Source organism: Coffea arabica, chromosome 7c (genome assembly GCF_036785885.1).
Source record: "Coffea arabica cultivar ET-39 chromosome 7c, Coffea Arabica ET-39 HiFi, whole genome shotgun sequence".
In the NCBI taxonomy this organism is placed as follows: domain Eukaryota; kingdom Viridiplantae; phylum Streptophyta; class Magnoliopsida; order Gentianales; family Rubiaceae; genus Coffea; species Coffea arabica.
Window position 1 is genome coordinate 4,714,971 of NC_092322.1, and position 70,796 is coordinate 4,785,766.

The 70,796-nt window shown below is 39.1% G+C and overlaps 7 protein-coding genes and 1 long non-coding RNA gene across 8 annotated transcripts; 3 read left to right on the forward strand and 5 right to left on the reverse strand.

Moving 5' to 3' along the window:
- Nucleotides 1-1,813: 1,813 nt before the first annotated feature.
- LOC113698467 (scarecrow-like protein 32) lies at nt 1,814-3,919 on the reverse strand. Its single transcript, XM_027218294.2, has 2 exons — nt 3,634-3,919; nt 1,814-3,421 (listed from the first exon to the last, which is right to left on the reverse strand). Exon 2 carries the CDS (start codon nt 3,377-3,379, stop codon nt 2,069-2,071), a length of 1,311 nt encoding a protein of 436 aa, XP_027074095.1. The 5' UTR covers nt 3,380-3,421; nt 3,634-3,919; the 3' UTR covers nt 1,814-2,068.
- A 12,950-nt stretch (nt 3,920-16,869) lies between these two features.
- LOC140010298 (uncharacterized) lies at nt 16,870-17,747 on the reverse strand. Its single transcript, XM_072056859.1, has 2 exons — nt 17,445-17,747; nt 16,870-17,313 (listed from the first exon to the last, which is right to left on the reverse strand). The coding sequence occupies exons 1-2, from the start codon at nt 17,745-17,747 to the stop codon at nt 16,870-16,872; spliced, it is 747 nt and encodes a 248-aa protein (XP_071912960.1).
- A 90-nt stretch (nt 17,748-17,837) lies between these two features.
- LOC140010299 (uncharacterized) lies at nt 17,838-22,178 on the reverse strand. The gene is made up of 2 exons (XM_072056860.1): nt 19,191-22,178; nt 17,838-19,100 (listed from the first exon to the last, which is right to left on the reverse strand). Exons 1-2 carry the CDS (start codon nt 22,176-22,178, stop codon nt 17,838-17,840), a joined length of 4,251 nt encoding a protein of 1,416 aa, XP_071912961.1.
- A 3,132-nt stretch (nt 22,179-25,310) lies between these two features.
- Nucleotides 25,311-26,862, reverse strand: LOC113699262 (LOB domain-containing protein 37-like). The gene is made up of 3 exons (XM_027219501.2): nt 26,711-26,862; nt 26,361-26,560; nt 25,311-26,208 (listed from the first exon to the last, which is right to left on the reverse strand). Exons 2-3 carry the CDS (start codon nt 26,542-26,544, stop codon nt 25,664-25,666), a joined length of 729 nt encoding a protein of 242 aa, XP_027075302.1. The 5' UTR covers nt 26,545-26,560; nt 26,711-26,862; the 3' UTR covers nt 25,311-25,663.
- Nucleotides 26,863-31,860: 4,998 nt separating this feature from the next.
- Nucleotides 31,861-36,490, forward strand: LOC113699212 (uncharacterized). The gene is made up of 7 exons (XM_027219410.2): nt 31,861-32,191; nt 32,526-32,763; nt 32,863-33,053; nt 33,259-33,494; nt 34,667-34,910; nt 35,079-35,186; nt 36,208-36,490. Exons 1-7 carry the CDS (start codon nt 31,973-31,975, stop codon nt 36,328-36,330), a joined length of 1,359 nt encoding a protein of 452 aa, XP_027075211.1. The 5' UTR covers nt 31,861-31,972; the 3' UTR covers nt 36,331-36,490.
- Nucleotides 36,491-36,733: 243 nt separating this feature from the next.
- Nucleotides 36,734-40,393, reverse strand: LOC113699213 (uncharacterized). Its single transcript, XM_027219411.2, has 7 exons — nt 40,111-40,393; nt 39,825-39,968; nt 39,205-39,303; nt 38,603-38,679; nt 38,386-38,494; nt 37,966-38,294; nt 36,734-37,035 (listed from the first exon to the last, which is right to left on the reverse strand). Exons 1-7 carry the CDS (start codon nt 40,178-40,180, stop codon nt 36,943-36,945), a joined length of 921 nt encoding a protein of 306 aa, XP_027075212.1. The 5' UTR covers nt 40,181-40,393; the 3' UTR covers nt 36,734-36,942.
- A 2,939-nt stretch (nt 40,394-43,332) lies between these two features.
- On the forward strand, nt 43,333-43,927 carry LOC113698870 (uncharacterized). The gene is made up of 2 exons (XR_003450312.2): nt 43,333-43,398; nt 43,719-43,927. It is a non-coding gene; the product is annotated as an uncharacterized lncRNA (long non-coding RNA).
- A 2,334-nt stretch (nt 43,928-46,261) lies between these two features.
- On the forward strand, nt 46,262-52,830 carry LOC113699169 (casein kinase II subunit alpha). Its single transcript, XM_027219314.2, has 10 exons — nt 46,262-46,824; nt 46,980-47,109; nt 48,174-48,368; nt 49,405-49,562; nt 50,777-50,867; nt 51,162-51,227; nt 51,599-51,681; nt 51,769-51,832; nt 51,911-51,979; nt 52,475-52,830. Exons 1-10 carry the CDS (start codon nt 46,394-46,396, stop codon nt 52,529-52,531), a joined length of 1,344 nt encoding a protein of 447 aa, XP_027075115.1. The 5' UTR covers nt 46,262-46,393; the 3' UTR covers nt 52,532-52,830.
- The last annotated feature ends 17,966 nt before the right edge of the window (nt 52,831-70,796 follow it).

Sequence of the window (70,796 nt, forward strand, 5' to 3'; positions counted from 1 at the left end):
ATTTGACCGGAAAGGAACCATGCTATCGGAGGCTCCACGTGCTCCACTAGGCAGGTCTTTATGGAAATCAAGCGACAGGATTCACTGCTATTGCCATGGATTTGAAGACAATTTTCCAGAGTGGACGCTTAGCAAGAATGATAGTGCTGGTGAGAAAGAGGACTTTACATGGAAGCTGGAGGACTGCGATGATTTCAGGTGCTTGACAGATGATGTTTCTGCGGAATTAAGCGTTGGTTGGGTCATCGAAAGGAAGAAGCAAAAACCGCGGGTTCAGTTTAAGGTCATTTCATATGATCCTGAATCCAAGACTGTTTTCCTATTTATCCCTGATGTAGTTTATACATACCAATTTACAGAGAGGAGGCTAGAACACCTCGGGGGCATCCACTCTGACAGAGCCAGGGCATTCCACGGCAATGCGCATGTGTTGCCTTGCGTGCATAGCTTGGTGCCCATCCAAACTGCAAAAGCAGCAGGAAGAGGCATTGGATTAATGGCCAACAAAACCGGGAGAGCAGATGAAGATGGTGAAGTAGAAACAGCTGGTTGTGAAATGAAGAAGGTGAGAGGGAGACGCAACAAGAGGACGCCTCGGTGCCAAGGTTACAACCATATAGGATTTCAGGGATGTCCATCCCCTCTCTCGTTTTTGAGTAGCATTCATTTGCAGTTGTTTCCATTCTTTCCTGGCCGCTAGATTTCTGGAAATATGCTTCACGAAGTTTTTTTCTGCACGAAACTAGTTTTTTTTTTTTACTATTTTTTATCCGTAGTATAATTTTGGTAGTAATTTTGGTAAAGAGGGTACTTCTTAGGACAATAATGCCTTTATTTCTACTTCATGTACATCTGCTTCCTAAGAACAAATTTAAGATCTCATGACAAAATGTCAGATTGATTGAATTCTAACAATTTGCCGTTCCGTATGTCAGATGGTATCAGCATTGCCAAGGATACTTGGGTCCTAAATTATTCTCTGGAGACGTGCCCAAAAAAGTAGTCTTTTTGTTTAGGCAAATTGTTTTAAACTACTAGGTAGTTCCACGCTAGTCCTTTAAGAACATGTCCGGATAGTGAGAGGGAGAGGTCATACCGTGCAACATTTTCATTTGTTTCCATTAGAGACGAAAGCTTTAATGGCTAATCATGCATGGCCTATTGATGGTCACAGTCCAAATAAATAAATAAATAATGGTCAATTACAAGTTACCTCACCAATTCATCATGGTAATCAATGGAAGGACCAAGAAATATTCCATTTCCCAATCTAGTCCTATTATTCTTCTTAAATCCGCAGAAAATTGGGTAATGGAAGCAAGGAATTATTTAAATGCCTGTAAATCAAATGTTTGTACTACTACTACCACTACATCCATTGGATTGAAGTCAAAGATTCCAAGAGACAACAAACCTTTTATGCTTGGTCAATACTAAACCTCAAAACTTGTATCTCGCGTATTGTTTTGGCTATTAATGCCGTTTTGCATTTCCCGACTTCATTACGTCTTGCAAAAATGATTGATAATATCAAACAAATGGTACTGTCCCATGAAATTTTTTTGTGGGGGGGGGGGGGGTGCATTTTAATTACTTTCATCCACTCAAACCTTCAACATAAGTCTATCATCAGTAACAGGTTTGGACATAGATATCTTGGATTATACGTATTGGTTGGTGTATAAGTGTATTCAAGACTAATATATTATTATCTACAAGATATGGCAACACAAAGAAAATGTTTGAGAACCGAATTTAAGGTATATATATATATGACGTGATTGGCACCGTATCTATTGAAGGATTTCGTCAATTTGCAAAAGGCCCTCATCAGAGGCCAAAAACTTGTGCTAATTATATTGTCTACATTCAATGCAGTTGAGTTGGCTGACCAGACCGACAATGGTACGTAAAGAAAACTACTCCACTAACAAAAAAATGATTATCAACGGTCTCCATCATTTCTAAAATCATTCTGCCAAGCTACAGGAGAAAAACAGTTAATTGGGGCTAATTAAATCAGGGGCAAAGAAATTAGAGATTTGATGGCAATAATTTTAGATGAGCATCAAGTTGGTACCCAAGCTGTAGCAAAAACGACATTGTGTCCCTTCCAAGTAAGCACAAGATCCTCTTCTTCCCTCTTCAGTCCCCATCCTGCTGCATGCTCATCAAGCATACTTTTCACCTCAGAAAATGCATCTTCACTGAAACTAACCCCCTTAAAGCTCGAACTTCTCATTCTTTGCACCCACCGATTTTTAGGCTCCAGTCTCTCAATCCTTTGAAGACCCTCGTGGGCTATTACATTCTCGATTTTCCAACATATGTCAGCTTCATACCATTGCCTCTGCTTGCTCCCCCGCGGTAGAAATGTATCCACAGTATCATAAGGTATCCACAAATAATTAAAAGCGGACCTTAATCTACTGACTAAATTGTTTGACGTCAAATCTGCATCTTCATCGACCAAAACGAGAACTGTTGGCTCTAAACTCCTGAGTCTCTTGAGAAACATCGTTCGAAGAGATGCGTTTTGAGAAGATTCAAGTTGATGACTTGGCAATGTTGTCGAACTAGAGACCACGGACAGGGTTTCTTCAGGGATGTAATGGAGCATCATGTGACAATTTATAACAAGTGCTTCGCCATTGTCTGCCCGAACAATTTGTTGCATTCGAAGTTGTTCAAATAACGAAGAGAATCCATCCGCGGAAGTCGAAGGGATCACCCTAAACTCCAATACTACGTTTCTAGACCTAGCAAAGTTGATCAACTTCGAACCTAACTCCTCGTACGACAGATCGATCACGGGCGGGATGCCATCCGTGATGCAGGCTACCGTCAGCTTCACCAACGGATGGCCCTCGAGACGGGTAGCTATAGCATCTATCAACGTTGGAATTTGCATGCAATGAGTCAAACTCAAGTCAACGATGTGAATGACCGAATATCCCTCCACAGCTTCTAATATGGCCGTGTTTGCCGCGGTGAATCCGAATCTATGCCAGGGGGTTAAGTCCACAAAACTTGCTAGCTCTATGATGGAGAATTTATGGGTATTGATCCCCATATTCGTGTTTACATTAGCCATTGCGCTGAGTAGTTTGGAGTTTCCGCTCTTGGCGGCGCGGGCTATCAGAGCTCGAAGGAAGCCGCACGTGAGGCGCTGATTTGAGTCGCCATCGGGGGGTGCTATATTGTTTAGAACCCACAAGATTTGTTGAGTTAGAGTGGCGTCGTTGCTTTCGATCGCATTGGCACAGTGGACTAGCAATTGTTCCATGCAGTTGGCGTCACCAAAGCTACCACCAAGTGATGATTTTGATGTAGGGAAACCGGGCCATGGCCTTGTTCGATGAATTTGGTTCTTATTCATGGAGGGCACCACAAACGGTGAGATTTGGTGCAAAGGTGGTGACTGTAAAGTCCCGGTGAATTGCATCATGAGGGAAGAAAGGATTGAGATTCCAGAGAGAGGAAAGGGGTCGAATTAATCAGAGCGGTATAATGACCGCTGTTTTGTAATTCCAAACTCCAAGTTTTTCTATAGTAGTAGTAGAAAGGGAGGGGAAGAATGAAAAGCTGGATACAATACAAGTATAAGGAAAGGGACTAGACTAGCAGTGGTACCTGGCCATTGGGAAGCGATCCATGAACGGTTGGTGCAGATTTTGGGAAAATTTCTGCAAAGAAATCGAGGAAAAGAGACTGTTCAGCCTTTAATTTTTTTTTTCCTTCTCTTTATCAAGTTTGATGCTACAATTTTTTGCCATGGAGAGTAAAAGGAGTTGTGAGAGAGTCTCTCATCCCAAAGACAGGTACTTGTGAGGGAAGTCAAAATAGGCAAAAGAGAGATTTCTTTCAGTTTGCAGGCTTTTTCAGCACACTCGCAAAAGGGCTGTATGGATACACCAAAAGAGAGCCCCTGTGGGGTTTCTATCCCACATCGGTTCGGGGGGGTTTGGGGTTTGGGTTTATTAAGGTCTGCGGGAGCCTTCAAAAGTTGCCGGCTTTTGAAGGTTTCTCGCAGGTCAACTTTAGTAACGAAAAAGTCTGAGTTTCTCAGTCATCGGAAAAAGACAGAAACCTCGGGGAGGTGATCTCTCCATTTCAGTGGGTGTCTGGGGGGTCTTTACTTCTTAGCAGCGGGGCACCCCTGTGGGGTTTCTATCCCACATCGGTTCGGGGGGGTTTGGGGTTTGGGTTTATTAAGGTCTGCGGGAGCCTTCAAAAGTTGCCGGCTTTTGAAGGTTTCTCGCAGGTCAACTTTAGTAACGAAAAAGTCTGAGTTTCTCAGTCATCGGAAAAAGGATACACCAAAAGAGAGGAACGTTTTTAAGGCTACAAAAGGGTCTTACAGCTCCACAGAGACACATAAGCACAACAAGGAAAGAGAGAGAGAGGGCGAGAGAGAGAAAACTCAGAGAAGGGAATGGTAGTGATAATATGGCATAATCATAGTAGTATATTTTGTATTAAAGGAGAGACAGTAGAGTTGTGTTGGATTTTGGTGGCATGTGAGAAAGCCGGCCACAGGGTTGTCGATATGTGAGAGTTGGGATTTGTCAGCTACTACAGAGACTCTCCTCGTAGCATAAGACTGAAACAAGTTCAGCTTTGGCTCACTCACGGGTCATCATGCTCAAATCATTTATGCCCTGCCTCGCATATACATTATGTATAACCGATTCCACTTCCACGATAATTGTGTATTATTTCATCAATCTTTGCAATTTAAAGCCTTTGTGCTTGCAAGAATTAAATTATATATATATAATCCTTTCCTGCATATTTGCATATTTAAAAGGGTTCAGTTGATCATGCTTGTATGTGCTTTTTGGATGTAAACTAACCGAAGTTTTCAGAAGGGTCCCCAAGTATATACAGGCGAGGAAAATGGACTTTAATTATGAGCCAAATATAGTACAAAACTATTCATTTATCTGATATGAATAGAAATTGCAATGCTTTGTCTGCTGAGTTGTTCTTCAGCTAGCTGATTCTATATTATCCATCTATTCGAGACTCATCCTGCATTTAAAATCAACAAGACAAAGGAAGGATCATTGTCGAAGCCAATGAGGAGAATAGACTCCTTAGTTACTGATTCCGCCTTTTTTCTCCGTCCGGCTTTCTTGCCAACACATTCCGCCATAGGTTCCACAGTTTAACGTTACCTGCATTTTTCAGACCCCTTTGCATCATTGCATGAATAACGTCAAATTGTTGCAAGCAATGTCTGCATCAAACTGAAACTGCACACTCCAATTGTCAAGCAACAATTGCAAAACTCCTCCACCGCTGACCACATGATGCAAGAAACCGCCTTTTTTTTTTATTATTATTATTAATACGTGAAGCTAATTAACATATAGCTTTCTAAGCTCTTATTTCGAACTGTCTACCTAACTCCCAGTCTCCGATGCAGAAACACCCTTCTTCCTTTTACCACTCTTTGAAGCTAATAATTCAAGAATCAATTATCTGCCTTCTCTTATTTTTTTTACCTAACCCCCCCGCCCCCCAAAAAAAACACACAAATAAAAAAGCTCACTTCCCACAAGGGAATTTCATAATGCTAATACCACATTCTCCAAAACCAACACTACTGTCCCTCTTTCTTTCTCTCTCACACACTATACACGCTAGCTACTTGGACATGCAGTAATATCCAAACATGTATTGATAGTACAAACAACAACAACAACTATCTTATCCTGTACCATCTTTTGATATCCACCAAAAATATGCATGAAACCTGGCATGCAAGCGACTGGAGAGTGAAGAGTGCTGGAAATGGCCTATACCATGTGAATGTCGCACCGTATGGAACGGGTCCATGTTTGGATCTTCTTTCCCCTGCACGTGATGCACTTACTTTTGTTCCCTTTGGTCCTCCGTCGAAATCCACTTAAATAGACCATTCGGCTGTGCTACCACAGACCCAGAACTCGCCATATCCTCACATCCCTTTCCCTCCCTACGTTTTCTTGCTCCAATTTCTCACTTGTCCCGCTCATTTACCCCACCAATTACCGAAAGAAGATCTTTACAACTACGCACGTACCCAAAGCAAAACTTCGATGACTTAATTTCTGCGCCACAAATTTATTTAGCTTGTGCTGTGGATCGAAGAAGACCTCAGGGATGATGAATTAGGATTTTGGCTTTTCTCTACTTGAACAAAATCACCGTTTTCCAAATATAAAGTAGTACGTTTTACAAATTAATTGTGCCCGGCACACCAAGTATACCAGTCAACGTTCTTCAAAACTAAGACATTGCCCCAACACCAACGACATGGGAAGAAAAAGAAAACAAAAAAAAAAAAAAAATAGCCCAATCCGCTTATACAAAGTACGTACGTACGTGTTTCTCTGTAAATAAATTCGATTCCTCATCCCCTCGGCGACGCTTCTGGCACTCAACGTTCTCCTTGCAAATAAAGGCGGTACATGTATGTGGATACTCTCTCTATTTAGATTTGGTGAGGACGACGCCCCACAATATAATACTACTACTATCTTCAAATTAATTAGAGCCAGAAGTTTGATTATGTTTTCTATTATTTTTTTGTTATAACGAGAGCAGTCAGATCCTAGCCCCGGTGTTGGTTGTTGTCAAGCAAATTGATGAAGCAATAATAATATATATAATCAGAAGAATCGCAGAGATACACATAGGTAAAATCAAGTAAGGTCAAAAAATGTGAGAAGTTTAATATATTGTTGGATGAGACTATTGAGGAGGATTCCTGAACTTGAGGTACAAGAGCTAGAGGACATCCGCTGTTTATAGCAAACAGTCGAAGCATTATTATTATTCTTTTGGAATTTCTCGCAAAGGAATTCTCTGGCATCTATGTCCTCTGGGTTTTAATTTCATTCTAGCCGCTACTGTAACATGGACGTACGACATCACATGAAACAAGGAAGACCCTGTGACATGAAACTAATTAGGTTCCATTTCCATATAACCCCATGTGCTGGAGACATTCCACTTAGTTTTGGTTTGTATTTTTTTTTTTTTCCAATGGTTCAAGTTCCAGTTTCGATTTTAGTTTACGCATATTTTACTTGCTGAATTACGTACTACTAGTACTAGTCTAGTAGCAGTAGTGCTGATTAAACAAGGGTGAATTCTTACCTAAAACGTATGGAAGCCGAGAGCATGGAGACACACGGTTTTCGAATTACGAGCCGGGAGGAAAAGTACAATTTTGGGTAATTTTGACGACTAGTTGTTTTTTCATAAACTTATAGATAGGGTGAATTTTAATCATCTTATGATTGCACGAGTCATCCAATCAATCAATCAATTACTAAGAGAATGACTTTCTCCATTCCTCTTGCTTGAACTGGCTTAGACAGATGGCCATCCACACACAAATTAAAATGCCTTATGAGATAAACATTGGCAAAAATTTCAATTTTACAGGATTAATCTTCTTTTCTTTTCTGGAGCTGGTTTAGTATGATCCCTTTTCAAGTTTCTGAAGAATTTCTTACGACCCAAGGTATAGAAAAAGAATTTACAGCAAATGCCATCTATCTAACCTGTAAAAAGCCCTCGTTCTGCCCACCAAAAGTATGGAGTTCATATTAGCATCCATCCGAATGATATTTGATTAGTTACATCTTTGATGAGGCTGATCCGGAAAACAAGCACAGGCATCGGCGGAAAGCTAGCAATCGTGTTCTATATAGACACGCACACATACCCCAGGCAGGCAGGCCATGCATGTTCACCATTTCTTGAAACAAATGCCTATTTCCATTGTTCTTGGTTTTTAAAGGAGCCCACAGCTTTAAATTTCAAATGTGCAATTGCAAAGCATCATGGATGACCGGAGAAAAAATGACAGACAAGTTATCTCGTCTTTATAAGTTTTGAACTACAATAATATCGTTGTCCTTCGTGAGGCATAAGCCACATCGCTATGATTGCTTAAACTATCGAAATTAAATATGTCTGAAGAATTGTATGTAGTATTATGTCAGTGCAAAATGTAAATGCCCCGTTGTGATCATATACTATATATTATACCACGCTTTGTGGAAAGGTGAAGTTGTGTAAGTGCCACAATGCCCTTATAGTCTACATTATACGTACTACTAGTAGTAGTCTAGTAGCAGTAGTACTGATTAAACAAGCGGAGCTTCTTACCTAAAACGTATGGAAGCCGAGAGCATGGAGACGCACGGTTTTCGAATTACGAGCCGGGAGGAAAAGTTCAATTTTGGGTAATTTTGACTAGTTGTTTTTTCATAAACTTATAGATAGGGTGAATTTTATTCATCTTATGATTGTGTAAGTGCCACAATGCCCTTATAGTCTACATTGTGGTGCCATGAGAGGAAGGAAGGTATACGTAAGTTATACTTCATGGTTATCAAGAACATTCAATTATGATTTGAATTAATTGCTTCAGAAAATTTAAGGGCAAGAGGGAAGCAAGCAGAATTTTTAGAAATTTGAGAAATGTTGGTTTTTATTTCAGAGGGAGCAAAGCAATAACTAAAGTCTTGTGTTTCACAAGGGAATATTTCAAAGTCATTTTATCGCATAAGAATGGATCTTTTTTTTTTTTGGGGGCTTTCTGGGTGCATATTGTTTGGATTGTAAATTATTTGAGATATTTGTACTGTAGCACTTTTTGTGATGTGATGTATATGAGATAATAATGTAATTGAGAAAATAAAAAAGTGTATTAAAAATTGTAATGGTGATATAAACAAATATATTTGAGTAAATAATCTCCTGTCCGAACATTAGGAGGATCTATATGTTGCACTGTTACTAAGCAAAATTTTGCTTTTTCTTTTCTAATTATAAAAATATTTTGGTTCTTGATTGGGTCACAGAAGTAACAACCCACTGTAAGCAGTCCAAGCCTTGGCCCCCTTTCAATGCAAGCAACACTTTGACTGTTTGTATGTTGGACAAGGCTTACCCGCCGGAGGAGTCTAGGTCCTAAGCCCTTCACCCGACAGTACTGAAATCAGTCGGCCACTTAGAGAGTTTCGAAACTTGAAACCCAATGAAAAGATAGGTGGAAACGCGGTCCCATGGGCCATTTGAGTTTACTTACAGTTCTTTTTTTTGAGTCTTTCTTTATTGACTTTGGATTTTTTTTTCCCTTTCCCATACCATAATACAAAGTTGACACGTGTTTTCACATTTAGTATCATAATTTATATTTATCATCTATTAATGAATAATGAATATTAAATGAAATAACACCAATCTATTCTGTAACTAGAAATATAAAGCTAATTTTTTTTGGACAAAAATGGTGATTTTTACCGCTGTAGTCTGTCCAAATGTTTTGGTTCATTAAATGTTTCAAGATGGGTGAAAAAAATATTAAAGGTTGACATATTAGCGTCAGTGTGCAATTTTTTTACACTAACAGATTTAGATCATATCACATAAAATGAATTTAAATTATACACATGTAGTATATATCTATAACTATTAGTGTAAAAAATTGCAACATAAGAAATCTTTTTTTTTTCCTGAAAATTAACCAATTTTGTTTATACAGATAAGGAAACTAATATTTGATCAAAAAGAGTAGTTATAAACTAGTACACAATCAGCTGAAGAACATTATTAGCGTTTCATTCCGTAATTCAAAATTAATTTTGGCATTTTTTGAATAAAATATCGTGATATTGTACATTTTATTTTCGTTATTTGCTTTTACCTTCTTCATGTAAATGCAAAATCCTTGAAATTTGTTTGCCACAACTAAAAGTCCCAATCAATCAATTGAAAGTGTTTACATTAATTCGTACGGGACAGAATTTTTGGAAAAGATCAATCATCAATTTATTGTTGTTCGTCCCTCTAACATCGAAATTAAAAGAACTTGCCATCTTTGGCCGGTTTCCTTAGCTTGGTCCGAACGTCTTAGCTAGACCTTGCTTAAAGAGTCGGGGCTCATATTTCATAGGAGTTTATTGAAGATTCAGGTGACTTAAAGGTCCCTCGAAGAGACGGCATTCCTACTAGTCTTGTACCAGAGACTTTACAACCCGAAAATAGCAATGAACCCATAGCAGGTGAATATGCAGCCATTCAAGACCAAGAAAAGGACAACAATCCGTACCTTTAGCAATTTCGTTTTGGCTTTTGCTCCGTCTCCAAAACTTGGCTCGTAAAGGCTTAGGTTATATCTCTTTCCCATTTTTTTGTGAAATTTGAATGAATTCATTGGACATGCAGCTCGAGTTAGACTACAATATATAGAGCATCTTACTCTCAGAAAATTTTTATTGTTTTAGTTGAGTTTAAAACATGCAATGCAAGTTTCCAGCATACCCAACATTCCGAATCTCAAAAAGCCAACAGGGATTGCAATTGCAAAACATTGGGGCTAACCACGTCATGGGTCCGTCCACTTCGAAGTTCGAACTAAACAGGTTGTAGTTTACGCCCACTTGCCCCTCAACTTGCATTAGAAGTTTAATCAACACTTGAAGGATAAGGGCCACAACTTTTTTCTAATTTATGTTCTTTGATGTCCATCCTAACAAGAATATATATATATATATATATATATATATATATATATATATATATATATATATATATATATGTTACCATACTAACATATTGATAGCTATGGAGGCTAATTGTATATTTATCACCTCGGCACCGTTTTGGGGTTAAGACCCTGGTGATGTACCTTGGAGAGGGTCTCCCCAGGATTCAAACCCTTGACCTTTAGGGTTTTTAAGGTCGAATGCCTGGTAAGACCCCAAAACAGTGCCGAGGTAACAAATACACAGTTTACCTCCACGATAGCAAAGTGGTATATCAGGTGTCATAGAGAAACTTTCAGCTAAGAAATCAGAAGTGGTGCCAACGATGGTTAGAGCAAATCAAGAAATTGGAAATGGTACCGCCAGCATGGTTGTATCAGTTGTATTTTGATGTGGACCATCTTTCCCAAGTGTGATGATCATATTCCTTTATCATACGCACCAACCCCTGTTCTCAGAAGACAAATAAAAGGCACCTCTACGTACTTTTTGGGGCAACCCCTCGAAGTTATTTAGTTTAGAAACAAGAAAAAGAAATTCATTGCTAAATACCGGTAATTAAGCAGTGACAAAACTTAGGTCTCATTCTTTCTATCTATTGCACTGATATTCACCTCTGAATTGCTTTTACCATATATAGTTGTGGGAGATCACTAGCCGGGGAATATTCAATATGTATGCTGAATTTGTTTTTGGTGACAATTAATCTGCCTTTCTTGTTACTTGCAACGGAGACCATATATAAGAACGGTTACCAACATACATTTAAATATATACCAAACTTATTCATATTTATTTCACCCTTTATATTTAAACACCTTTCAAAATTAATAACACTCTAACAAAAGAACTAAGATTAATTTGGACACCCGTTAGCCAAACTTATGATATAAAATAAAATGTAAAACCAAATAAAATAAGTGTAATAACCACAGTAAGTAGACTTTAGATACAAGCAACAATTAACAACTGCGACCAATATGATAGTCTAACGCAAAAACTTACTCAGTTTTTTTGGATAGAGTGTTATTTGAAATATTATTTGGAATAAATACCGTAGCACTTTTTGTGATGTGATGTATGTGAGATAAATAATTGGTTAAAAATAGAAAAAAATGGATTGAAAAATATGTTTATAATACAAGCGAAATATTATGTAAAATAATATTTATATCCAAACAAACCCGTATCTCCTAGTTTGGCATAGCCATGCACAACATAAAATGCGTAAAGAAAAGTCCAGGGACGCTTTACTCGAATGGATGAAGCAAATCACGAAAAGTTTCTATTCAAAACAGTGCGATTCGAATATAGTAGTAGTATCAAAGCATTTAATAATGCAACGTATAAATTATCAGGCCTGCACCCAGAAACTTGGAATTTGTCGTGGTTGGCCACTTTCAATGAAAAGGAGCGGCGCTGAAATCCGCATCACAATGTCCTCTGCCCGCGTTTTCGATCGGATACGTTCAAACTCCTAGTGGCCTCTCAATTATATAATAATAGCCCACTTCATACTTGCCTGTCATTAACTGTTGCTCCACACCTCTTTCTCCAAATTCAACATGACCTCAAAAAATGCAAATCAGGTCCTCGAATTTTTTTTCCGACGGAAAAGAAAAAAAAAAAAAAGAAAACTGGTTTAACTTATGGATACATGATATCATGGTCCCTTGGCATTTAATACAGGCCCGAGTCAATCTCAGACCTTCAAATAAGACGCAAAAGATGGGTGAGCTCCATGTACGGGACAGGAGAGGAAAGCTAAACGAAAGTGAGGAGAAGGATTGATGCAGACGCATTCACGTTTGCTACCATCTGCTTGAGTTGATACAAGGAGTTTGCATGTCAATTGATACAAGGAGTGGAAACTTGGAATAAAAAGGAGTAAAAGAGTGAAAGAATTAAGAGTCAAAACAAATTGTAACAGGGACAGAGCCCTCTCAACTCTCGATAAGTCAATTTCCTTGTTAAAGTGGATGTACTAATGACAAAGTTTGACCTTTTATGCAATGATAAATAATTCTAAAATGAAGGTGGAATTACTTTTGAAAGATTAAATTGAACACTGACGAATGCCAAAAAAAGTTGCTTATGAAAGTGCGGTTTGCATCAATTATATACTTAAGGTCAGGCCCTTTTAGAGTTGCGATGACTTCACCGAAAAGCGCGCTTCACCTAATAGAATTTTCAATAGAAGCGCTTATTTAAATATATTGTTTGGGTATATATTCAACAAGTACTTGTTATATTGATTCTTAAATGCATTTATCTCTTTATTTAGTTCAAGATAGAGGATGAAATGGTTAAATATAATAGTTTATTTTTTAAAACATAAAAATCACTCTAAAAGCACTAAATATGATTTTTCTTCTTAAAAGTACTTTTAACACAAAAAACGTCACTCCTGATCTTAATTTTATCGGATGATACTTGTTAAACGTCTCAAAAGTACATTTTAACGTCCAAAAGTGATTTTTATTAAAAAACATTGCAACTCCAAACGGCCCTTAATCACCTTCTATAAATATATATATATAATATAGATAACTCTACGTTCAAATACACCACAGAGTCTCTAACAGAAAGATAAGAGGATGGAAGAAAGCAACAAATCCTTTGGTGGCTGAGGAGGCGATTTTTGGTTGGTAACTAGACCGACCTGGATCAGTCCTCTCTGAGATGAAGTGAGGTGAACTCCTGTGTCCGAAGTGAACCTCCTTGTCCGAAGTGAATGACGGGGCTTCTCCCCTGGTATCACTCCGACGATCAAGTTAGTATGAGAACGAGAATAATGAGAATGAGCTAATGAACAGTGTCCGCTTACTTGTTGGGAGTGTGTCTGGGGTATTTATAGAGGGAGAGTAGAGGACAGAGCGGAGGGCTTATGCTGGTGGGACCCACCCTCTGGTCATTACGGCTCTGTCCCGTGTCAGGAGGTCTGACTCTGACACTGTAGCTGCCTGGGCATGATGACGGGGAGGATTGTGCAGGTGCCATTAAGTGCCTCCAGTGCTTTTCAGATAAAGCATTGGTCCTGGGCGATGTCAGATGGTTTGACATCATCAGCGTGCAGCTGAGGTGGAGGTGTCGAGGTCACCTACACGGTTGACTATGGATCCGGCCGAGGTCCGGGACGATGCTCAAGACGGATGGACTTTGAAGAGGGACGAGGTGACTTCACCTCGGACACGCGGGGTGGCCGAGGTGAGCACCCTCAATAAGCCCCCCAAGCCTCGGGGGCTTCGGGCCAGGGAGGTACCGAGGCTTCTTTGTGCCGAAATCGTGAAGAGTCGGGGTCCCAAAACTACTCCGGAAGATGCGGGGACGTGACACGTGGGCGAATCAGTTGATAGGACGTGGTCACCGATAACCGTCGCGTCGTGAAATAGTGGGACGTTTCGTGCAGGAGGTGTCAGTCGAAAGGACGGGGCATTAATGAGGAGAGAGGGAGGCATGGCGTTTTGAACTCGATCGTGGTCGTCTTTTCGTATTCTTGCCGCCTCTTCAGATTCTGGCCATCCCCTATAAATAGGTGGTCCTTTTCACCGCATGGCCCATCATTTCCTTCTTCTGCCTGGGACGTGCCAAGTTTACGTCCGTTGCCGAGATCAATCCTGCCAGCCGAGATCACAACCGAAATCATCCACTTCGTCCAGTTCCGTAGACAATAGTAAGTACCCCTTTTCTTCCTTATCTCGTCTTTTACTCATGGCCAAAACGGTTAAAACCCACAAGGAGACTGTGACACCGAGATACCAGACCGAGGTGAGGCCGGGTCCGGAAGAAGAAGCGACGACATCCAGTTCGGAGGGGTCGACACCGAGTTCTGAAGAAGGATCAACCGAAGTGAGAGTCGGCGAGGCAGGCTCGGGATTGGAATCGTCCGAGATGAGCGAGGGTGGTTCCGAGGTCGAGTACAATACCGAGCTCGGGACCGAGATACCCCATGACGAGGGCGTACCGGAGCCAGTTGCTCCAGTGGACGCAGCCAACATCGACTTCGGCCAGATCCCGAAATTTAGGAGTCGCGTGGGAAGGGATAGGGCCGAGAAGGTGGTAGACAAGTACCCCTTCCGGCCGTGGTATGAAGTTTTGCCGCCCGAGGTGGACGACACAGCCGCGGAGCCCCCCTTTGGCATGGTGGCCGTCTACGTTCAACAGCTGGACGCCGGGCTGAGGATGCCGACGTCGAGGTTCCTCCGGGACTTATTTCGTCACTTCCAGGTGAGAATCACCCAACTCACCCCGAATGCGATCCGCATCATTGTGGGGTTTGAGATGCTGTGCCGACATCAGGAGGTGACTCCCTCCGTCGATCTCTTCCGCCGATGCTACACCCTCAAGGAGCACGCGACTGATAAGGGATGGTTTTATGTTGGCAACCGGAACAATGTCATCCCGAAGTTGGTGATCGGTGCTCCCAGCTCGATCAAGAATTGGAAGCGCGACTACTTCTTCGTTTCCGGAGTGGACTTCCCGAGGGGTTTTTGGTGGAGGCCAATTAAGGCGAAGGCCGACCCCTCAGCGGGGGATGCCGAAGAGGAGTCCTTCCAGAAGCTGATGAAGTCGGGACTTCGGCTGTTCAGTCATGACTACCCCGAAGCCGTGCTCGTGGATGGGGGGATAAGTCGAGCCGTGATCAATACTACCAAAGCTCCATTCTTTTCCACTGAACTTGAGAAACCTTGTAATTTTCTTTCATGACTTTTCTTTTCACTTCGGCTAAGGCATATGATAATATTTATTTCTTGTGCAGTGACTAAACTGTCCGACCTCGTCGTCTCTGGCTCGTCCGAAGTGGTCAAGAGGCAGAAGAGGAAGAGTACTGACGAGACCTCAGCACCTCCGCCAAAGAAGAAGAAGTAACAAGGACCAGCCGCTAAGACTTCGGCGCCTAAAGGCACTCCCACCAAGGTTGGCCAAAGCAGCTCGGCCACTGCGGCTACTGGGTCCACCTCGTCTGTACCAGAGGGAGTCCCCCTTGGAGTTGTTACAAAAGTCACACCTCCCTCTGGCCGAGGCAAGCAGCTGAAGCCTCCAGTTAATCCGGTATCGGGGACCTCGCTATGGAATCGTTTCCATAGCCCCCCAGTGTTTCCCGGAGACGAGAAGACGCACTCCGGCAATCATTGGTGTCCGAACTGGAAGATTTCGGTCAACGACAGGTGCCAACATCCTCGAGTCGCTCAAGAGCTAGTAATGCACTCCACTCTGCCAAGGGATTTGGAGTTCATGAAGAAACTGAGCCCGGCCGAGCTGGTTCAAAGTCTGATGGTGACCACGGCTTCCAACTCAGCTTTTGCGGCCGAGATGGCTCACAGATACTGTGCTCTAGTCGAGGAGCAGGACACCGGCAAGCTGCAGACTCAGATCTCCAAGTTTGAGAAACAACTGGCGGTGTCCGAATCCGAGAAGTCGGAGCTTCAGAGGCAACTTCAAGAGGCTGAAGCTAAGGGTGAGGAGGCCGAGGCTACGATGAATAGTCTGAGATCAGCCCTCGAGGAGGAGCAGAAGAGGGGGGACGAGATGAAGAAGTCCCACGAGCAAGCCCTTGACAGTGCTAGAACCTCGGCAGTGGAAACGTTTCGGAGGTCTGAGGCCTTCACCAGGGATCTCGGCCAACTACTCACGCCGAACTTCATGTTTGGCTTCACATCGGCCATAGATGAGGCTGCAGCTCACCTCTCCTCCGAAGCCTTGGAGTCCCTGAAAAACCATGCCAGCTACAATGAGGACTCCAAGGAGTTGTGCGACCGGATGGCCGAGGGCCTCCAAGCTGGAAGGAACCTGACCGAGGTCTAGGCCGAGTTCAACAAATGGCTGTCCGAGCTCGACGAGGTGCTCGAGGAGGTTGAAGAGGAAGAAACTGGAGAAGATGCCGGGGGAGACGAAGCCGGAGAGGACGAAGTCGGAGGGGACATCGGCAAAGAGCCTGAAGATGAACTTCACCCCGACGAAAAGGAGGCCGAAGAGAAGGCTGTCCAGGAGGGAGCCAAGACCGGGGATGGAGCCGAGGCAGGGGTCTAGGCTCGTAGGTTTTAAGGGGGGTGGCCGAGGTGAAGAATGCTTAGTAGCATTCGGATCTCGACCTTATATTTTTTGTAACGCTCTTCTTTTCTGTTGAATGAAAGTCTATTTCTTCACATCTCGGCCCTTTTAATTTCTCGCTTCGTCCCTTGCTTGTCCCCCTTATTTTTTAATAACGAATGCTGGGCATCATATTGTTGAAAAATAACTAAATAACTGAAATGACTGAAATGAAGTAACTGGATGAAGTCAACTTCAATGAAATAACTGAAATGAAGTCATAACTTCAAGCATGATACAACCTAAGGTTCTCTGCGTGCCAAGACCTCGGCACTAATGAGCCATCTCGATAACTAAGTTTACAATACCCCTTGAGGTCAGATTCCATGACTCGGTAAGGGCCTTCCCATTTCGGGCATAGTTTCCCTTGTGGTTCAGCTCGGCTGACTGAGTTTTTTCTCAGAACCAAGTCTCCAGGCTGGAATCTACGGTGTTTGACCCGGGCATTGTAATAGCGTGCCAGTGCGTTTTTGTAGGAGGATATCCGGGCTGAGGCGAAATCCCTTCGTTGTTCGACAAGGTCGAGGTCCAGCTGCCTCTCTTCATCGTTCACCTCGGCGGCATAGGCTGCCAGCCGAGGACTGGGGGTAAGGATCTCAACCGGGATGACAGCTTCGGCGCCGTAGGTCAGTGAGAATGGGTCTCTTGTGTTGCTGACCTCGGCGTCGTCCTATACGACCACAGGACACTGGGGAGTTCCTCCACCCAAGATGACCCAGCTCGGTGTAGTCGGGTTTTGAGGCCATTCAGGAGAGTCCGGTTGAAGTTTTCTGCTTGACCATTGGCCTGGAGGTGGCCTACCGAAGTGAAGTGTTGTTTGATGCCGAGGTTCTCGCACCAAGTCTTGAACGGGTTCTCGGCAAACTGTCTCCCATTGTCCGAGATGATGATCTGAGGTATGTCGAAGCGGCAGATAATGCATTTCCAAAAGAATTTTTGGATGGCTAGCCCTGAGATGGTCCGAAGCGGCTCGGCCTCGACCCACTTAGTGAAGTAGTCCACCGCGGTCACCAGGAAGGTATAACCCCCGACGGCTTTAGGGAAAGGACCTATGATATCTGTCCCCCATTGCTCAAACGGCCAGGGTGAAGTGATGGGAACCATGAAGTTTGAAGGCTGGTGGTGCTCGGGTGCGTGGACTTGGCAGGAAGGGCAGCCGAGGACGAGGTCCTGGGAGTCTTGCCGAAGTGACGGTCAGAAATATCCAAGGAGCATAGTCTTCTTGACTAACATCCTGTGGCCGACGTGAGCTCCGCACAGGCTTTCGTGGATCTCGTGGAGGACGTGACGTCCGGCCTCGGGAGTGACACACCTCAGCCATGGGCCGAGGTAAGAGCGTTTGTACAGTTCTCCATCGCGGAGAGCGTACCGAGCCGCCTTGCGTTGTATTCTTCTCGCCTCGGCTCGGTTTTCAGGGAGTGTTCCCTGACCCAAGAAAAGGATGAACGGGGTCATCCAGGTATCTTCGGAGTGCACGGGGCAGGCCACCTCTTCCACATATCCGGGTTCACTCAGAACTTCCACTAAGACCGTTTTGTTGAGGTCAGAGAATGAAGTGGAGGCCAGCCGGGATAAGGCGTCGGCTCGCTTATTCTGGGACCGGGGGATTTTTTGGATTTCGAATGACTCGAAGTACACGGTGAGCTGGTGAACCTTGGAGAGGTATCGTTGCATGGTCTCATCCTTGGCCTCATACTCACCGAGAACTTGGCGCACAACAAGTTGGGAGTCACTGCGGACGTGGATTTGCTGGGCGCCGAGCCTTCGGGCCAGCTGGAGTCCAGCAATTAAAGCCTCATATTCGGCTTCATTATTGGTGGCCGAGAAGCCAAAACGGAGGGCGTAGGAGCACACTTCTCCCTGAGGTCCTTCCAGAAGAAGTTCGGCCCCGCTGCCATCTCCATTAGAAGATCCATCCACATACAATGTCCATGGGGATGAAGTGGACACTTCAGCTCCGGCGGAGGCGGACTCTGGACCTTCCGTGAAGGTCAGCTCGGCGAGGAAGTCGGCTAAGGCTTGTGCCTTTATAGCCGTGCGAGACTCGTATGTTAAGTCATACTCTCCCAACTCGACAGCCCACTTGGTGAGGCAACCAGAAGCTTCGGGTCGCACCAATATTTGTCGAATGGGCTGGTCAGTCCTGACCGAGATAGGATGGGCTAAGAAGTAGGGCTTCAACCGCCGAGCGGCATGGACTAGTCCCAGCACCAGTTTCTCCACCTGAGTGTATCGAGTCTCCGGCCCGCGAAGAGCTCGGCTGACGTAGTAGATCGGCACTTGGGTGCCCTCATCTCGGATGAGCACAGCGCTGACAGCCTCGTCTGCTGCAGAGAGGTAGAGGTAGAGCTTTTCCTCGGGTCGAGGTGAAGCGAGAGTGGGCAGGTGGTGCAAGTACTGCTTCAGCTGGTCGAAGGCAGACTGACACTCCTCAGTCCAGGCGAACTGATCAGACTTCTTCAGCACTTTAAAGAAGGGCAAGGCCTTCTCAGCTGATTAAGACAAAAAGCGGTTCAGTGCGGCCAGGCGTCCATTCAGTCTTTGGACTTCTCGGAGGTTCCGAGGTGGGGACATATCTTGAATGGCCTTGACTTTGTCGGGGTTGGCCTCGATTCCCCGGTGGGAAACCAGATACCCCAGGAATTTTCCCGAGGTGATGCCGAAGACGCACTTCTTGGGATTCAGTTTCATCCTCGAGTCTCGCAGGGCCCCGAAGACTTCCCTCAAGTCTAACAAGAAGGATGAAGTGGCGAGACTTTTGACGAGGATGTCATCCACATAAGCCTCCACATTACGGCCGATCTGATTTTTGAAGAGTCGGTTGATCAGCCTTTGGTAGGTCGCCCCGGCGTTCTTTAGCCCAAATGGCATGGTGGTGTAGCAATAAACACCTTGGTCGGTGTAGAACGCCGTCTTCTCTTGGTCCTCTTCACTCATTCCTATTTGATGATACCCTTTGAAGGCATCTAGGAAGCAAAGGATCTCGTACCCCATCGCCGAGTCGACGAGGGTGTCTATCCTCGAGAGGGGATAGCAGTCTTTGGGACAGGCCTTGTTGAGGTCGGTGTAGTCTACACACATTCTCCATCCCCCGGTGTCCTTTTTGACCATGACTGGGTTGGACAGCCAGGTCGGATATTGGACTTCGCGGATCATCTTGGCCGGCAAGAGCTTGTCGACCTCGTCCGATATGGCCTTGCTGCGTTCGGGGTCGAAGTGCCTTCGCTTCTGCCGCACAGGTCGGGCCTGTGGGTTAACGTTAAGTTGGTGAGTCATAAGCTCGGGTGGCACTCCGACCACTTCATCTGCGGACCACGCAAAAATGTCTCGGTGGTCCTTGATCAGGGAGATCACTTCTTCTTTCAGGGGTGAAGGGAGTCCGGCCCCTACTTGGACCACTTGGTCAGGCTTGGCTTCATCCAAGACCACTTGTTCCACTTCATCCCCGGGCTCAAGCCTGCTGGGCTCTCCTGCCTTATGAGGGTCGATGCAGTCTATGGAGAGGACAGCCGGCCTCTTTTCTTCTGACCTCGGCGGGGGCTGAGGTCCGACTGCGGCTTGGATGGTGGCGAGATAGCATTCTCGGGCGGCGCCCACGTCGCTGCTCACCTCGGCCACACCCTCTGGCGTTGGAAACTTGAAGCTCAGGTGGTAGGTAGAATATACGGCTCTCAAGGCATTGAGCGTGGGCCGGCCTATCAGCATGTTGTAAGGAGAGTCCGCTTTGACCACCGCAAAGCTGACAGGCACAGTTCGGCAACGGGGATGACGCCCGATAGTCACCATTAAATTCACCATGCCTTCCGGGTGGACGACGTGTCCCCCGAAGCCAACAAGGGGAGTTCTGACCGGAGTGAGTTGCTCCCGGGTCAACTTCAAATTCTCGAAAGTTCGGTAGTACAGGACGTCTACCGAGCTTCCGGGGTCAACGTAGACCTTTTTGATTATATAATTGTTTGTGAGGATCTCAATCACGAGAGCCTCGTGATTGCTGGAGGCAGCGGGGACAGGGTCACGGGGACCATAAGTTATCACCTCGGACAGTCTCGAGCTCGGCTCGGCCACATCCATGCCGGCTTGGCGGTAGGTCCGCTTTCGGGAGTTCTGGCTGTCTCCTCCCGTGGGGCCACCTGAGATGGTGTTGATCACCCCGGCTATGTTTGGGCCATAGCCTGGTGATCCGTCACGTGGAGGCCTCTGATCCCCCTTGTGGTCCTCAGGATCTCGGCAATTAAGCTTGGTGTCCCGCCTGTCCTCTCGGCGAGGACCTCGGCTCTCCCGGTGGGAGGTACTTCGGTTGAAGCTTCCGTCTTTGCGGACGAACTGCTTCAGATATCCTTGTCGGATCAGGTTTTCGATCTCTCGCTTCAGATCATTGCAATCTTCAGTCTCGTGCCCAACATCTCGGTGGTAGGCGCAGTAGAGGTTGGAGTTCCTCTTATCTCTCCTCCCAGGGATCTCAGGAGGTGTTCGACCGAGGTGATTTTGCCTCATCACCGCCAAGACGTGAGACCGACTAGAATTGAGCGGGGTCAGCTCGGCGTCCGAGGTGGACGATCTCCCTTTCACTATTCGATCAAAGACACTCCGGCGGTCTCGGAGTTGGTTTGAAGTGCCACTTGGGCCGGGATCACCTCGGCCGATGTCTTTCCTCCTCCGGGTATCTTGTCCCGTACGAGAGGCTTGGGCTTCTCGCTTCATGCGATTAACATCTTCACTTCGGATTCCCTGGTCCACTCTTTCCCAGAGTTCGTGAAGTGTATGGGGGTAATCCCGATGGATTTCGGTATTGAAGAGTCCGGCCACCAACCCGTTGGTAAAGGCCGCGAGAGTTACCTGCTCATTCTGATCAGGTATTTGCACATTCTCCTCGTTGAACCTTTGAGCATACGAGCGAAGAGACTCGCCCTGACCCTGTTGAAGGTTCAAGAGATAAGCTGAAGTCTTCGTGATTGGTCGAGACGACACGAAGCGGTGGATGAACCGGTCTATCAGCTCATCCAGGGAGGAAATGCTCCCCTGTTCCAAACTCCAGAACCACTTCCGGGCAGTCCCATGTAGGAAAATGGGGAAAGCCCGACAAATCACGGCGTCGGGGACGCAGTAGAGTCGGAATGCGGAGATGAAGGCGCGGAGGTGATTCTCGGGGTCACCTCGGCCGTCATAGGTGTGCAAGTTTGGAAGCTTGAAGTTCGGGGGCACCCTTTCCCCATTGATGTCATCCGTAAAGGGCGGAGCCCTCATGTAGTCCGAAACTAGGCCCCCGGGGCGCCGAGGTGGGTTCTCGGCCCGTTTCCCTTGGAGTCCTCGAGAAAACGCTCGGGAGATGGAGGCAATTTTAGAGGTCGCCTTGGAGGAGGCACGCCTGGAGGTACTCCGAGAGAGACGCCCCTCATCGGAGTCTTCATCTGAAGGTGCCTCAGGGGACTTCGTCGGCCTCCTCTTGGAAGACTCGGCCTTTTCTTTCCCCTGTCTTTTGAGGTACCTTCCTAGCTCCTCAAAAATGGTAGGGTTGTGTGATACGAACTCGGCCATCTTGGCGATGGCATCATCGTTGTTTGGCTGGGTCCTTTGGGACCCTGGTTCTTCAGAGATGCGGTCTTGCTGGGCTCCGGAGGTCTGCCCAGCCCCGTTTGAGGGAACTCTTCCGCTTCTGGAACGCGTGGATCTCATTTTTAGTTATCTCGTTCCCACAGACGGCGCCAATTGAGGAGGCGATTTTTGGTTGGTAACTAGACCGACCTGGATCAGTCCTCTCTGAGATGAAGTGAGGTGAACTCCTGTGTCCGAAGTGAACCTCCTTGTCCGAAGTGAATGGCGGGGCTTCTCCCCTGGTATCACTCCGACGATCAAGTTAGTATGAGAACGAGAATAATGAGAATGAGCTAATGAACAGTGTCTGCTTACTTGTTGGGAGTGTGTCTGGGGTATTTATAGAGGGAGAGTAGAGGACAGAGCGGAGGGCTTATGCTGGTGGGACCCACCCTCTGGTCATTACGGCTCTGTCCCGTGTCAGGAGGTCTGACTCTGACACTGTAGCTGCCTGGGCATGATGACGGGGAGGATTGTGCAGGTGCCATTAAGTGCCTCCAGTGCTTTTCAGATAAAGCATTGGTCCTGGGCGATGTCAGATGGTTTGACATCATCAGCGTGCAGCTGAGGTGGAGGTGCCGAGGTCACCTACACGGTTGACTATGGATCCGGCCGAGGTCCGGGACGATGATCAAGACGGATGGACTTTGAAGAGGGACGAGGTGACTTCACCTCGGACACGCGGGGTGGCCGAGGTGAGCACCCTCAGTGGCAACTGTGGAATTGGAACCGAGGGACCACTATAAAATGCAATTAAGCAATTGCGGCGAGACGCAGCACAGCAAAAACGCTCCCATTAATACGTAGTATGGAAAAAAAAAAACAACTCTAGAAATGAAAAGGGCAAAAAATTACTAGTAGTAGTTTACAGTAACAAAAGAATGATGTATGATATGGAACCCACTAGAGAGTGCCCTCAAAGATAGGAACAATGACGAAGTGACCCCATCATCCCCCAAGTGGGCGGAAGAGGAGACCAAATCAATGACCAGTCGTCTAGTACAGCTGCTGCTGCTGCCGCTGTGTGTGTATATATATATATATATAAATATAATATACTTATGAGATAAGAAGATAATGGGCGTATTAATGCATTAAGATATATTTAAATACTCCTTATTAAATGTTAGGACAGCCAAAAATCGAGGCTGACGTGGACCGTACTTGTCGTCTACCACCATGGTCTGTTGGCTGATCGCCCAGGAGCCGCAGGAACTACAAGCCTGTGTCCTGGATGCTTTGTGACGGGCATGTCCCCACGTTCTTGCTGTTCCACACATCACCCTTCGCATTGGGAGAACAATTAGACATGGATTGATTGTGTTTGACCTCAATTTTGCTTCTTTTTATTTTTAAAAAATAGCTTTGTTACCAGAAAAGCAAGCTAGTACCGATTTTCATACGGGTTTTATTTGATGCGATTCTCTAATTCTTCATGTTAATAAAGAATCTCGTTTCTAGTTTCTAACACGCACGCACATATACGTATATATATATACATTGTATGTATTAAAAAAACGATCACTAGAAGAAAATCAAATAGTACTAATAAATAGTAGGGGAGGATTGGATAGATTGAATGATATAAACCCTTTCATTTACCAAAAAAAAAAAAAAGGTAAAAAAAAAATGGTACTAATAGTAGGATCCATTGATTCGAACTCGTCCAAGTTAAAAAAATAAATAAATAAAATAAAATAAAATGAAAAGAACGCGAGTACATGGAATGTACGCCTCTTTACACCCCCAAAAGCCGCCTCTTTTTCTCTCTCTGTCCTGACCTAAACAGCCCGTTCTCTCCGCCGAAAGGTCCTCATCCCAAGTAATGGAGGCCGAGATACACTACGCCACAGCTCCTTCTTCTTCTTCTTTTATTTGACGGCTTACAGTAGTTTTTCTGCCTGTTAATTAGTTGTCAAAGATATTTATTTTGCATTGCAGTAGAAGATGAATTGGTCATCATCCTAGAGATATGGAGGACCAGTCCAGAAGGATTTGGTTCGGAAGAAGACATTAAGTATTTCGGCTTCCACGTAATGCTTATACGGATCTAACTTCTAAGCAGTCGTATTGTTGTAACAAGAAGGTCAGTCAAACTCTGCATCAGCCTGAGATTCCATACTACTAATCCCTGTGGACTGGATTCAATTGTTTCTTCGCGACGCTTTTCTTTTTTTCTTTTTTTTTTTTTTAACATCGTTTACGATGATGCTCGTTTGAGCCCATATGCATAGGAGGTTGCTAAGTTGTTCGTTTCTTGGGATGATTCCATCGGCACAGGATTTCCCTCAATCTTGAACCTGCTTTACGTTTACCACACAAATACTGAGATGTGTCTGAGGAGGAGATCATTTAAAATATTCTCGTAGCACATCCTCTTTTCTCTCTCTTTCGTTCGTTCTCTTTTTTTTTTTTTTTTTCCCAATAATGTAATGTGTGTTAGATTTAAAAAAAATAACAATTCAAAAATATTTATAATGAAAGCGAAATAAATATTTTTAAAAAAATTTTGCTATTGAAAATACACCTACTAAGCTCACTCCCAGCTAATTTAGTCCGAGGCATTTTGCTAAACGTTTGGATTGGATCTTCATGACTGTGTGATACGATGATGAATATAATCGTGTGTAATGGGGATAGGCAGGCAAATAAAACTAACAAAATTTTTGTCTCTGACGGGTTGATCTCATCCTCTAGAAACGCTTGCACCATACACATTTCTTTCAAACCAAAGCGTATCAAATCAAGAATCGTCATCTTCCCAGCAGCTCATATATTTTATCGTCGCCCTTCGTACCCCTTTAGTACGATTGATTAATAGTCGTGTCGTGTGTCACACCTGAATTGAACATGAAGCGCATACCGTCATTTTCCAAAGAAAATTTTTTGTATTACTATTTCATATACATCAAATACTAATTACTACGATGCATTCTTCTCTTCTAATAAAAAAAAAAAAAAAAACTCAGCAATCTAAATGAGCTGTTAAACATTATTATTATGATTATTTTTGGCTGATGACTAGAAGTCATCCCCCAGCGATTCTCAGCATCTGCAGTGAAAAATTCACGGAAATGAAAAAACAGACGAGTAGTCGTTGATTTATTCATGTTCCGAGTTTCTACAGCTATTACCAGACATGATAACAGAGGGAGAGGGAGAGAAGAGTAGCTAAAACAGAAATGAAGGAATCATCGGCAAACTTTCATTTTCCCCTCTCTGTCTTGTTGGATCTAACATGCTTTTTAGTAACTAAGATACATAGAGAGGGAAATCCTGTGCCGATGGTTCGCAAAAACTCGCCGGAATTCAATAATTCCAGGAAAATCTTTCCCACCCTTAAATAATTTTAGAGTAAGGAACCTAAAAATAAAAATAAATACCCCAAAATAAAAAAAAAGGATACAGGCATAAATTAATACATTAACCTAATTGAACAAGCTCAAAAGCTTTGGCCCTCTTCCAGTTCCAGCTTGATGATCAGTCGTATTACTCTCGAAGCAAGTGGTGGTCCCGGACTCTTCAGAATTCATGGAAGGGCTACCGAGCCGCCGCTTCTCGGGCAAAAGGCAACGATATTTACCCCCCTCAAAACCGGGTGTTAAGCTAAGATCAAGATCAGCCAACTGCATCACTTTGACGGCCTGTTCATCCGGCTTGCGTCGCCGTTTCTGCATCTTACTACCGTTCGATGATCTTCCGTAGAGATAATTGGTGGCATTTATGCTGAAAGGATCTTGATGACGGTGTGGCTTAAACATGTCGGTGGTGCACTCAGACACTGTCTCGTCAAGGTCGGATGAGTCGCCACCAACGAGGTGATCCGGAATCGCCCGCAAGGTGCCGCCTCGAAGGACCGTCTCCACCGCTGCCTGACAAACCTGCCAATTCCCCGTCCCTAACAAACCCACAGCCCCGTTCACAGGATTCACCGTCCTTCCAGCTGCTTCGAATAACAGCGACTGGAATAGAGCTGCCACCAAAATATAAGGAAAAATGATTTCTTTTTTTTTTTTTCCCTTTTTAGGAAAAAAAAATATTAAAACGAAGTAGCAAGTAACGGGGATAGTTGTTTGAAGGAGGGTTCGACGCGCAACAGAAATGGAGTATTTAAGTAAGATTTACCAGGCCTTTGATTTTCAGGGACAGCGGAAATAAAAGACATGAGGCCCGCGCGGCCGAAGAACTTGGCTACAAAGACGGTAGCGTGGCCTTGAGCTTCGGGGCTTTCAATCCATTGCAAACATGGCCGAAGAATGCAGTTCTCACTGCAACCCTTTCGAAGAACTCGGCATCCATTGCAGCTCATGATGTTTGCTTCCTTACTTGTAGGTGTATATTTCAGGAGTCAGGACATGAAAAGGAAAGGAAATAAATTTTAGAGGGAAGAAAGAAGGAAAAAAAAGCGATCGATTATCGTGTGCTAGCTAGAGCTATCTAACTAAAAGTCGTTAAGATGAGTAGAATTTGAGTACCAGAGGAATACAAGAGACTGCTGCTTTGGCCCCAAGAAACAGGAAGAGAGAGAGAGATTTAAGCAGGGAGAGGAAAACGAGGGGCGTGTTGTATATAAAGAGAGGAGAAGAGAGAGAAGGTGTGGAGCTGAAGTTGTTAGTAGTAAGTGTGTGTGTTTTTATTCTTATTCTTGGAAATTAAAACTTTTAGACTAGAGAGGTGGGAAGTTTGGGTAAAAACGGGGGTGGGGTCCGTTGGGTAATGAAATTAATGGGATATATATGAGCGGGGAGTGGGGAGGGAGAGCAAGACACTACTAAGAAAGACGCTGGGTGTATGTGCGTGTGGTTGGGTTAGATTCCAAAGTATTGGGCAATAGCGGCTCCGTGTCTCCGCGGATGGCTGTCCCTCAGCCGTTGGATTCCCTTTCTCGTGTCAGGATTTTGATATCTTATCACTTTCCACGACCAGAGGAGGAAAATACGTAATGCTACCCAATCACTTTCATTTTTTTTTTCAAATAAAATACTAATTCTTTTGTTTATGGGGTTTTTTTTGCCCTTTCCTTTCCTTCCTTCCTTCCTTCCTTCCATTCTTTCTTTCTTTCTTTCTAGTGGAAAACGTACGTCTGCTAGTGTCGCGTCTGGGAGACAAGGTCCACTAGTTTTCATCTGACAGAGGAGAGGAGGATGGTGCAGTGGATATTTGTATATGTTTTTATTTATTTTTCCCACCCCCTTCTCTCAATCTCTCAATAGATTCAGTGCAGCTAAGCCACAAAATAATTCATTGTCGCTGTGGATGTATTTGCAACGCACTTGGGGCGTTGGATTTCTCGTTTGCTGTTTCTTTTCACCGCAGACATGACATGTATTACTGTTTGGATTCACTAATTTTTCACAAACTAATTTTTCAAAGTATTATCTAAAAATATACTCTAAAAAATAATCTAAAATTTTTTTAATATTCAAAAAATATCTCAAAATATATTTTAAAAACTCTACTACTTTTAAATATTTCAAAATATTGTCTAAAAATATTCCAAAATATACTCTAAAAACTCTGCTATAGTAAAATTTTTTAAAAACATCCCAAAAAATAACTAATCCAAACGAAGTGTTTAAACGCTACATATCATGGATTCTTATTGCTACCAGAGAGTATATTTAGCCCGTTTGGAGTTAGCCAAATGTTTTCAGTCATTCTAGTTTAAACTATATTTAGTCCGGCTGATTTCTTTCTTCTTTTTTTTCTTGACGAGTATATATATCATCTGCTTCCAGCACAAAAATAACCAAAGCGCAAACCCACGATGTTCATGATAGGGCTGCAAACGAGCCGAATCGAGTCGAGTTTTGGTCTTATCGAATAGAGTCTTGACTTAATTTCATCGAATCGAACTCAAACTCGAGCTCGACGAGTTGGTAATTTTCAAGCTCAAGCTCGAGTTCAAACTCGAAAAAATAAAAAATAATATATTTTATTTTTTAAAAAATAAATAAAATAATATTTTTTCTTAATAAATAATAAAATATTAAGGATATTTATGTAATTTTACTATTAAAAATAAAAATAAAAAATATATATACATATATATATATATTCGAACTCGAGAGTTAACGAACTTAATATTTTGAGTTCGAGCTCGAGCTTGACTCTGGTTCGACCAGCTCGAGCTCGAAATTGATCGATCTCGACTCGAGCTTGAATCGAGCCGCGCAGCGAGCGCCTTGATTCGTTTGCACCCCTAGTTCATGAACGGTGAAGGAGAACCCCAATCCAAATGAGCGTTTGGCTGTACAACATTTCCACCGATGGAATCTATCATAAACAAGGCAAAGAATTGTAGATTTAACAAATATAAAAAACTACAATAAACTTTTGTTGCAACAAAAAGAAAACTAATCATATCCTGAACAATATGGCCAATCTTTTGGCAGGTTCACAAAATTTATGTAAAAACGCCATTAGCTCTGCGGCCCTTCTCCTTCCGACCTACGAGATTGATTTGGATACATTGCACCACAACAACAGACGTGTAATTCGTAGTCTCAAACAATTTAAAAATAGTTGCAGCAGAGCAGCCATGGAGATTGTAATTATAATTGCATTATGATGTCAAAAATGAAATGGCATACGATTACGGACGGTCAAATTTGTAGAAGCTGGTCTATTCTGAGTTCTCAAATCACGGGTACAATGCTTGTACAACATGAGATTGGGCTTTGAAAATGAAAATTGAAAGAAACAGGCGTGACTTTCTGGCTTTATGGGCTAGGCCCTTGTGGCCCTTTCCGCTACTTGCAACTTGAAGTTTGTCGGTATGCTTCACAAGTCAATTGCAACTTCTCAAGTGGGCGGGGGCGGGCTATGGCCGGATGGATAAGGATGCCACGTCCGCCTAGCCGAAAGAAAATGACCCTCCCCTTCGTCGCCTTCCGCAACCGCCGTTAAAATAACTAGCAAATGAATAAAAGATTAAATTCCTAAAGTGTTTACTCTTTCGTGAAATTTGTCCCCACTCTTGAGACCTTATCGAAAACACCTTTTGGTTTCTTCCTCCCACCTCTTGGACAAAGAATTTTGTAATTAAACAAAGCTAGATTCACATTAGGAACGAAGGCAAAGTTTCTTGTACTTGGAATAAACTCGAACCATTTGTTTGCTCCACAATACACTGACCAAAAAAGTTCTTTAGCATATCGTAGTCCAGTTTTTGACAAGAATGTGTGAATTTGCAGCTTGCTTTAGGTTTTACCCGACTTCGAACATGTTAGCACGTCTGAGAAAATGAGTTTTTTTTTTTACTCCCCAAAGAAAAGGAGAGGTGGAATTTAAGATGCATGGAGGAAAAAGAGGAGAGCAATTTACACGCACGAGTTCTAAGTTCAAAAATTACAACCTCATCCGCTCAACTCGAGAAAATGAAACTCTAAAACCAAATTAACGAGTCGAGCTTTAACGAGTTTTCGAGTTACTCGATTGACTTACAGAGAGTAGTTCACGACATGAGGAGATTTAGCCACAACACTCGAGCTTGAGCTGGACTTTTGGTCAATGATTAGTAACTGGAATCCTACATGAGCGACCCCATCGCAATTATAAAAAAGGTAGGGTACAGGCTCATCGTGCATTTCTTGCTACTGTTGTTTTAGGTTGCGCGCGCGACAAAATGTTTATCATTCCAGTACCATTAATTCTTCTGCAATCAGAATAGAATTACAGCTCAAACTCGAAGAAGTTTGCGACTTGCTGCATCTCCAAGTGCGAGTCCATTCCCTCTTCCACCTTCTTCTCTGTTTGCTGTATATAAAGATAAATAACAAAACACAAGAACCTCCTGCATGCTGCGCGTAAACTAATTGCAGGACCATTGATGGTGTACGTCGTCTCCTCTTATCCATTTAAGTTAATCTTCTTTGTGCTTTTTCGGCCGCCGGCAAACGAACGCACACCAGAAAAAACCTAACGGTGACTCCTCAATATGTTTTATTCTACTAACTCTAACAAAACAAAAACCGATGGCTTTCCTCTTAAATGCCGGCCCAGGAAACCAACGCATGTCCCCACCGCGTGCTCGCATCCGCTGTTTAGTACGCGTGCCTCCGAGGCTTCACTGCATTTGGATCATTCATGGTCTGTTCACTGCATCCTTCCTGTCAACTGTCAATGCTTGAAACGATAGGTTCCCTTTTATTTTTACTTTTTTCCCGCAAGCAGAAAACATTCAAAATCAGGATAGTAAAAGAATGTGGATACGATCATCACAATGTGGGCATGATCAAACCACCACCAAGACTGCCTTGAGGAGATCAACAACTAAACTATATTATTGTCTTACGAGGATGTAGAAATAAGGAAAAAGAGAGAAAAGCCAGTTGCATCATCATCTGCTTAGACTAATTATGTTCTACATATAGCGGAAGACAAAGGATCTAGGCAATATCCGTCAGATCGGGATTTGCGGGTACTTTCTACGGGTAATTTGGATTTAGCTCGAACCACCGATTTCCCTTCCAAAATGATGAGAGTACTGAAAATCAAGCCATTCCACCTGTTCCCCCAGCATTTGCGCAAATAAAAAGTTACTATAAGCAACCCTTTCAGATAAATATAAGCATCCATCCGTCATTTGTCTTCACATTTTTTTAATTCAATATTGGAATCCTTGATCCAATCAAACCAACTCGATCTGATCATAATACAATAAGGTTTCCGTCAATTAGATTTGTAATTATTCCTTCAAAGATGGAACGGATAAAATTCCCACGTAAGGGATTAGCAAAGCTTTCGTGGGTGCCGATACTAGAAATGAGTAGCGTGGTAGGACGGACCAGTCACTATTGTTGTTGTTGTAGACTTGTAGTTGAGTCCAGCCTTGAATGATAGAAAATATCAATGATGTTGCAAATATCAAACTGAAATAAAATCGGTCCACCATCCAACAAATTGGGGAGGGTGTAAAATTTCAATGTGGTGCCAAATCATGGCTGTCAACACGTTACATCTGAAAATGATCGTTAAGATGATCCAATGAACCGCGCCACTGACTGATTAAATTACCAACATTTTTTTCCATTTAACTGTATCCGATTTGTGAAAGACGTTTAGAGTTGAGTAAAACACCGCCATGACTTCACACGGTTCTAGAATAGTGATTCCTGTTGATGTGAAGAAGAAGCCATGGGAACAAAAGCTTCCGCCTCACAACAGGTGGCTTCCGGCAATACCGCCAGTTGCAGAGGTTAAAACTGGAGAGCTATTCCGGGTTGAGAGGGTCGATTGCAGCGGGGGTGGGAGTGGGATCACAAAAGAATAAACAGCTCATGATATCAAGCATGCGGATCCCTCAGGCGTGAGTTCCCCCTTCTGATTTTCTTGTATCATACTTATTTCATCACCATGTGAAAGCAACTGTTGGAAGCAATAAGCTGCAAGTTATCTCTTAAAGAAAACCCATGACTCAACTGTGTAGCTAAATTGCAGTTCTGGTCTAAAAGCCATTGACAGTTTTTTTTTTTTTTTTTTTTTTTTAAAGTAAAAGAGTAATGATAAAATATCACAGAAACTTAAAACTATGAACTTTTAATTATCCTGCTTACCGATGAGAGATATTTTCCATTTTCAACGGTCATTGTCCTTTACTCTAAGGTTGATGGGGGGACCATTTGGAAAATTGTCACTCCTGCCTTCTCTCAGCTACCTACCTAAGGCTCTGTTGATAAAACTTAAAAGAATAAACTACACCTGAGTGTGCATGATAGTTATAGAGCAACTCATACATGGCTCCTCCTACTCCAAGAAGAGTTGTAACTGTGGACCTAAAGAAGAAACCAGGGGAGCAGATGCAACCCCTTCACAACCGTTGGCATCCAGAGATACCACCGGTGGCTGAGGTCAAGTCGGGTGAGGTATTCACAATAGAGATGCTAGATTGGACAGGAGGTGCAATCAAAGATGACAATTCTGCTGTTGATATAAAAATTTTAGACCTATCAATTGTAAGTACAAAGCTTCTACTTTAACCACAGCTTACGCCGCTACAACTCTCCCCAAACAAGTGATTTTAAAACAGTTTGAACTTAATATGGCAAGTAAAACAGGAATGACTAACTAGGTACTACATCAAGAGAAAATCCGTCCACCGTATATTAATTTCCTTTCATATGATCGAATATGTACCCGAAAGTGTACTTCGCCACTTGGAACGATTTTACAGATTTGATCCCGCCTATAAATTTTGCATCTTGAAACTGATGTTCTCTATGAGAGACAACAGTGCAAGAATTCTGTACCAGCTACTTACTAGTTATGGCTCTTTGAGATCTGGCTCAGGTACACTATCTTAGTGGACCAATCAAGGTCACTGACGCAGATGGGATTCCAGCCAAGCCAGGTGATCTTCTTGCAGTTGAAATTTGCAACTTGGGTCCCCTTCCTGGCGATGAATGGGGCTTCACTGCAATATACGATAGAGAGAATGGCGGAGGATTTCTGACTGACCATTTTCCAAATGCAACTAAAGCTATTTGGTACTTTGAAGGAATATATGCTTACTCTCCTCATATACCAGGTATGTCGTGCTTGAGTTTTATTTGTCGGCAAGACCAGCACGGGCATGTATTCTGATCATGACTGATTTCCGGTTTGATGGGGCACTTACCGAGCATAGGAGTAAGGTTTCCAGGTTTAACCCACCCTGGAGTAATAGGAACAGCGCCCTCCATGGAACTCCTTACTATATGGAATGAAAGAGAGAGAGCCCTTGAAGAAACTGGTCTTCATTCTCTGAAATTATGTGAGGTATTGCATGCACGACCACTGGCAAACTTACCATCAACCAAAGGCTGCGTTCTTGGCAAGGTATGACTCAATGGATATATAACCAACGTAAACGTTAGGTCCCATAAAGTTTTAGCCCCAGTTAAAGAAGTCTGCTTTGCTCTGATGTAATTTCTAGTGTGTTGAAAAATTTAAGGTCCATTCTCTTGCTAGTCAGCACTAAATAAAATGAGAACTAAATAGCTTCGTATAGCAAAGAACTAATCTGGCTCCCCATTGCATGTAGATTCAAGACGGAACACCTGAATGGGAAAAGATTGCTCGGGAAGCAGCAAGGACTGTTCCTGGAAGAGAAAATGGAGGGAATTGTGACATCAAAAACCTCAGCAGAGGTTCAAAAGTTTACCTTCCAGTCTTCGTAGAAGGAGCAAATCTCAGTACTGGAGATATGCACTTCTCCCAAGGTGATGGGGAGGTGGCATTCTGCGGGGCAATTGAGATGAGTGGTTTTCTAGAACTCAAGTACTTTCATGCTCGATCTCAATAATTAGTCTTTCCTGCTTAAAATCCAGGCATCAAACTTGAGACTTTTAGAGAATACTTTGTCCAATACGGTTAAGAAGGGATTTTAGAAGAAGTTGATACAAATTGAATTCGGGTGCTTTTTGTTGGGGTGGTGGGGGGAGATGCTTCTTGGGACAAGAAAACTCGAGACCGTAGCTTGAGTCCCATTTCATGACTTCTGTTTTGCCATCATCGAAACTACGACAGATAAAAATTATTACAGTTTGACAGTCTTAAAGCAAATAAGAACCATACTTGATAACATTTAGATAATAACTGCTCATTTCCAATTAACTAAGTGCATATCTAAGAGACGGAGAGTGAGAGATTAAGGTGAAAACATCCATTAACAGCTTACTCAATGGATTGATTATCATTATTAATCAAATATTGGCAGCAAACTCGTGACTAATGAAACACACATAAATAGAATTGTTGGGTGATATATATCATAAACTGCAGTAATTGCCAGACAAGAAATTCTATATTGTGTTCAGAAATTAGGGTTTGTTTGGACAGTGTGTTTGTCACAAATTTTACTGTAGAATACTGTTAGTTGTTTTAGGAAAATGTTCGTATTTGTCCAAAACACTCAAAAGCACCTATTTTTCTACAAAACTCCCTAGATCCTCCACCTGCCATTCTGCCACCCACCACCATCCACTACCTCTGCCATTGATCCCCTATTTAATGTTTTTTTTTTTTTCCCAAAACTTGTGTCTGTTTCAGAGTTTTCAGTAGATTGTGTATTAGACAAATTTTGTCTTTTTAAAACAGGGTGATAACACCTGTCAAACAGACCCTAGATTTAACAAAAAGCATTCCCCTCCTTTAAGCGGAAAGGGCAAGGGAGCAGCAATAACAAGAAAAGAAGTTAAAGAAATAGAACTATAGCAAATTAAAATTTGAAGAACCCTAGTGTAAACACAATAGAGGAGATCTACACTAAATAGCACCGGAACACTCGAGTCGATATTCCTGAAAGTTGTCCAAAGATCCAATATGTTACTGCATGCTTTGGACACCTTAGACAATCTTCAAACCCTCCAAACAATCGATAATGGCCATGCAGTTATGTATGTTTTTCCTCTTTCTCCAAATTTATCTAGCATCTTGTTAATTGCTATCAGATGTGAGATCATAAGAGATGGCATGAAACAGTACCTCACTCCTATGGGGCCTACTCCCCTGCATGTTAATCCTATATTTGAGATCGGCCCTGTTGAACCAAGGTTTTCTGAATGGTTGGTGTTTGAGGGCATCAGCGTGGATGAAAGTGGGAGACAACACTTCCTTGATGCCAGCGTTGCTTATAAACGAGCAGTGCTGAATGCAATTGACTACATCTCAAAATTCGGGTACACTAAGGAGCAGGTGAGGTCCTTCAATAGAAGTTAATGGGTAACAAGTTTTCAAACTCAGAAATCAATAGAAGCTCTATAATATAAGAGTTATTCATGCAATTTCCTACAACAACAGCATAATGCAATGCCTGATATTGTACCGCAATCGTGACCCTAGTGATATTGCTTTGCTTATTAGGTCTACCTTCTACTCTCATGCTGTCCGTGCGAAGGAAGGATTTCGGGAATAGTCGATTGCCCCAATGCTCTGGCCACCCTTGCAGTTCCAACTGCTATTTTTGACCAGGTAATGATAGTCCCCCTGAGCTTCTTTTCTAGTGAAGTTGGAAGTGTAAAAATCAGATGAATTAACAGCAAGGCACTAACAAGTAATCAACAAAAAAAAACCTGTCATCAACTCCTAATTTGGATCATGATCTTAGGCTGATTATGTTGCCTAGAAAGTGCACATAGTACATTGAGCATTTGTTTTCTGGACCTTACTTCGATGTCTTAGCCACTAGTCATAGTTGCAAGTCTTTCAGAACGAATTTACCTCCGTTCAACCAGCCAATGTTTCAGCAGCTGGTAGAGAAGTTTGATTGACTTAATATCAATATAGAAATTCCCATTGAAGAGATACCCACACCTGACTGAAAATTCAGACAGCGTAAAAGTGACCATGGGAGATACATTTACAGAATCAAAGTGTGAAGTACTGGAGCAACCCACTAATAGCGTGAATTATCTTAGGATGACTTCAAGAATAATACCCAAGTGCCACTAGCAGTGTCATCTTCATTAAAATATACAAGGACTTGGACATATAAAAAGTCCTTTTTGTTTTTTTTCCGAACATGATAAATTTTATTCTACACTTACTCCTACTCTGGACCAAGGGAGGTGGCCCAAGGGGTCCAAAAGGGTCAATGAGTAAATTCGAAAGAGACTGAACCACCACTAATTCAAACGGATGCCTACATATCCACTGGCAAAACCTTTCAAAAAATTTTGAATTTTTTAGCATGTAGGTCAAGGCATTTAATCGCTTGACCTATACCCAAATAAAATAGTAAACCTCTCTTAAGAGAGGGCAACTACTCTAAGAGTAGTTGATTTAGACATATACAAAGTGGTGAAGCCAAGATTTTCAGAAGTGGGAATCATGATGTCATCCCAGTAAAACAAAGCACGCATGATCAATACCTCATGGAAACAAGGCTGCAAAGGAAACAAGAAAGAAAGATGTCAAAATAAGTCATCAATATCCTATCCTGGAGTGTGAAAAGCCCTACTCCGCTGAAACTGAGTTAATTGTTTGCGTGCAGGATATCCGTCCCAAAGCCAACAAAGTGCCTGCTGGACCTCGGGTTGTCAGATATCCAGGTATACCACAGTGTCCTTATGAAGGAAACTTGCCAACCACAAAAAACCCTGGTGCTACACTTTAATTGCCACAATAAAAGCAGCATCTTCGTGGAAGCGTTATTTGAGAAGTTAGAAAATGTTTCAGTATGTTTAATGTGTAAGCAGAGACAGAATTTGGAGACACTTACTTGAAAGAAGCATCTTTAAGGGCATGATATACATGCCCAAAGAGCTTTCATCAAACCTTTGATTCCTACCTACAGCTACCAATCAAAATGCATTGAAAAAACTAAAAAGCAAGATTACAGAATGAAGAAAGAAGTGGAGTACTGTAATCTTAAGTCAAAAAACTTTGAGACTTTTCAACAAATTAAAAGCATTATAGTCCGGATTCCTACTGCTTATTCTCAAGCTAGTTAATGATACAGAAGCATGTTTCACATATAGAGGTTGAAAAGAAGGTCTTCAAACAAGAAACAGCCAGAATTCAAATAGTGACGGAGGAACTTTCATAAAACAAAAAAGAGATCCAATATGACAAGTACATTGTCGTGTTTTTTCCCAGCTTCTCAAAATCATCTCTCTCTCTCTCTCTCTCTCTCTCTCTCTCTCTGTTGATCTAACCCACCCCAGACTATCCTACACAAAATGAAAACTCAAGAGCCCAAACAACAGCAACTTCATTGCATGGTCCATCAATAGTATATAGAAAGTGTCCGATGGTGCTGAAGAGATGGGCATCGTGTACCAACAGACCATAACCAAAGATCCAGTTCCACACTCAAAACCTGAATAAGTAAGAAAAGAAGATATAAGATATAAATAAAAGAACATTAAACCAGAAATACAGGAAAGTTTGAATCGAGAAACACACGAAAATATTAGTCAGGCATAATTAAGTTGAAATACAGGATCATGCTAAGCAAAGAAGCCAATAGTAGAAAAGGAAGCAACAAAAGACAACATGAATTTCACGTGTAAATCGTTGCACTGAATATGTACTTGTAAAATGCTTCTCATTCAGATTGCCGATAGTTTCTTATCTTAGTTGCAAATGCAAATAAAAAATTTGCTGTGCTCAACTGGAACTCACGTAGACCATTAGGCATAAAAATATCAAGTAGAATTTATGCTATTCTGACCATAGGGCGGATGCAAATTACGCAGAATTTTAGATATAGACAGTTCAAGACATGTAGCATGGGCAAAATTGAACAGTACAAGTCAATTGCCATTCCTGGTGATGCTGGGTGCTTGCACAGAACATGAATACTTGATAGTTTAGTCTTACAACCGCTGACCCTGACCCACAATATAAGCATATACTGCTGGTGAAGGGTTCAATAAGGTTAATACAAAGTAGTACACACACACAATACAATGTGGCCATTCTGAGAGCAAAGCTACATGAGGTGAAGCCTCATATACATTTTACAGTTTTGTGAACTATAGATTTCACATGCTTATCAAACTATTGTAGCCTAAACATAAGTCCAGACTTCAGCAATAACAATATATACAGATCGCTTCAAAGGACAAGGCCTTTGGAAGAACTCTGCCACAACTGGTTCAGTGCATAAGTAAAGAAGCAAAAACCAAGTACAATCACAGAATCACTATCCATTTTGTCTTCATCCATACACATTGCACTCAAGCAAATTAAACGTGAAACTAAAGAACAGAGGAAACCATAATAGACAATGACAAGCAAGACGGACCTGCTTTCCACATTTTTTACTTATTAACTCTCTCATTTTCTCCACGGCATAGACAGAGCATGCCCGCAACTCTACTTCCTCCTCAGTGCCTGAGCCAATTTCACTTTGGTTATCAACATTACTAGCTAGAGATGAACTGTATCTCAACACTCCAAGCTGCTGGAGAACTGCTGGGACAATATAATCAGCAAATATGGTTATTGCACCTATGTCATTAAATTCTCCATATCCTTGACCTTTAAATGCACCCCATAAATCTGCAGCAAATATCTGGGCTCTTTTATACAGGAAAACCTGATGACCTTTGTATACAGTGTGGTCACGGAAGCCTAAAACAAGTTCATTTGCATCACATATAACATGTTAGAAAATGGTAAAATTATTCAGCAAAACAGGAATAAAGAACCAGGCAAGTCATACCAGGGAAATTGCGTGTGATGAGTGCCACAAGTTTGACAGCTGATTTTCCACAGGACTCAACAAGTTTTAATGCCTTTCCTTCAAAATTTCTTTCCAACTCTAATCCAACCTAAAAAGCAAGAAAGTAGGTTAAAAAGCTAACGTGGTTTGCTACGTAGAAATGGAACAAACAGAACAGGCCCTCCAACCTGTTTCTATCAAAACTCTGCAACAGTACCTCATGCATTAAGCGCACCCTTTCATCCTCCAAAGGAAGAGGCCTAGGCCATTTCAACATCTTGCGTAGTTCAGGACCTGAAACAATGCTTGAGATGACAATCATTAGCCATCGAAATCTGATTCTTTACGGCCAAGACATACCCGTAGTAGCTTACACTTAGCAACAGTTGGAAATGATGAATGGGAAAAGTGGGAATCTAAAGTGAAAGTTTACAATAAGAGCTTATCCTCCAACAACTTGAGCTAGAAAATCTTCAGAAGTGGATTCGATGATATGCCCCCAGAATGAGTATTTACAGAAAAAGGAAATCTCGAAGTATATCAATATCAGTAACAAAGAGTACAACGTACTAAAATGTGCCAAGATTTTGATTGCAGTCTATAAGTCTCACGAATAAATAATAAAATAATAAAAAAACACAGATTTTAAGAGAAGGCATTATATGGCTCGTACTGGTTTGCAACACAAATTTGAGCGAGTGCTTGACCATCTCTAACAGGTGGGAGACAGAAAGTACAGATACGGAGGTGTTTCACGTTGACCAAATAATATCGAGGAATTCATCCCAAGAGACAAGTCCTTTTAAGGAATTAGGTTACCAGTGTACTTCTGCAGGCGATCAGCATCAAATGCAGTTTTGTCATTCTGAAGAGCTTCCTTCAATCCTGATGCTAAATGCTCATAGCTCATCTCCTTGTCTACATCAAATCGCAACAAAACCCAAAAAGAAAATGTCAGCCATTAATAGGAAGAACTGAACAACCCAAGGTTGTAAAAAGATATACTGGAGTGAGATACAGAAATTTGAAAAAAAGGATAAATAACAATACAAGGTCACAATTATAGGCCTTTTGAATATTTTCTCTCATGTACCGGTTAATATCAGTTAAGGAACCAGTATTTATCTTCTCTTTACTGCAGCAACATTGTTGCTAAAGTGGAATTGATTTGAAAAGGCTTGTGGTGCAAGGGTTCCTTTTGACACCAAAGAAAAGACAAGAAAGGTGGTCTAACTAAATTAACGAGAAATGTCTTCGCACTTATAATCCAGACCTTGAATTAATAAGCTGAGCGCTTAATTTCAAGGTAATTCCACCATTTTAAAAACGGAAGTGCAATTAAAAATTAAATCCTTTTTGTACTTAGTGTTGACAAAAATGTAAGAAAGCTGAATACCAATTTAAACAGAATGAATTCCGTTAAATACAGACGAAGATACCTGGCCAGAAGCAGAAATTTAGAGCATCCAAAACAAACAAGTACTGAACAGTAAGAGGGCCATTGTCAAAATAATGAATCCCTTCAAAATCCCACTCCACTTTTGGTATCGAATCTTTTACAGCTTCCGCAACTCTCTCAATGCCTGCAAGAATATACTTACTCCCATTCATTCACACTCATTTGCACATGCAACACCATAAACACTCAAATTTCAATCATCCCATCAAAATCAAACAAGTGACAGCTATAACCAAAAACCCAAAAATGAAATATCATAAATATGCCTGAGAAGTCGACGGTGACGTGAGAGGAGTGATTGGCGACCCAAGCTGAGCTGGCCCTCACCTCGTCCATAGCAGCCTCCGTGTTCTACGCAATTCCTGGATGTCGTTGAAGATAAAACCCCTAAATGGATTACGAAGATTCTAAGGGAATGCGGACCAAGGCTTGCAGCTCTGGGTAGTTTTGGAGTTTCCCGCTTTCTGTTTGTTTCAGAGTTGTGACTCACAACTTGTGAGGCGTTAGGTCTCGGCCTCTCGGGACTCAGGCTCAGGTTGGCTTGGCTTCGCTTTTCAAAAGGTTGACTTGACTGATAAAAACGCCTGCAATTTCGGAAAAGTATTGGAATAGATTCAATTAACACGTGACGCTCAAATTTGGGAAACGAATTGGTAAATTGGTCATAGATTCAATTAACAATTTAGCACGTGACGGCCCAAAAGCTGTGGGATAACCCATTTAGGTTCTATTGGATATATTTGTAGAACCAACAGCGCTGGGCTGTTTGCCACGACAAAGCTGTGGTAAAGGTCTCTATTGGTTGGAACTTGGAAGGTCAAAGTTTCGATCGTTGCCTCCTATCATTTCATTTGTTATTAAGGTTCGCACCTTGAAATTAAATTCAAATTTAGGATCATTTATATTAGATTTAGAATAGAATCAGTCATTTTAATATATCTATTTCGTTCAATACGAGGAATGTATATCATTAATATAGTTGATGTTAGGTTCATTGATTCTTTCGAAATGGGATATAAGAAATTTTCACCAATTAAATGTATTAGTAAATTTAGTATAACTAATTAATAATTTTTATTAGTAAACATGTATAATTATTAATATAATTGATAATATCAATTATATTACATATACTAATAAACATTATATAATACATATAATTAATAATATCATTATTATAACTTTGTGACTAATTAAATTGAATATTATATATATATTTATACAATTATTATATTATAAATATATAATTATAATTATATATTATATAGAAATATTAATTATAATATATTATATAGAAATATATAATATATTATTATATGCACGTATATATTATAATTATATGCATGTATAATATACATTTATAAATAATATAAGTATATTATTATATAATATTAATAAATTTATAATATATTATATAAATATAATTATATTTAATTAAATAATAATATATATTTATATTATATATTATATATGTGTATATAATAAATATAAATATAAATTATATTTATTATTATAAATATATTATATAATTATACAAATATTATAATTAATATATATTCTATATAATTATATATTAATTTTTTTAAGGGTGGCAGGACGAACCCCGTTTTTAAACTAGAATCAAAGTTGGATTTATCCAAAATCGTCCAGGTTACTAAGGAATTGAGAAATTTCAAAGTTTTAGATATGATTCCAAAATTTCAATTCTGATAGTAGTAATCCAATCAACAATTATGGGATTTATTATAATTCTCCATTCCGAAATCCTCTTACCAAACGCCACATAATATTTGTTTTCTCCAAATTTAAACATATGTATAGTGCAACTATCTAATCCAATGATTGTGAGAACCCTCACTTAAAAATATAAGTTCTTCTAAATTACTTGCATTGCCCTAAGACTAAATAAATTGTAACATTTCCTTGTATTATATGCATTGTCTTTCTATATGAATTGTAACATCTCCTTGAATTGACATCATTTTATTTCACTATATACACTAAGACCAAATACCATTTTAATTGTGTTTGAGACCTTACGTGAAAGTTTAAGGGTGCTAATTAGATATTTGAAGCATTTGGATGGAAGAAACATTTATTTGGCAAAGTTTAATAGAAGGAATGGCTAAGATTGGGCCAAGTGTCTATATCCCAACCACTCAAACACATTGACCAAGGAAAATAGCAATTTAAATCTTTTGGCTCCATTTTTTTTCTTTACTTGGCCGACTTTCTTGAGCTCCAACGAGAGGAGAAAAATTTCATTTTTCTTGCTTAAAACTCTAACTTAGATTTTGAGGAAAACCAAGGAGAAGGAACCTTAGTTAGTTTGAGCAAACTATCTTCAAGGCTTGCTTGTGATTCATTATTGGAAATCTTGCTTTGGTGGACTTTTGGGTGGTTGAAACTTCATTTAAAAAAGGTAAATGATCCTTAAACTCTAACTTTATTGTTTAATATCAAGTGTTTAAGGTATTGATGACAAATTAGAAGTTGATTTGATGTTGTTTGTGGTTAATTCCTTGAACTAAGTAAGTGGAAGTAAGGTTAGATGTATGGCATACGATGTGTTTGAATCTTTGTCTAAACTTTGTTTGCGATTTTTCTTGATGTATTAGTATGTTATGAACCCTCCTAAAGTTAGAAATAACTCTTGAAATGTTGTTTAACTTAAAAATAATGAAATGATGAAATTTGGTGGTGAATGTGAACTTGGGACTGTTCTTTTTTCCTCGCTGTTGGCCGGCCATGAATTGGAGGTTTTTTCTTAATCTTTGTTACTTATTGAACCTTAATTAAACTTAAGAAATTTGGCTAAATATTGGTTTAACCTTGTGTGTGAGTTGAGGTGAAATTGAGCAAGTAAATTGGTTGATTGGCAAGGTAGCGGACTATTTTGTTCTTCCTCGTTGGCCGGACTGCCTTGATTCATTTTATCATTGTGTGTGTTGAATTTTAAGTTTAAATGATGCTATACAACTTTAGCTGTTGTATATTAACTTTAGGAAATTGAATTTGATGAATTTGAGCCAAAATGAATGAGGTTAGGAATGAGGAATAGGCCGATTTTATCAAAGCCTTGATCTGATCAGAACAGGAAAATCAGTCAACTTCCTCGGACTTCTGGTATTGATAGGAGAGGAACTAGAGTTTACATTTTATACCGTTGGAAAGCCCTTTGAGTCTAGTTTCCAACGTCATCAACGGTACTCGATTTTGATTTTTCTACAATGAGATATGACCATTTTTTCGAGACTGCGAGCGTGTGATTGTTACACCCGAGAAAATTTTTTGAATTTGAATAAGATTTTCCTTTTATTCAACTTTCTTGCACTTGTCACATTCATTTTCTTATGATTTTTTTCTACATTTTTTGTCTAACTTACATGGTAAATTGAGTCAATTAACGGACCACTTGGTCACTTAATAAACTTACGTTTGGGTTGAAAAATGAATCTAGAATATTAACGACTTTTACTTGTTACCTTAGGATTGGGAAACGAAAGTGAGGGTAACCACGGGACTTGACAGACAAACTCTACATTTCTTAACAGGTGAGTGTTTCACTGCATGTTACCTGTCTATGTGAGATATCTGAATATTTTGTTTGTGATTGTTTGATCTAAACATTGATTTGACAAACTCAAGGTGAGCGTGTACTCTATCACACTCGAGTTCTTTCGATTCTATTGAGACTCTGTATATTAATAATTTAAGATGTGTTTTCTCTATATTTGACTATACATCGTTTGGGTGATATCCACACTGTATTTATTTGTTTATATTACGCCTCTAATTGGGTATATGCCTATATATTTATTTGAAATTTCATTGAGTTTTAGCTCACCCCACTCCCTTTTGTTTTCCTTAATAGGTCTGTGATGGAACTGTTGTCAAGAACTTGCGTAGTCTTAAATTTTATGTTGAACTTGTATTTTGAGTTGTAATTTTTTTGTTTATAAGACTTTATCTTTGAGTTTTATAAGTTTGAATTTGTAAGTTGGGCACTTATTATGTAAATTAAGTTTAAAATTGTAAGTTTGACATTTAATTCTATATTATAAGTTTAAGAAGTTGGTGTGACGATTATATTTTCATTATGGTTTGTAACATTTACTTCGAAGATATTTAGTTAGTTTTCTTGGGTTGCTGGTTCATTAGTTGACTAAGTCCCGACGAGAGTTTGACAGGCAGTTCGCCTTGAGAGGAGGTGGGACTGTCACAATAATGATTCAGTTTCAACTGGTTCTTCCTAACCCAATTAGCTCCTCCCTTATATAGGTTAGTTTAGAGGTAGAAGTAGTGCTAAATGTCATATATATGTATATATATTTCCACACACACATTAGACTTGCATATCTTTGTATCTTTTCCATGTAGTGTAAAAATACCATTCAATTACAATATTATTATTACTATTTAAGTGTAAGTTGAGGGTTATCACTTCACTCCCTCCCTATATCACATATCTCATCCTTCATTTCCATTATATGTTAATTATTTTAAATCTAAGCTCTCCTTCTCATTTTTCTTTCTTAGTAAATAGAACATCTTCCTTCCATGGGAATTAGAACAATCCTTTCCTTTGTTTGTTTTTTTTTTTGTGTTTTTTAATAAAAAGTCTCTCGTAAGGTTTGGTTTGATAGTAAGGGTTTATTTTCTCTTAGAGATTTCTAATGATATTTTTTTTTATTTTATAGAGATTTTTTAATCTCAACACCTACCACTCCCAATGCTTTGGTTCTTAATCTTTTGGAAAACTAACTTAATTATCTACCACTTTTGTGCATCACATAGTGATTCTATTCTGCAACTTTCAAAGATTAACATTTGCTCCTTGCATAGCTTTCAAAAGGTAGCATTTTAGATCAAGGTCACGCTGTCCGAGCAATTGACGTTAAAAGACAAACAGGCAATTATTATATTTGGAGAATGCAGTAACTAATTAATTGACCATATCACAATCAATTTCGTATGGATGAGTTGGCCACCACATATATTATGGTTGTGAGAGGTAAAAAATTCAAACCGTACCTCTTATCAATGTATCATTATATGTGACTTTTTTTAAATTCATCACAATATGGTGCACCCGTATGATTTTATGTAAAAAAAAAAAAGAGAAGTACCTGGATTCCTTGGTCACTTCTTGAGGTAAAAAGGTTCCGTCATCATGTCATCCAAATATGGAATCGAAGTCATTTTCCGCTTCACGGTTTTCCGGTTGGAATAGAAATTGTCACCATCAAGAATCATATCCACGTTCCAATCCCTTACAAAAGCAAAATAATGACTTAAATGAGTACTAAACACATTAAGCCGTCAACACTTTCGTTCGTTATATAGCATATTGTTTTGGTCATTATCTTTTTTGGCTAAGATATGAAATGATCCTGTGTTATTATGTTGACGTTACTATGGCTAGCATATTGTTATGCTCATTATCTTCTTTGGCTAAGATATGAAATGATCCTGTGTTATGTTGACGTTACTATAGCTCCATTTTGGGTGGTTGTATTATTAGAACAATTTTAATATAATATTTTCTGATAAATGTATTTGCAAGATTTTTTTTTTTTAAAAAAAAGTGATTGAAAAGTTCTATCACGATTTATACTATAGGGACAATATTACACTTGATGCAAAAAAAAAAAAAAAGAACTATACAACAAAAATTCCAAAGGGTTGAAATTGAATGATCGGGTACTATCATTCAAACAGCGGGTGGAAGTAGCCTCCTTAGGTGAGTTCCACCTGAGTTCGATCCTGAGCAGCAACCTAGTTGTTATCTTTTTCAGCATCGGTCGGGCCTTATCTTTTTCAGCATCGGTCGGGCCCGCTCTGCTGGAGCACTATGGGATTAGTCGGGTGTAGATCCGAATACCCACAGTGATGAAAAAAAAAAGAAGAGGGTACTATCATGAGACATGTGGGTGTCTATTGAATTGGAAAATACCCACCAAATGACAAGAAATGTGACAAATAAGAAGCAGTAAAATTTACCGGAGGGCAACAGCAAAGGCGTTGCTAATGACTACATCATTAATTAATGCGAAAAAATTGGACAAGGTCGTTAATTAGTTAATAGTAATAATAATCATTCTAGCCTTGCCCTTGCGCCTTGAAGTGAGTGATGATCCTACATGCGCAACATTGATGATGATAGCAGTAAATCTTCATAATGGGGACTCCTAACTCCTAAAGCTGCATTGCATTGATGAATTGAAGAAGAAGGTGAAAAGGGCAGTGAGGTGAGTAAGGACTAAAATGGCAACCGGGGCGGGCTCGGGTAGATGAACGTCTGCACGACGTCGTTTCCAATCAACAGCAAAGTGAAAACGGAAAGAAAAGAAGAGAAAAGAAAGTGACAAAGGAAAAGATGGGATAAGAAGGGAAAAGGAAAAAAAAAATACGAAAAGGAAAGAAAGGGTTTGTCGGAGAGGGCGGGGGGGATTCCCTATCCCTATTTCCACTTGATTGATTTGGATGCTGGTGATTGTGCTGCCGCTGCTGGGCATAAAGAAGTCTCCCCGTTAATTCTTCCGTTTGATGGCCGTAAGGCCTTGTTGCCAATTCATCGTCTCCATCGCTCGTCACCATCATCCTCATATTCAAACCGGCCCCCTTTTCTCTTCCTCTTTGATTCTCCCTACTCCAACCAAGACCTTCCCAACCGTCATCCTTCGCCGTTTATCTTCCCGGTCCCCATTCTCTCTTATTCATCAACAGCAAAAGCAGAAACCCTCGCCAACTTGTCCTCCACCTCCACCCCAATCACCGCCGCTCACACATTCTCCCAAGCTTACGCCTGCGTCTACTCGCCTCCGGCCGTCGCTATCACCATCCGAAACCATGTCGCAGAAGATCGGAAAGTCTGTCCGCCGCCCTGGCGCCGCCTCCAAGGCCCGGGTTTATACTGATATTAATGTGATCCGCCCTAAGGAGTACTGGGATTATGAGTCCCTCACTGTTCAATGGGGGTAATTGATTGTATTGAAGTGACAAATATTGCTCCATCATTTTTATGGGCAAATTGGGTGACAATTAATGAATTTCTTGGATTATTTTCGTCACGTTTTTTTATTTACCTTTTTTTGTTTTAATTGATTATGGGCTTTTTTTTGTTGGGTGATAGGGAGCAGGATGATTATGAGGTGGTAAGGAAGGTGGGGAGAGGAAAATACAGTGAGGTTTTCGAAGGAGTTCACACTACCAACAATGAGAAATGCATTATCAAAATCCTTAAGCCTGTTAAAAAGAAAAAGGTCAATTTTTTGTTCTCTTCTTTCTTTGTGAAGTATTATTTGGTGCATCTCCTGATTGCCCTCTTAACGAATTTAAGGTTCCAATCTCTTGTCTTTCTTTGAGAATTACGTCTTAAATTCCTTGTAATGCGTAAGCCTCCTGTAATTGGTTGTTTTTGGTCAGTATTTGGGCTTTTAGTCTCTCATAGTGCATGGTTAGAAAAGGTTGGGACGTCTTTGTTTAGATAAAATGAAAGGCAAACAGAAGAGAGGTGCCTGGAAGGATCCTGTGTTGTGTATGTGGATATTATTGATGGGGATAAGAAATGAAATTTGAGGTTTAAAGTAAACTATTCAAAATTTTAGTGTATTCGCATTTTCGAATGGAAACAAAGGGAAGGGAAATCCTGTTAATGGATATTTTATGAATGCCTGAAGTATCCTTGTATGTTTTCTTTTTCCTTCTTAGTCTCTATTAGTTCTGTAAAATGGAGCATAGTATGGGATTCCCCTCATTTATCTGAAAGAGGAAAAGCTGGCATAAGTAATTTGATTGCAAGCAAACTCGTGTATTGGTAGCTGAATACATGTAAAGTGATTTTGTAGTCATTCTACTATAGCATTTTAATGAATTAGAAAATTTTCTAGAAAATCATGTTCTTATTAATATTCATAGTCAAAATTGTCCTTTCTCACAATTGCCTACTTGTTAGAGGAGCACATGGAGAGAACTTTCCTCGCTCACTTACTTTGAATGCATAGATTTTGCCACTACTGGCAGCAGAGCTTCGGTTAAAATTCTTCGTCTAATGCTTTTAGCAATCTAATTTACCTCCTAGCATATCCCAAAGAAGCTCACTGAAATTTTTTACTACTAACTTGGAAATTACTATTTTTTGTTTTATCTTATAATTGTATTGAGGGTATTGTGCAGTTTCGAGGAAAACTATATTTGCTAAGGTAGTAGCATGATATATTTAGCATGGATAATCTGACTGAATTTTCCGAGTATCTGAACAAGTACTCATTTGTGTTCTTTAATTTATGTCCTTTTGTAAAACTTACTTATATGTCATGCATTGCAGATCAAGAGGGAGATTAAGATTCTGCAGAATCTTTGTGGTGGGCCAAATATTGTAAAGTTGCTTGATATTGTTAGGGATCAGCAGTCAAAGACTCCGAGTCTTATATTTGAATATGTGAACAACACAGATTTTAAAGTGCTCTATCCCACACTATCAGACTTTGATATCCGCTATTACATTTATGAACTTTTGAAGGCAAGCCTCTTGTTCTCTCTCTTTAATTAATGTAGAGGAAGACCTTTGCTTTTAGTGTCAAAAGGTTGCAAGTAAACTGCTGATTATTTTAGGTTGACTACCTTGATCATTTAATTTGTCTAGGTGGTTGTTGATTTGCATTGGGATATTGTTGAGACTTATCATAAGTGCTGCCAAGAGCTTTCCAAAACTCTACTTGTGAATTGTGATGTATGCTTGAATACTTGTTTTTGAAGATCATTGCTCCTGACATTCTTTCTTGACCTGTATCTCATAATACAATGACTGATAGGAATAGTAATGGCTGGCATGCTGATCTTTTGTCACTGCAACTGGAGTTAAAAGTAATTTTTGATCATATCTTTCTCAACAAGGGAGCCTCACTACAATAGGACATGGTGTCAGAAAATTTATGTTTCTTTGAGTGACTGACATATTTCTGAGCCAACCTGCCTTGTGGGGCACGGGCAAAGGGGGTCGGTGGAAGGTTGCTGCTGAATGCTGATTAAACTGATATCAGTAGAAAAAAAAATTGAAAGTGGTGTCTTCTAAGTAATCATGAATTGTCTTTTATTTTGTTTCCTGAAAGTCCAATAAGAGATTTTGGTGATCAACTAGAAGAATAGGTTGATGAAGAAGAGTCTCTCTCTGTAATATTCAGGGGTTGTTATTCAGTAAGATTGCAAACTGACTTTGTTGGTACAATAAGATTCTCCAGGTAAGAGCTGCATATGTACCTTTGTTATAAAAAAATTTCAGTGGCACTGGTATAAAATTTACTTCCTTGAGCCTGGTAAATGAGCCTCACCATTGGCTATGAGCATTGAGGAAGGTTAGGTGTCAAAATGCTGAGTTTTTGATCAATTAGATTATGACTTTTTTGACATTTGATTTGATTTTCTTATGTGCGCTGGAATCTTTTAATCTCTTTATTTTCCTTTGACATCATTTTCCAGTTCCTATTGAGTTACCAACATATAAAGATGTCATCTTTCAGAATCCTAATTTTGAGGTTTTCTTTCCCTTTTATGTGCAGGCATTAGATTATTGCCATTCTCAAGGCATCATGCATCGTGATGTGAAGCCCCATAATGTCATGATTGATCATGAGCAGCGTAAACTTCGTCTTATAGACTGGGGACTTGCAGAATTCTATCATCCTGGAAAAGAATACAACGTTCGTGTAGCCTCTAGGTTTGCCTCCTTCCAATTGTTGTGGTTAGATTGCGTATGATGCTAGTAATGTGTTTTCTTATGTACTTTTTTTAATCTAGATTTAGGATGTCTGTTGTGGATTCTTGGTGTAGTATTGTGTTGCATTGGCTATCAAATATGCATGAAAGAAGTTTTGGAGGATGAAATGCTTTCTTATTAGGGCCTCAGATGCTGATTGCCAAATGATGAAATAAAAAGAATGATAGCAATTGCCATCCAGAGTTTTTTGGTATTCACCTTCCTAATTGAGGTTGCTTTTAATTCTCATAGAAATCTCCAGTACATTACAGAATCATAGTCCAAAGCCATGATATTTTGAGTTTTTCCTGAAACTTGGAGGGTTATGCTAGTAGTTTACTTAAAGTAATGGAGCCTACCCTTTTTTTAAGGAAGGACACGGATGTCTAAAAGAATTCTGTTAGACTTTTATGGCACATTCAATTGCAGAATTACTGATGAGAAGTAACTCTTATGCTCATGCATAAGGGAAGTAACAAAAGAGATGAGAAATGATATGATTCATTTCGAGACAAGTTAAAAAAAAAAAGGAATCAACTTGTACAGTTCTGACTTTTTACTGGATTCATTATTGAGCAGATGGAATTGAAGTTCAAGCCCAATAGGTTGGAGTGGGGAAATGACCTTTTTATCCATTCAGAAGTCTAGAAGAAGTAAATTTGAAAAGTTTGAATGGCTTTGAACTGAAAATTGACATGATATTTGTTAAACTTAAGCTCAAATTAGAGCGGGATGGGTTGCACCTTTGGACTGAAAATTGACATGATGTTTGTTAACCTAAAGCCCAAGTTAGAGCGGGATGGTTTGCGAGTTTGGTATGGTGTATTGAGTACTCTGGTTGGAGTGCACCTAAAACTCTGTTTTTTAATTTTTTTCATTCAGTATAGCTGAAGTTTTGTTTCTTGTTCCTGGTGGTATTGATAGCGGATCAAAATAATGATTTTATTGGTATTGGATGCCATAGATAAGGCTTCTCTATTTCTTCTAGAGACCTGTGGCTTAAACTCTGGAGCATTTGGTGCCTGCTTACAACTTTAATTAGAAGTTCAAGAGCCATTTTAAAATATAATCTTTTTGGAGAGTGGTTTTATCATTTTGCTTGTAATCCCCACCTTGAAAGTACTCATTTTCATCTGCATTAAGCTTACTTAATTATTTTACCGTTTACTTTGCAGATACTTTAAAGGGCCTGAACTTCTTGTTGATTTGCAAGACTATGATTACTCACTGGACTTGTGGAGTCTTGGCTGTATGTTTGCCGGAATGGTAATCAACCATTTTCTTCTTTGCAATCTGCTTGGTTTTAAATTTTTCTTATCTTCATTTCTTTGATGAATGTTTGATATGATTGTCCTGCAAATACACATACCCATTTTTTGTTTGTTTTCATTTTCATGTACCTGAATTTTGAGTGTCACCTTGCTCATACAATAAACAGAATTGGGATAAGTTGATTATATCTGGATGATTTCCTACTGTTATATGTTGGTGGCAGACTAGATTAATAATGTGGACTTGTCTCTTTTACTTGATGCTTATTTTGATGGCTTGTGCTGGCAGATATTCCGGAAGGAGCCTTTCTTTTATGGGCATGACAATTATGATCAATTGGTCAAGATTGCTAAGGTAAGTAGAATAGTATTCATTCAGAAAATACTACCGTGAGGATACACCATCAATCATGAATGTGTTAAAGAGTAGCATAACTGATATTTGGGTTGGCTATCCATCTGGTTATTACTTTGGGCATGATGTGGCTAAGTATACTTGAACTTGTTTATGTTGGTGAACTATATTTATCAATGGTGTTTAGTTTAAATACTTGTGAACCATATTTGTCAATGGTGATGGCCATGGAAATCTAATTAGCATTAATTTGCATTTGCTTTCATTGACATGCATCATGGGCAAGTTATAGCTTGCCATTTAATTCTGGAGTGGAATAATTTGGATGATCACGTTTGAGTGATAATATTTTAGTTTTTCATGGATGATAGGTGTTGGGGACTGATGAGTTAAATGCTTATCTGAACAAGTATCGCTTGGAACTAGACCCACAACTAGCTACACTTGTTGGGAGGTTAATGCAAAAACCTCAATGTTGACTAACTCTCGTATATTTCATTCTCAGTTTATGTATAAGAATCTGGTCATTCTTGTTATACAGGCATAGCAGGAAACCATGGATGAAGTTCGTTAATTCTGATAATCAACATTTAGCCGTGCCTGAGGTAGGAGACATAGTCTTACTTGTGAAGAGCCAAATTAGACTTGATTCTTGCTGATTCCGTATGTATTCTGTTTTCAAGGCAATTGACTTTGTTGACAAGTTGCTGCGGTATGACCATCAAGAACGGCCTACTGCAAAAGAAGCGATGGTAAAATTCTTTAACCCTCCTTTATAGGTCAAGAAGCAACTTTTGATTTATTTTGTTATTTGGTTGTCTCTCTGTTTAGGAAAATGCCAGATTTTTGTCAAATTACATTGACAGTAATGTCTGGTATTGACAGGCCCAATGCCAGTGCTTTCTTAATCTTCTTTTCCGAACTCTTTCCTTTTGACTAGGGAACTTATTTTCAACTATGAGTTGGGAAGAATACTTTGTTTTAAGGATCAGGGTTTTCTTTGGTTCATAGGAGACCACGTATATTAAATTTAGCAGGAGAACCACAGACCTTTGTGTAGTTGTTATATGCTTTGTTATGAGCTGCAAAGTTTCAGAGTTCTGATACATTAAAGTGCCCTCTCTCCTAGTCTGGTTAAGGCTACATATACTCAGTGGCAAGACCCTCAGCCTCTGGGTTTAGTGGCGCATGTTTAATTATTAGAAAGTTTTGTGAGTTGTTTTGTAATACTGGAGCTTTTTCTGCAGGCCCATCCTTACTTCTACCCTGTAAGAAATGCGGAAAGTAGCAGAACTCGAACATAAAATCAGATTCAGATTCAGCAATCTCATTTTTTTCCTGTACCATTTGTAACATTTCTGAATTACTTTTCTAGAATTTGTTTGAGTTGCCATTGCTTTTGAAGTCTCTGTTCACTTTTATTCACCTTTGAGCGTCCTAGTTCTCAAGCAAAAGTTTAAACCTTCAATCCTCCTGAATTAGTTTCAGGCAGCACTAATTCCTTCAGCTGCCCCATGTCTACTTGCAGTTTGTAGCGAAGTTTTGTATATGGAATATCATATAACAACTGCTTTGAAATATTTTAATGAGGATTTGTGGGCAATGTTCCGATTGTTTTTCTTTATTGTGGTAGAATTGAATGTTGTTTCGTGCCACATTGATATTGGGGAGAGAAGCGGCGAATAGTGATTTTGCTGGACTTGCCTTGCATTGCATAGTTAGCCAAAATGCTAGAATGCTCGACGAAATATAAAAATGGATTCACAGATTCTTGCTTGTTGTTCAGTGGAAGGGGAATGCTTGTAGTATTTATGGTATGTCTCGGTGAGAGCGGTGGTGTTTAGATCAGGGTGTTTTTTTTGTCTGGTATGCCTAATGGTTCAGCTCTTGTGCTTGCTCTTGCTTGTATAAATTACTCGACAGAATATCAACGATTTTGCAACGCAGTCCTCCTGCCGAGATTTGTCATGTCAACAGCTTAAACCTACCTATGAAAGGGTTGGGTTGAAAGAAATAGTAGTTCAAATACTTGTAGGTGACTGCTATATACTTATACATGATATACACGATTTTTGTCCCCATTTTGGAGAAGAGAGTGAGAAGTGGGGAAGGATAGGAGGTGATGAAAATGGAAAGGGAAAATGGGTTTTAGCCTTTAGGCATTTATGGGAGGTGATTGCTGGGTCTACGAGGAAAGGTTGATGTTGTGTCAGTAGTAGTAGGTCTTTGACATGGAACCAGTGAAATCTGGGTTTGGCAGCTTCCTTCCAAACAAGGGAGATAGGCTTTAGCCTTTAGGCTGGCAGCAGCGATTCAGCTGTGCTGTGGGGGGACGGAATCCCCTCCTCTCTAGTCCTTGGCTGATGGTAGCAGCTTTTTACATTGTCCCCGGCTCCATCCACCAAGATTGCGTGGGTTGTGATCTTATCCGGGCCTTGGGTAGTGCTCCTAAACCCTTTATCTGGTCACCCTCTTTTTCTTCCTGTGTCCATTGCCTATTGTAGCATAAACTCTGTTGGTATTTTTTTACCCAAAAAAAAAAAACACACACACACACACACACTGTTAGTATATTTTGGGGAAGGCGACAAATGATATGAATTACCATGCTTTCTATCTAACAAACTGTGACAAAAAAAAAGAGAAAAAGAAAAACAAGAATTAAATGAATGACACGCATCAAAGCTTACACCTGCTGCACTTGTCATGCTGGCTTTCGGCTGCTTTATCTTTCTAAATTAACGAGAACATTAACATCCCAACTAATTACCCTCTTTCTCGTTCGATAAGCATTACATAAATTATTACATGTTCGAAAAACAAACTAGAAGAATAACAGTAGTATAAAGTACTTGGTAAGGGTGTCAATCGGACTCTATGTGTCAGGTTTTGTCAAGTTTGGGGCCTTCGAGCTTCTAGAATTTTTGGCTCGGACCTAGGTTAGAAAACTTAGGCTCAACTCATTGTTTAATATGGGTTTCGGCCTCATATTAGGCTCAACCTAAGTTTATAATTATCTACATAATTATAACTTATTAACGTTATAATATGTATACTTATAATATTATATATATCATTTATTTAATATGTAAACGTGTGTGTGTATATAAAAGAGACTAGACCTTAATCGGGTTTGAATCTAGCAAGACCCAAATTCGACTCATATTTAACTGGGACGTATTATTTAGACTCAAACTCTATTCGATCCTATTTACCATAAAGCTCATTGGGCTTTTTGCGGGGCAAATGGATCGAATTTAAACTAATCCGGCCCCATTAATGTATTGGTGGCATCAGTTAATGTAGGTTAATGACTCGACTTCCAAGTACTATAGTCATTATCCAAAATAGATAGTAACATAGAGTCATCATCAAACAATGGGGGTAATTATCGTAAAAAAGAGACTGGAGTTTGACCACGATGAAGTCCTCAGACTCGGGCCCTCTCACGATCGCAGTCTTCTACTGTGGAAGAGGTAGCTGTAACTTTCAACGTCTTAAACAAATATTTTAGCTGAAGGGGATGGTTGCTTCGAGATAATGCTGGATGCTGACACAAAAAGAAAACTTCTTGTCACACAGTTCACAAAAATTTTTTAAAAAAAAAAATACAAGGTTTAGAATCGTTACTCTTGATTTAATTTATAATAGAGTGTTTTATTATATGTTTTTGGGGATCTCAGTACCAGAATTTTTCGGCGAATAATTTAAGGAATTTTTTGTGAGTAACGTCAACTTTGCTTGCCTCTTAACAGAATTGAGGCAAGCAATACGGCATTATCTTTGTCTATGGCATCGGTCGTCATTTCTGTTTTTGCCACCGATTTGTTACAAACTGCTACCATTCTTAAAGTACCAAGAAATGACAAGAAGAACAAACTGCTGCTGACCTTTTCATACATACTTTGCGGAAAAATTAATCGTACAAAACAACATTCCAACAGTTCAAATGACTCTGTTGAGGTTGCAGTTTTTGTTCCACCAGAAATGGGATAATTTCTGCATTTGTGCCTATCTGGTGCTTGACTTACAATGGGATTATTGAAAACAAGCTGATCACTTCTAAATAATTATATAAAGAATGGTTCCTTTAGAGGAGTGGGTTGGATGATAATGTGTGCAGAAGCTTCTGTACTGGTACTGCGTGAAGACGACCTGAGTGTTCATGGATGTGCCCAGTTTGGTGGAGTGGAAGAGAAATAGGAATAGGATATGGTCTTTTTCATTGGGCAACTCACTGATGTTGGCCAAACACGTTAGAGACAAAGATGCCAACATTATTGCGGGTTCCGGAATTCTTTTATTTGCAAAGCATCCGTTGCATCATACTATGATTTAATCACACAATATAATATCAGCGCTACCTGTATTCTCTGGAAACGTTCTGCAAGGTTGGTATTTAATATTTATTAACACATCACACGTCACTTTGCATGAGCTGCTGAGGGGGAAAAAAGAAAAAAAAAAAAAATCATGAGGGCGTCGAGCCTCAACCAAAAAGCACATTATTGATTGTTAAGGTCAAACTGGTGGCTAAGGTCGGACAAGGGCCTCAATAGTCAATAGTTGTTGGATTCAATCTGTCCCTAACATACAATTGCTGAAGGTCAACATTAACACATTCCCGCGTTCTTTTGTACTGAGTTCGCACTTTGGACTTTGAAGCTTGACTGGACATTGCACAAACAAACCTGCAACTAATTTTTCAGACCAAAACCGAACCAATGACCGACCATATGAGAGAGAGACAGCTCTACCTCCAAAATGATGGATTGGTATTTTCTCACGCCATTTTTGTAACCCGCACAAATGCGCCAGATAATTTCCAAGAAAATCTCCTCTACCGACCATCTTTTTTGAACTGGAACATTCATGATGGATTTTCGGGTAGGCGCATCTTCTTCAAGCCTGAATTTGAAAAGAAGGGAGTATTTATTTTCTGCTAGAATTGCGTGCGTGTGTGTGGTCCCCGGTGTAAACTTGTGGGATTTCGGGTTCTCTTCCAAGGTCTGTCTTTAAAGAAATTACAGACGGGCCCATGAAGAGTAGTAAGAATACTACTACTACTGTTACTATATATCATTGGGGATCCAGTAATTGGAGAGACAGGTTAAGGACAGAGGAATCCAGATTCTCCTTGCTAATTAATCAGACATTTGGCATCCAATCCGATGTGAAAGTACTTGGCCGATCGAAGGGACCATTCACCTTACGTAACGCACTCAACTCCAATGTCCGATCCTCCTTTTTACCAAGCATCTTGCGACTGGTATTTAGTTGGAGCATGAGTATCTATCCAAACAAAAGTTACTAGACATATGTTAGTTACTGCTACAGCAAACTATATAATTCAAATATGGGTCAACCTTAAAAATCTTGAAAGTAGGGGAAAGGAAACCTAACCTTGTAGCCAATTAGAGTTGGACAAGAAAATGATTTGAATTAACCGCAGTTAATTGACACCATTTTTCCCCCCTAAACAAACACAATTAATTTGCAATAACTGCGTATGGTTTTTTAGGAGACATGTAGCATCTCGAACCTCAAGCGCTATGTGTGGGTGTACGTAGATGATGATGACAAAATGACAACCGGAGAATGCATTTGTTTTGAAGAGCAGCAGAATCCTCGAGGAATCTAAGAAGTATTTTCTCATTTTAAAGGGGCACATCCTTCTAAGTTCTAACCCGAGCCTCTCGATTCTCTTAAGAGTCTCGAGTATAGCATCTGATATTTTCAGCTTTTTTCGATCCTTGAAAATCATCCGGAGAAAGTTTGTGATTTCTAGCTTTTAGCTGAGTAAGCGATTCGCAGAGAATTATTTGTAGCTGTTGAAAAGGAACGTGACGAGACAGGTCAATAGCCGTACCCATTTGTGAGAAAAGGAAAGGTGATGCTAAATTAGATATACGTTGCATTGGTATCCCAATTTGGATTCTTAAAAGTAGACTTTACCTTTTGGCTCGACTCTTCACTCTTGAGCTTGATCTTGGAGATTTTTGCTCGTAACTGGTTCATTCCTTTTCGGCCTTTAGCCAATAGAAAATACATAGACGTGCAAAACCATACGGAGAAAAGAGTACATTTAATTACTATTACTACATGCGTAATACTCCCAATACAATTACGTGTGCCCAATACTCCTATATATAGGATAGGGCTGCAAACGAATCGAGTTAGATATACGTTGCATTGGTATCCCAATTTGAATTCTTAAAAATAGACTTTACCTTTTGGCTCGACTCTTCACTCTTGAGCTTGATCTTGGAGATTTTTGCTAGTAACTGGTTCATTCCTTTTCGGCCTTTGGCCAATAGAAAATACATAGACGTGCAAAACCATACGGAGAAAAGAGTACATTTAATTACTATTACTACATACGTAATACTCCCAATACAATTACGTGTGCCCAATACTCCTATATATAGGACAGATAGTATTTTGCATGTGCATGCCATGCCTGTGCAGCGCGATACGTCTCTCTTGTGTTTAGAACATCACATCTCATCATGACTCCTAAGTCCTAACCTATGCGTCGCATGACCATTCATCCACATTCCACATACACATCATCGTACGTAGGATCACTACCCCAAAAGGGATACGGCGCCTACGGCCAAAGTAGACTACTATGATGTAAATAAATACACGTAAATATATATATATGCACACACACGAAAAATAATGGAGTATTATGAAATATCATCTTCGTCAGTTCGTGCAAATGCAATCCGATATTTGTTCTTATCCTTAGGAAGCGAGACTCCATGCTCTCTCTTTCAGTACCTTTTCGTCCATTTGTGACAATCGAAAGACCTTTTCAACCAATGAATATTAAGAATCTAACGAAATGGAACCTGCTTGGTGCTCCACTCCAAAACCTAATGAAGCGGCCATATCCAATCAATTATGGGCATTCTTGTAATATCACTTTCAATAGATCCTTGTTCCTCTCTCCCTCTGTCGGTCAGAAAATGCTTTTTATTTTTATTTTTTCTTGAAAATTTTAGATTTCAACAGGAGATGATGAGAGGGATCTAGTGTAGTAGACCAATTCTCGAGTAATCAATTAGTGTAGATCAATTAGTGTGCATTTATACTGATCAATCTAGTAAAAAGAGGTGTTTTGAAAATCGGATCGGATTGGCCGGTTTGATCGGTTGAACAGCGAACCGATCATGCCGTCGGTCCGATTCAATTAAAAACGCAAAGAATTAATTGAGTCGGTCAAAACAGTAAAAATCGGGAAGTTCAACCGATTTTATTAAGTATTCATTTTTAAAATAAATATTTTAATTTTATTCAAAATATTTAATACTAAAATAAATAAAAATTATTAAACTTTTAAAATATTTTAATTTTATTCAAAATATTTAATACTAAAATAAATAAAAATTATTAAACTTTTAAATCGCAGTCGAACCGATCGAACGGTAAACGGAAGGTTTCCGGTTCACTTCCCAGCCCAGGTTTAGAAACATCGGTAAAAAGGGTGCATGTCTTCTGCTCTGCAATTTCATTTTGGGTAGTAGTCTTCCTTCTCAGAATGCTTTTTTTTCTCTCTCTCTCTCTCTCTCTCTATGTGTGTGTGTGTTATTTGACGTTCTTTAAATTAAATTTCTATATAATTTTTGGAATTAAGGTCTTGTTAGGCCTCCTTTATCGTTCACCGCAACAGAGAGTTAGCAGAATAATTGTTAAACAGACAAAAGCGATGGGGTCATTTTAGCTGAAATTATTTCTCTGTTACAACTTTCAAAGGGTTCTGCGCTGCCGGGAATCTTTTAAAGGGGCCTACGCATTCAGGCACACAAGTTGGAATTCAGCAATTCTCCTCCGTGCTTTCAAATCAATAAAACTAATGTCCCAAACGAGTAATAAAGCTACCTATGTTATCTGAATAGCCTAATAAGCAAGTCCTCGAGATACTTCCTCCGTTTGAGCGTCAGTATAAAGTCAGGAACAACTACCACTACGTGTCATATGCTCTGTGTTCGAAATCTTTTATATATGTGCTTAATTAGCTAAGAAATCTTGAAGGTTTTGTTTATATACTGCAAATTGGCCAAAAATTATTAAAGGAAGTAGAAATACTCTATTATTAGCTTATGTTGTTATCTTCCGGTTTAGCTGATCTTTACTTTAACAGAATAAGAGGTTGCAAAGTTTAACGGAACAAGAGGTTTTGTAAAGGTAGCTCAACCTTTGGGTTTAAAATATATATATATATATATATATATATATATATATATATATATAAAATGACCTTAGCCCTTGCATCGAATTCATTTGTTAATTCATAACGCAATTCAATTGAAATACTATCGGTCTGTTTGGATTGTGAGTTATTTGGGATTATTTGAAATATTTTTACTGTAGCACTTTTTGTGATGTGATGTATGTGAGATAAAAAAATATTGAGAAGATAAAAAGGTGTATTGAAAATTGTAAAGATGATGTAAGCAAATAAAATTGGGAAAATATGAAACAATCCAAACAAACCCATATGCGTTGCAATAATATCAGTTTGAAGCTTAACTCTACAGCAGTTTTTCCTTTCTCCTTGACTGGAAAAGCTTAGACATAAATTGATAGGAGAATTTTCTTGGTTTTTCCTTCACAGATTAGAAACTTGATGGAGTGCTTCAATTGAATTTCTACATCGACTACCATAGTTTTGAAGTATAACCATTCATGGTTTTTTTTTTTTTTTTAAATTCCGGCGCTTGGATTGATATATGTACGCATTACAGGTAATAAAGGGGATTAAGGGAATTAACGTTCCTTTCCTTCTTGTTATGCGGCTCCATTCATATACCCTTTTTCCCGCGAATTTGCAGTTCCAAGCTCCTGTATCATTTCCTCTACCGATTTTCTTTTCACAATTAGCAAAAAAATTAGCTGGCTGTACAAATTGAGCAAGATTATTAGCCTTTAATTCTTCAAAGCTAAAATTTTTTACAATAATCCAAAGGGGATTACTGATCGTTTAGAAATGGAAATAAAACCCTCTGCTCGAATTCTGGTATTTACTATATGTACATAGGTTGTCAGAGGCACAGTAAATTGTCTGTGTCAGTGTGCATACGTTAGGCAGATGCAGTAAACTGTCAGTAGCAGTCAAACAAACTTTGATTTGGTGATGCTAAGAGCACTTCCTCTGCAGGCTAAGAAATCGTCTAAACACGATGGCTTGATTCTAGAGCTGCCTCCCAGAAGATTCTCTGCTTAACGGCACATCTCCAACATAAAATCGAGTCTTACCTGTATCATCCTCCACTTACAATGTATGTGGTAGATAATCGAAAACGCTCCGAATTATCTTGATTTGATACCCCAAGCCCAAGAAGGAATATTTAATTTGCATTTATCACGGAAAATGAGCTTAACAACGCGTGGCACATGTTAATGAACCCTAAATTGCTTCCCTGTCTCCTTTTTAATTGTGTGTTTGAATACTAATAAAACCAGCATCTAGGAGGGGCCATGTTTAGGGTTTGGAGAACCCTAAAGGGACACATCAGAAAGCTGAATCCCGTCACATTTACTAGCTTGCTCGAGCCTGTCTACTTCCAGCATTACAAGTTTGACAAGCCCAAATCTTATCTCTGCATGTGTATTTAATGTATACCAATTGCAGGTAAGTGAGCTCTTGTGCATGAACGTTTTAATTTCATCACATTCTTGACTGCGGCTGTACATCCGTTCTAGCGACTTTCTGACAATCTGCTTGTTAATTGCTACTGCAAACTTTAAATCCGAGTTGATGCTAGTCTTCATCGAAGGAAATGTAAAAGAAAATGAAGGCAAAAGTATAATTATCTCCATCTGTCACGATGGACGGGACAGACATGTGCGAAGTAGCCATCGAGTTTGTAGTTGTTACACTCTGAATCAGCCACATGGAACTCATCGGATGCAGTACTATTATGTAGATATGAGACGAAAGCTACAAGAAATCAAGAAGACAAATTGAAGGCCAGGTTTTGGCGTGGCCAGAAATATGCAAGATGGACGTACGAGACATGATGGTGATGCACAAGTTAGCATTAAATGAGGGTATGGCTATCCTGAGTTTCCAATCACACATCAATTCGCTGAAACAAACAAGAGGCTAGTAGTACTGTATATTAGCCCTCGATCCACCTGGCTCTGCGTGACGCAGAGTGTCATCGATGTTCATGAACGGTCACTTCGAAAAAAAAAAAATGTCTTGACCCCCATGAGTCATGAGTGACTGAGAGAGGACTAGGGAGTGAGGAAAAGTGATGGGGCAAAAAATCGGGGGTGGGTGGGGGCAACTGGCAAGTCAGTGAGAGGAGACATGGTGCATAATCCAGGGGATTCGGCCGAGCCGCGGCCGCACCCTAGTGTCGGACACTCAGCTTACAAATGGCCAAAAGCCGAACAAAGATTTAGAATTTTATTAGTGGGTGGGAGGGGGAAGGAAATGACAGCTCCTCAAAGCCTCCCATATTCATACTTACCTCTCCTGCGCCTATCCTATCCTCCTTCCTAGTAACAACTTTTAAGAGTACGCGCCAAACTCCCTCCCAGTATATCCGCCCAGTTCTGCTCTCCACAACCCTACCCGCCCAGTTCTGCTCTCCACAACCCTACCCGCTTCTGGCACGCTTTTCTCTTGAGAACCCAACATTCATAGCTGTGCAATTATTAGTATATATATATATATATATATATGTACTACTGTATTAAGTATCAGACAATAATATTGGAAAGGTCATATATATATATACACACACACACACACACACTACTGTATTAAGTATCAGAAAGGCCATTTCGCGACTGGCTTACTTATTAGCAGATAGAATTTGAAGTCACTTTTTAATCTTTGTTGTTATCCAATTTCATTCGCTTCCACGAAACTCTTATTAAGACTGAGACAAATTTCGCATGTCATTGTACGTAAAAATCATCATCATATATATATATATATATATGGGGTACACTAGCTAGTCTTTCCTGTTTCATTCACTCACACGAAACTCTTATTACAATTGAGACAAATTCGCATCTTATTGTACGTAAAAATCATCTTTATACAAATTGGTTTCACGAAGAGATCATTGTGGCACGGCGGAGGGCAGGCATACCAGCCAGCCTACTGTATATGACATGTTTGATTTGATTACAAATCAACTGAATTTTACAGTATCGGATAGATTTCTTGTCGGTGACCAGGTTATAAGGAGATGATGCGGTACTATTTATTTTGTTCTTTTTTTTTAACTTCAGATCATGCAGATGCTCGAGTGTTTGAGAAGAAATTTTGCGTGGTGGCAGAAACGGGTCGTTGCTTATAAAAAAGAAAGAAAGAAACCGGTCGTTGCTTTGTCGGTCAAACTCGTTAATGAGTCGCAGCAGTAATTGGATAGGGTTTTTCTTTTCTGGGGTAGGTCGCTTGCTTGTATTATGTGACCGACCCTTTGCTTCTAAAGCATGCATGGAGGAGGAAACAAAGGTCCCCATTAAATATGAGTGGCTCGGGGAAGCGCAAATTTTGCATTCCTTTTATTGACCAAGTGTTTTTGCCGGGTCAAAATAATTTTCTTTTTGTAGCAGAAGATCTGGTGGAGGAGACAGACACATAATCCGCAGCCAGCTATGTGTGTTTTCTGCAAGCGAGCACTAACTGACCATAAATTAAACTCTAATCAAATCCGCTGTTTTCCTCGAGCCACACCACCCACTCATCGATCATGAACATGATCCTTCTCTAATTTGGGGTCAACCTGTTCAAATCCTGATTCCCAACCTTCTAAGTCTATCATTAACAGTTATGTCAACTCTACTTTCCTGTCTGGCGACAGTATCAGCAAATTGAGGGTAAACATGTTTCCCAACTTGCTCTTCTTTCTAATTTTTTTTTTAATCGAAACATCTCTGTTTCAACGAGCATAGAAAACCAAGTGGGAGTATTTTATTGTGCATTTTTGTCAATATATACAAACGCTTTGCTCTCCTTATCTAGATTGCCATTTTTTGAAATTTTTGTTAAAAAAATACTCTATAGGATTGCAATTTAATATATATGAGATAAAAAATATAAAAAATTTTGAAAAAAAATTACAATCCAAACAAGGCTATAGGCCAAAAGGAATTATACGTATTATCTTCATCTTTGCTCTTTTTTTTTTTTGTTTTTGCTAATATTAGACCAAAGCTCAAGATAATCCCTAGCATCTTTAAGCTGAGTTAGACATTATCTGTTACTAATCCGTTTGGATTCCTTGTTTTTGCTTCTGTTTTTTAAAACTGTTTTTCACATTTCAAATTTCAAATACTACAATAAATGTGTATTTCCAAAACAACTCCAAAAACACCATATCCAAATATTATATCAAAAACAACTCCATATGTATATTTCAATTATGTATATTATATATATATATATTATATTAATATAAATTGAAATAGACAAATTGAAAATTATATATTTATATATTATATATTATATAAATATTTATATACATTAATATTATACATAATATGTAATATTGTATACATAAATGTATAAATATTTATACATAATATATTATGTATATTATATTATAATATATACATTATTAATGTATAATATTATTGTGTACATTATTGTGTATAATAATGTTATGTATAATATATAATATACATAATATGTAATAATGTATATTATGTATAATATATTATATTATATATATACAATATTATGTATATTATACAAAATTGAAAATTATATATTATATATTTATATATTATATAAATATTTATATAATGAAATATACAATAAATATTAAAAATTGAAATATTATATAAACACCATATTTATAATATTATAATATTTATAATTAATATTAATGTATATTATATATATTAAATATTTATATATTATACATTTATATTATGTATTATATATAATATTATATATTTATACATTTATATTAATATACATAATATTAACACATTTATACACTTATATTAATTATATTAATACATTTATACATAATATTAATATATATTTATAATATATTAATTTATGCATTTATATAATATTCATTTATAATTTATACATTTATAATAATATACACTTATACATTTATAAATATATTTATATTATGTATTATATATAATATAATACATTTATATATTTTTATATAAATATATTTATTTATAAATGCATAAATGTATATAAATATAAAAATTATAAATTATAAAAATACTCAAAAATATGTTTTAAAAATACCTTTAAAAATAATCCAAAAAACATCTATAGTAAAAGTTTTTCATATAGTTTTTCAAAAATAATCCAAAAAATAACTAATCCAAACAGACTTGTATTTAAAAAACGAAATGCAACAATGCTGTTTTTGAAAAATAACCCAAAAAATAGCCAATCCAAACGGATATGCTGAGATGGTGAAAAAGATCATGCGACATATCTAGAGCTTTTAATGACCGATCTACTCCATTGTTTGGTCCTTGTTTTTGATAAAATAATATATATACTATAATTTTATTAAAATACATACTAATAGTAAATTTTGCATATAAATATCAAATATCTGAAAGAAAAAGATATTACAAAAATATGGAAAAACAGATAAAATTATAATATAAAACTCCAAAAATACTTCAAAAATAAGATTGTTTGGCCTTCTTAATACCAGCCTGATTTTAATAAAGATTAGATGGATGGATATTACTCGTACATGTATTTTCCCAAATTTGACATGGATGCATGTATGTGGAAGACTATTATAAATTTACTAATTTAGGCATGTGAAATTGGTGAAGGGACAGTGGATGATATGAGGACTGGTACATGTTCGGGATGGGGCCTACAAAGGTTGTCGTGCTTGGTGTTGATTTGTCGTGGGACTATGATTGGGCAAAAGGGGACGTACGGAGCATAAGATAGATTACGAAAAGGGAACAAGATCCCCAGGCATTATCATACTCGAGGCTTTTGTCTCTAATTGTTTGCAGTTCTTCCATTTCTTTTTCTCCATCATTTACCCGTTGAAAACCTTTTCAGATATGGCTCGTCTTCGTCCTCTCCCCGGACCCATCTTCTTCCCCTCTCCAGTCTTCAATTGACTCGCCTGCCCCAATATGTTTGTATACCTGCACTACTGGCATTTTTTTTCTTTAAAAAAAAAATAAAGAAAAGAAAAGAAAAGAAAATTGCTGACGGGAAGGTTTAAAACATTTGTCAACTATGAACTCTTTTTTTTTTTTTTTTTGACTTAGTATATCAAAGCGGAAGCACAATAAAAACGAAACCAGAGCCAAATATGCCGCTCCGTCTATCATTATATATAGATTTTACGACTGTTATCTTCTCATCAGCATATCATCATCATTAGATCCTGGCGAACCAGCTGCTTAAACGTCTAATATTCCAATTAATGAATTAAACTATAACCAATTGATGATTTTGTCCGAAAGGAGAATATTCACCAACTGTTCTCCTATAGTTAAATTTGCACTCCGAGTTAATTAATAACCCAAATCAGGGTATTACAACCTTTAAATCTTGAAGAAATCGCATTTAAGTATTCTCGCTTGATTCCATATCTCACAGGGCTTACATCAGTATGGACAACGAATAGCATTATGATCAAACTTTTACACTAATAGTTTCATATCGCAATCGCGCAGATTAGCGTATAGTTTATTGACGGCTAAGAATATATTTCCTCTGCCCTCATAATTTGCAGATTTTCTTTTTTTTTTTTTCCCCCCTTCACTTTATTCGGATCCCAATTTCTTTAGAACAATATTATGCTAGTTGAGAATATATCTTTGTACGCAATTGTTATGCTTCATTCCACATTGACTGCCAATGCACTATCCATCGAAAAGAACCTTATGTAGTCCTCTTTTTTGGATTGCTACTTTCCTAGTCATCGATCTGTAGAAAGAACTCTTGTAATGATTAAACTCTCTAAATTTTATAGTTTTTCCGCAGATGGTTCACTGTTCACGGGATTATGAAATTCAACAACGTGATCACATCCTTATACTACCGTCATCATTGCATTATTTCCATCTTTTTCCTGAACTTTTATTGGAGGGTACACAACCTATGCATTTTCAACATCTTGCTGTCTTGTATAGACTTCCTCGTCAATCCATTCTTTCGTTTTTCTTCCTTTTTTTTTTTTAGCTTGTTTATACGAGTCATGTAAGTAACACACAGATCATTGACAAAATGTGCTTCTAAATCCATTATAATTAGGGATAAATCGTTCGCATATTATTAAATTATAGAGTGAGGAGTTTTTTTTTTTTTGTTTTTTTGAGGTATTACCCAGCGAGGGAAACCAAAAAAAATAAAAAGAAAATCTGATTAAAAAACTGAGCCGCCAATTTGATCCATCTACATATGTGGAATGCTTTGTCTAACTTTATCTTAGTTATGATCCTATTATTTGTGGGCTAATTAGTTGTACTGTCAACTAGTTGATTGGTTATAATCAATTTGTAATATTGATTGGGTTACTTGTGCTCTTATATTTACAAAAAAAAAAAAAAAGAATATGTGGAATGCTGCTACTATGATGATTTGGAAGATGAACGCCATATACAGTTGACGAAGTCAATATAACTTACTCATGATGATATTAGACCTAATTTGGTTTAAGGGAAATAATATTAGCATATAAACCTAAGTCTAATGACTCTACTAGTTTCCAGATTATTTTTTGGATCGTGGTTGATCACATCAAATACTTGATCCTATTTATTAGTTTGGAAATTCAAATAGCTATGGGAGCTATGGGGTAGACGAATAACAAAGAACAAAGGGAGAAAATTAGTCAGATAAACCCTAAACTCCATCATATCATAGCAGACGGGATCCTCTGTTCATTATATCTGTTCCTGTTCATTGCAAAGTTACGTAATCCCACTTATTGATACTGTCAATGTGACACGTAACATTGAATACATATCCGATGCAAAGTTACGTAATCCCACTTATTGATACTGTCAATGTGACACGTAACATTGAATACATATCCGAGGGTGATGAGAAAGAGAGAGAGACAGAGAAAGCGTTCGGAGTGACGAGACATTTCATTTCACGACTTGTGATCCGACAAAACTAAGTCTTTACACTATTTTATGCAGACCAAACTCTTGTGCTCTATAGTTGTTGTTGTTGTTATCGAATTATGTTGATGTGTCAACTCAAATAGAATGTACTTAGAATTATATATCTCATGAGTATATTGTTGATCTTCATGATAGACGCAATTCATGGGGCCGAACAAAATAATTCATTATCCCTGCCTGGCGTCCTGGACGTTTCCCAATTGTTCCATCAATGTCCACCACTCTTATTCTTATTAGCATCTTATGGCACCAAAAAGGTAAAAACAAAACAGAGATGTGGTCCATCTGCCCTCTTGCCAATATCAGTGAAAGTGCCAATCTATAAAATTTGCCTAATTATGTTCCGTATTATTATAATATAACATTTTTTTTTCTTCTACTATATCTTAGAATGTTTAGGACTACTAGTAGTCACATCTTTTGTCAGGTATCCGCCAAGACACAATAATAAATTTCACTTCAAACCTTTCCCTCACTTCATTGGCTCTCGAGATAAGGCACTGCCAATCATTTTAGGCCATTTTCAATGAGATTTATTTACAACATAATTAACAAAATCAAACGGTTGTTATACCCCACTCACCTCTGTGTAACTGCGTATGCTAGTTCGAAACCAAGTAACAAATGCTGCTTATTAAATTGGTAATCATGCTTTATGATGACGACTGCGTCCTTAGAAAATCCAATCATTGTCGAAAACCCGCTATTTTTTCTACCGTTCAAATTTCGTGACAGAGAGCGTTATTATTTTGGCAATGCCGTTCAAATTTTGTGACAGGGGGTGTTATTATATTGGCAATGGTGTTCAAATTTTAAGGGTAATTTTGATTTTTATGATGGGCTAAAATATGGATCTAAATATAACAGGAAAGTGTTATCTATTATAAGTAGGGTTATAATCCCCGAGTTACACGTATTCTTATTGTCATATTTTTAGTGCTAGAAAATAATTTTCCCTTGATATCCCATCGTCAACTCTTGGCAGTACAGTAACTTTAAGAGAGAGTGATACAAAGGGTTGGTTCTCTCAAAGAATCAGCGAATACGTGTTAATTTGAAAGACCATCCCAAAATTCTAAGAATTCAAGTACTAGTCAATCAATATGAATCGAGTACGCACTTATATTATAGTTGCATTCAAATAGTTGATATTGGGATTCTGGAAAAATCTAACGTTCCAAAAGAAGTCGAAGTTAGATACGTGTATATTTGTGTAGGTACTTTTCCTCCAATAGATTTAAACTTTTCAATTTTTTAAACAATTACAAGTGGATAAAACATCAGAAGATTGTCATTGTAGAGGCACTTGATAAATTGATTGCAGCAATTTTTTTTTTTTTTTTGTTGGGGTGGGGGGTGAGGTGCATGGTTCAAAGACTCGGTCGAGTCGTTAATGGAATGGGGCTTTCCGTTCCGATATCGGGACGAGATGACTCCAAAATAATGAATTGTCGAGACGTCTCTCAGACGCATAGAAACAACTGAATCACCTGAGTTATCCCAAATCAACTCGAATTTTTATTTTTTTGCTAATTTTTTATTATTTTTATTTATCTTATTTCTTTACAATTTTTAAAATATTAAATATTCAAAATTTTGTGTTTCATTGAGACCGCGATGATATGGAACAGTTTGAGCGACCACCACGACCACAACTTTTGAACCATGGTGGGGAGGGTTTAAATTTGAAAGACTGCACCTGAATTCTCTATTGCATGCCAATAATTTTCACACTAGGGCTCAAGACATACGGTTCCACACATTTCACATGGGCACGACTGCTCGACTATCATTCTATATAGGGTCTGTTTGGATTGTGAATTATTAGAGATATTTTTACTGTAGCACTTTTTGTGATGTGATGTATGTGAGATAAAAAGGTAATTGGGAAAGTAAAAAGGTGTATTGGAAATTGTAATGATGATGTAAGCAAATAAATTTTGAGAAATAAAGCTCAATCCAAACAAAGCCTATGCTTACAACTACTGGAGTTTAAGTTCTTGTTTCGAATTACTGAGAGTGAAAGTATTACATTTTTTAAGAGAAGTTATAGTAGTGTGTTTGGGTTGAAGGTTATTTAGAAAAAAATTTCTTTTATTGGTTGTAATACTTTTTGTGATTTGATGTATATCAAAAAAATAATAAAATCAATATAAAAATGATGGGAAGATATGCTTGAAGAATTTGCGTTATTTTTGCTTCTCATCTATTGTAAAATATCTGAGTTATTTACTAAAAAGAAACTCAAATTTGATTAATCGCGGATTATGACCCAAATAATATCATAGTATTGCAATACTCGCTGAAAAATACACTTGGGAGCGAAATTGGAGAGTATGTAGCACCAAAGAAAAAGTGTTTTTGCCAAGCACATTAATAAAAAGAATAACACACAAAACAAGTCATGAAAAACACGTATGACGACCCACATGAAAGTGACAATATACAGACCAACATCCATGCATGGCCCGACTCCATAAAAAAACCAAAACCAAAATAGAAATTTAACTTTGTGTGTCGTATAAATAGAAATTTAACTGTGTGTCGTATACATGTTCTTGTTTGTCGTAGTTCGAAACAAATGGCGTATAGAGGAGTCCTATCAAGTATCAATACAGCATAAGCAATTTCATTTAAAAATCAAGACGCAAAATTATTGGTATTGGCTGAGCGGTCGGAAAAGGATTCTTAAAATTCTCACAGCTACTAAGAGTGTATTTGATAAAATTGAACTCTGAAATTTGAAATATGAAGTTTGATATATTTGATTGTATATCACATTAAATGATAAATGAATAATTTATCACTTATTTTGGAATCAAATTTTGTTTAAAAATTTTAGTGTCACTTAATTAATTCAGATAGTCTATTTTTTGTTATCAAATGCAACTGAATATATTAAGATCTGAAACCAATTAAATTTAAGTATTGAACTGAATTATCAAACAAAGCCTAAGTTCAATTTATTCAAGACACAATTGTTAGTTTTAATTTTACCACACAACCTATATATATGCTATCAAAACAAATGTAAATGTCAATCTAATGAGATATTTAGATACCAACCCAATAAACATAGACATTAAAATAGTAACATATAAAAACACAATCAATTTTATGATTAATTAATTTGTACCAAATTAACTTTACCCCATCGAAATTCAAAATAAATACATCTGAACCCTCAATTGTGTCATGTATAGATTCCATAAATCTAATAGTTCTTTTTAAAAAAAATTTTACTTAGAGAAAACAAATTAAATACGTCAACTCCGAAAGTTCTAGTCTTATGAAGTCAATTAAGAAGGTATACCTCCTAATTATAAGATATTACTGTAATTAAAATTTTTAAAAAACTTGTAACAGATAAACTTGATAAAAAAAAACTCAAATGCCAAACAGGGTCCAAATCTTCGATCGAACCTTGGGAGTAATTCTTAATATTTT

Bases quoted from the DNA above. Each gene is read 5' to 3' on its own strand.
- LOC140010299 (XM_072056860.1), bottom strand. From the start codon at position 22,178: ATGGCCGAGTTCGTATCACACAACCCTACCATTTTTGAGGAGCTAGGA. The intron at 19,101-19,190 runs GTCCAAAGACTG...AAAGTGCTGAAG, and splicing joins CACCTCGGAACCTCCGAGAA to AAGTCTGATCAGTTCGCCTG.
- LOC113699212 (XM_027219410.2), top strand. From the start codon at position 31,973: ATGGCTCCTCCTACTCCAAGAAGAGTTGTAACTGTGGACCTAAAGAAG. The intron at 32,192-32,525 runs GTAAGTACAAAG...GATCTGGCTCAG, and splicing joins AAATTTTAGACCTATCAATT to GTACACTATCTTAGTGGACC. The intron at 34,911-35,078 runs GTGAGGTCCTTC...TTTGCTTATTAG, and splicing joins TCGGGTACACTAAGGAGCAG to GTCTACCTTCTACTCTCATG.
- LOC113698467 (XM_027218294.2), bottom strand. From the start codon at position 3,379: ATGAATAAGAACCAAATTCATCGAACAAGGCCATGGCCCGGTTTCCCT.
- LOC140010298 (XM_072056859.1), bottom strand. From the start codon at position 17,747: ATGGTTCCCATCACTTCACCCTGGCCGTTTGAGCAATGGGGGACAGAT. The intron at 17,314-17,444 runs GTAGGCCACCTC...GTGGTCGTATAG, and splicing joins TCAAACAACACTTCACTTCG to GACGACGCCGAGGTCAGCAA.
- LOC113699262 (XM_027219501.2), bottom strand. From the start codon at position 26,544: ATGAGCTGCAATGGATGCCGAGTTCTTCGAAAGGGTTGCAGTGAGAAC. The intron at 26,209-26,360 runs GTAAATCTTACT...TTTTGGTGGCAG, and splicing joins CCCTGAAAATCAAAGGCCTG to CTCTATTCCAGTCGCTGTTA.
- LOC113699213 (XM_027219411.2), bottom strand. From the start codon at position 40,180: ATGGACGAGGTGAGGGCCAGCTCAGCTTGGGTCGCCAATCACTCCTCT. The intron at 39,969-40,110 runs GCATATTTATGA...ATATTCTTGCAG, and splicing joins CGTCACCGTCGACTTCTCAG to GCATTGAGAGAGTTGCGGAA. The intron at 38,295-38,385 runs GTATGACTTGCC...AACTTGTTTTAG, and splicing joins CATCACACGCAATTTCCCTG to GCTTCCGTGACCACACTGTA.
- LOC113699169 (XM_027219314.2), top strand. From the start codon at position 46,394: ATGGCCGTAAGGCCTTGTTGCCAATTCATCGTCTCCATCGCTCGTCAC. The intron at 49,563-50,776 runs GTTTGCCTCCTT...TTTACTTTGCAG, and splicing joins AACGTTCGTGTAGCCTCTAG to ATACTTTAAAGGGCCTGAAC. The intron at 51,228-51,598 runs GTAAGTAGAATA...CATGGATGATAG, and splicing joins AATTGGTCAAGATTGCTAAG to GTGTTGGGGACTGATGAGTT.